General features: G+C 46.0%; 1 protein-coding gene across 1 annotated transcript; it reads left to right on the plus strand.

Moving 5' to 3' along the window:
* Positions 1-9,648: 9,648 nt before the first annotated feature.
* Positions 9,649-58,128, plus strand: MIER2 (MIER family member 2). Its single transcript, XM_083364300.1, has 12 exons — positions 9,649-9,745; positions 11,639-11,802; positions 15,158-15,286; positions 22,963-23,086; positions 30,000-30,106; positions 31,139-31,208; positions 32,051-32,202; positions 34,652-34,733; positions 44,184-44,278; positions 47,751-47,854; positions 50,384-50,520; positions 57,192-58,128. The coding sequence occupies exons 2-12, from the start codon at positions 11,647-11,649 to the stop codon at positions 57,662-57,664; spliced, it is 1,629 nt and encodes a 542-aa protein (XP_083220426.1). The 5' UTR covers positions 9,649-9,745; positions 11,639-11,646; the 3' UTR covers positions 57,665-58,128.
* Positions 58,129-68,049: the final 9,921 nt, after the last annotated feature.

The raw sequence follows: 68,049 nt of genomic DNA on the forward strand, positions 1-68,049 counted from the left end.
GAGAAATAAACTCCTGCAGTTTTTCATGCACCCAAAGATGTAATGGCTTTAAAGTTGATGGTTACAGTTCCCCAGCTTCTTCAGGTAGTTCCAGAAAGACTGACTGCGAGGCACACATATTTTTACCAGCATGTTGAATTGGATCAGAGAGTGAACTCTTAACCAACATAGCAACTTTAGATGTAATATAACTAAATCTGTACTTCTAGTTTGTAGACAGGCTGCTGCATTTTGGACCAGTGAGAGCATTTTGAGTAATTTTCAAAGGCAGCCCCGTACAGAGTAGGTTACAGTAATATATTGGTCATTTTCTGATGCCATTTGTACAACCGGCCTTTTTTTTTTTAAAAGCGGATTTCTAGTTGATATTTTCATTAAGTTCTTTATCCCCTTTCCAATATCCCTATCCTGTCTGATTACTGTTGGCACAGATCCTGTTAAGGTATGTCTGAAGCTAGGCTGTTTTTCTCCAAAGTTTTATCAGAACCACTTGTTTTAACTTTCATAAATAATTGGGCGCCTCAGTCGCCTCCACTTAGGCAATTGATGAACAAGTTGAAAAGCATCGTTTTTAAATACGTATGACTGCATACTTCATTGTTTTAGGTTGCTGTACAATACTGTTAAGAATGTTCTGTAGTCTGTGGAGAGTCTCAGTCACCCCAAAGGTGCTTTTTCAAAAGGTAACTGGATTTTCTTGAGGGTTTTCCCCCCCCCCCTTTTGAAAACGTTTCCCTTCTCATCCAAGAAGCCCAGCTGCCTTTCGGAAAAGCACTTTCAGTGTAAGAATATTATATTTCTTCTTTTGTTTTTGTTGATTCATATGCACCTCTTATTCCTAAGTTTCCCCTGGAGAGGTTTTGTCAAAAGCCTTTTCAAAAGTCCCGATAAATAACATGAGGACTCGCCATTCGGAAGATTTGTTGTTGTTAGTTGCGAAGTCGTGTCCGACCCATCGCGACCCCATGGACAATGTTCCTCCAGGCCTTCCTGTCCTCTACCATCTTCTGGAGTCCATTTAATCTCACGCCTACTGCTTCAGTGACTCCATCCAGCCACCTCATTCTCTGTCGTCCCCTTCTTCTCTTGCCCTCCACCTTTCCCAGCATTAGGCTCTTCTCCAGTGAGTCCTTCCTTCTCATTAGTTGCCCAAAGTATTTGAATTTCAGGATCTGGACTTCAAAAGGACAGTCGGGGTTGATCTCCTCTAGGACTGACCGGTTTGATCGCCTTGCAGTCCAAGGGACTCGCAGGAGTCTTCTCCAGCACCATAGCTCAAAGGCCTCCATTCTTTGGCGCTCAGCCTTTTTTATGGCCCAGCTTTCACTGCCATACATTGCAACTGGGAAGACCATAGCCTTGACTATACGCACTTTTGTTGACAGGGTGATGTCTCTGCTTTTTAGTGTGCTGTCTATATTTGCCATGGCTTTCCTCCCCAGGAGCAAGCGTCTTTTAATTTCTTGGCTACAGTCCCCATCTGCGGTGATCTTGCAGCCCAGGAAGATACGTTGTTGTTTTTATTAAAAAAAGAATTGCGTTTGCATAGACCACAGGTCTGCAACCCGCGGCTCCGGAGCCCTCTGCCATGTGCAGTCCAAAAAAAAAAAAAGAGACTAAAAATGTTCAACCAATCAATTCAAATATGCAGGGTAGGTGCATATCTCGCCTTGTCTCCACTCTTCAGTCAAACCCTGTTCTGCGCATGCATGCATGTACGCGCATGCGCACGCATTTTTTGCGGCTCCCAGTTTTTCCTTTTGTGAGGGAACCGGTTCCGAGTGGCTCTTTCACTGTTTCAGGTTGATGACCCCTGGCATAGACTTTACAATTTTGTCTCAGTAAATGCTTTCCACCGTGTTTGATAATTATCCTCAAATAATTGTCCTTGTACAGTGTTAGGAAAGCATTGCTTTGAGGTTGCTAAAAAAAAAAACCTCCCCCCCATTATTAGTTTAGATTTTTGGATTTTTTTTAGCACAGGTATGGATTCTTTATTTGCTCATTTTGCCAACTTTTCCATTTGCTCTAATAGCTTCCTTGACAATGCTAATTAATCATTTTGGAGAGCTGTTGCACTCAAGTACCTTTCTTGACCTGCAGTAAATTGTCTATGAATGTGTTCTTCAGGAAACACCCCGCCGCCGCCCCCACACACACAAGCATCCTGAAGTGATTTGATCCCTTCAACTTTTGCTTTTCAACTGCTTTTGAAGCAGTTGCTTCATTTTCAAGGACTTTTCTCCTCCTGCCTAGAGGTGGAGAGAGTGGGTTGTGGGCTGCCTGAAAAAAAAATTTTTTTTTCAATCGTGCATAAATTGAATTTGGTTGGCACAGTGTCACCACTTCCAATTGGATCAGTGACACTCGGGTCTCAGTCAAAGTGTAAGGCTTTAACTCTGTAAAAAAAAATTCTGCCTTGCGAGTGGAATGTGTGGATTCATCCCATCCTTGAGTGTATAGAGCAGGGGTAGGCAACCTCGGCTCTTTTTTATTATTATTAAAGAGTTTTACAGATACATTTTAAACATAAAACCCATCCCTCCCTCACCCCCACCCAATTTCCCCTCCCTCCCCCTCGACTTCCCAGAGCGTAATACAGGGTATTGACCCTAACAATCTTAAACTATAATATGCTAACTAACTATAATAACGCTTTAAATCCTATCGCACTTTAACTCTCCTTAAAAATAACTAAATAATAATAAATCTTATAAATCTAATACTTATTCAAATGCTAAATGAAACTTTTTAGTCCCATATTTATTCTGAATGTAATCCATCCATCTTCTCCATTCCAAGATATATCTTTGTTGCAAACGGTCTTTCAAATATGCTGAAATTTTTGCCATTTCCGCCAGGTTCAAAACTTTTAAAGTCCATTCTTCTATAGTAGGCAAATCCTCCTCCTTCCAATATTGCGCTACCAAAAGTCTTGCTGCCGTTATTAAATTCAACATCAATTTAGTTTTTATAGCAGTACAGTCTATAGTAATACCCAACAAAAATAATTGTGGAGAAAACTATATCTTTTTCTTAAATATCTTCTGCATATTCCACCAAATTTTAATCCAAAAAGCTTATATGATAATACGTTGCATCATCACAACCACACCTCCAGCATTTAGGTTGATAATTTGGATACATATACATATACATGCTAAGCTTGTAAGCCACCCTGAGTCTTCGGAGAAGGGTGGGATATAAATGGAATAAAAATAAAATTAAATAAATAAATAAATAATGCCAATTTCTTAGGATCTAAATGCCATCTATAAAACATCTTATAAAAATTCTCTCTTAAATTTTGTGCCTGTGTAAATTTTACATTTCTGACCCAGATTGTTTCCCAAGTATCCATCATTATTGATTACAATTCTCGCCTGCAACCTCGGCTCTTTTATGACTCATGGACTTCAACTCAGGAATTCTGGGAATTGAAGTCCATGAGTCATAAAAGAGCCGAGGTTGCCTACCCGTGGTATAGAGTTACGCCTTGACTTACAACAGTTCATTCGCTGACCTTTCGAAGTTACAACAGCACTGAAAAAAAGTGACTTCAGGACCATTTTTCACACTTACAACTGTTGTTGAAAGAAAAGTCTTCCATCATGGTTCAGTCCAAGCCGGGAATAAACAACATGCTTTAGAAAGAAGGTTACAGTTTATTGAAGAGGAGAGCCGGACAGAAAGATAGCTCTGGAAGAAAAAAAGAGAGAGTGAGCACATGTAGGGAGTGGGTTTTTATACCCTCTGGAGCCTTTTGTTTGGAGTTGTTTCCTGTTCCTGTTTGAGGCTTTGTATTTCCTGTGTCATGTGCTTTGACCTGGGTCTGGGTGTGCCCTTTGGCATCTGTGAGTTAATCCTATTATGTCCTGTCTTAGAGTTTGGGTGGGGTGTGTAGATTTTAGATGTCTTAAGTCTTCTTAGCTTCAACCTTCCTGAATGGTTTACATCTGCATTTCTATAGAGTTGGTTTCTGCTTTGGGGAGGGAGACCTGGGGCTATTAAGAAAAACTGGGCATGCTTTTGAGGGAATCTATTTTTCTGCCCTTTTAATATTTCCTCCTCTGGGGGGCTGACTTCCCACACTATGATCACGTGATCCAAATTCAGACGCTTGGTAACTGACTCGTATTTATGACGGTTGCACTGTCCCGGGGGTTACGAGATCCCCTTTTGCCGCCTTCTGACAAGCAAAGTCAATGGGGAAAACCAGATTCAATTAACAACCCTGTTACTAACTTAACAACAGCAGCAATTCACTTAACTGTGGCAAATAATAATAATAATAATAATAATAATAATAATAATAATAATAATAATAGGAACACAACGCGCCAGATATCGCAGTTGCAGAGAACCGAAGCGTACAGCTGATTGATATTGCTGTACCAGGAGATGCCAGAGTCGAAGAAAAAGAACTGAAAAAAATTATGAAATACCGCAACCTGGCCATCAAAACTGCGCGATTATGGATGAAACGTGTAACAGTGATACCCATCGTCATTAGGGCACTGGGAACTATGTCCAAAAACTTTGCAAAATACATCAGGACTCCAGCAAAGCTACAAAAAACTGCGCTACTCGGAACATCTTACATTTTAAGGAGATACCTGGTTGATACCTAGGATACTGGCAGCAACCCGTGTTAACCATTAGTGTCAGTCAATTTGAGCGTTCAGTTGACCGAGTTTCATGTAATAATAATAATAATAATAATAATAATAATAATAATAATAATAATAATAATAATAAAGTTGGAAGGTTCCAACCCCCTGCTCAGGCAGCAAATCCTATACCATTTCAGACAAATGACTGTCCAGTCTGTTCTTAAAAACTTCCAGTGTTGGAGCATTCACCACCTCTGGAGGCAGGTTGTTCCACTGGTTAATTGTTCTAACTGTCAGGAAGTTTCTCCTTAGTTCTAGTTTGCTTCTCTCCTTGATGAGTTTCCATCCATTGCTTCTTGTCCTGCCTTCAGGTGCTTTGGAGAATAGCTTGACTCCCTCTTCTTTGTGACAGCCCCTGAGATATTGGAAGGCTGCTGTCATGTCCCCCGTCGCCCTTCTCTTCATTAAACTAGACATACCCAATTCCAGCAACCGTTCCTTGTAAGTTTTAGCCTCCAGTCCCCTGATCATCTTTCTTGCTCTTCTCTTTACTCTTCTCTGTACTCTGTCCTCAAGTGCAGCAAAATTCATTTATCAAACGTCTCGGCAACAAAAAATTGGGGCTAAGTGGTGGTTGTTAAGTCAAGGACCACCTGTAATTAAAGTCACCCATGACTGTATCATTTCCTCCTTTGGATACTTCCCTAGTATCCTTTCCCGTATAAAGAGATTTTGGTTAAAATAACATGTCCCTGATAACAAATCATTATGAGGCACTGCCACTCCTATCTATTCTGTGAAGAGGTTGATCCCTTTGGAGACTGATCAATTTGTTTGATATGATGGCCTGTTTGATATACAGAGCAATGTTACCTGATTATTTTCTTTACAAGTAAAGTTCAGATGCTGTTGAGGCTGCGGATACTTTTGTATTTTTTCTTCTTCTTGTTAACAGTGAGTTGTCATTGCCATCTCCAATAATGTTTTTCTGCTTCCTAGAACAGGGGTCCCGAACCCCCGGTCCGTGGACCGTTACCAGGCCGCACAAACAAGCAAAGCCCCCTCCGTGGAATGCAGGCAGCACACAAAACCACACACACTCCGGTCTGTGGAAAAATCTCTCTCCACGGTACCAGGCCCGGGTGCCCAAAAGGTTGGGGACCTCTGTCTTAGAATACAGGGACCTCTGTCCTAGAATACGCTGTGGATGTAGTATATCTTGATTCAATAAAAGCAATATTCTCAAGAGCCAGATAGATACATGTGAGGACATTATAACCCAGGGGTCTTCAAACTTGTCCCTTTTATGACTCGTGGACTTCAACTCCCAGAATTCCTCAGCCAGGGGTAGGCAACCTTGGCTCTTTTATGACTCGTGGACTTCAACTCCCAGAATTCCTGAGCCAGCGTGGCTCAGCTTGGAAACCTCTCCCTTTCCCCTCAGCATGGCTGGCTGAGGAATTCTGGGAGTTGAAGTCCACGAGTCATAAAAGGGCCAGGTTGGAAGAGCCCTGCTGTATAGGATCAGTTGGGATTGCAGGTGGCGGTGTCGTGTAGGTCGGAGAACTCAAATTCCCTTGACCCTTCCCTGCTGCCCATTTGCTTTGACCGTGATTAGTTCAGATTCTTGTAGAGCAGACATGTCAAACACAAGGCCCGGGGCCCGGATTTGGCCCGCGAAGTGGTTCCATGTGGCCTGCGAAGCCATCCTGGAAACAGTGAGGGAACGGCCTCCACTGCCTTGGCCCTGGCCCAGAGACCCTCCTTCTGCCAGAGACCCTCAGATCTGTCCCACTCCTGCCCAGGCCCCCATAGGCACCCTTGATGCATACGATGTAGAGCTGGCCACGGCCACCCAGTAGGCCATACGCACTCTAGCCACGCCCACCCAGTAGGCCACACTCACCCTGGCCATACCCACCTGGCCCCCTGAGGGCAACCGCAATGCTGATGCGGCCCTCAATGAAATTGAGTTTGACACCCCTGTTGTAGAGAGTGTTAAGCATGCAATAAACCTGTATTCAGCCCCTGATAATCAGCGGAGGCTCTGTGGGTGTTACCATACAGGAGGACCTGACCTGGAGTGCTCATGTTATAGCATTGGTTAAGAAGGCCCAGAAGAGATTATATTTCTTCAGACTTCTCAGGAAACAACAGTGAAAAACTGCTGGTGATCTTCTACCGTTGCTCCATAGAGAGCATTCTAACGTGTTGCATTTGTGTGTGGTTTGCTTGCTGTACAGTAGCAGATAGGAAAGCCGAGGGTCATTACCATCGCCCAGAGGATTTTTGGCTGCCCTCTCCTCCCCCCCTCCCCTGGACGAACTGTACAGTTCCTGTTGTCTTAGGAAAGCTCAAAATATTCTTAAAGACTCCTCTCATCCCAGACATTTTTTTTTGAACTATTACCGTCTGGCAGACAGTACAGGATAATAAAAACAAAGACAAATAGGCTGAAAAATTGTTTTTATTCCAGAGCTGTAACCATATTAAATGTGTAGTTGGGCAACATTGAAGTGCAATATTAGGGGCAGCGCAATGGTGAATAGAATGTGAAAAATATGTCTCTACAATGCATGTTCTTCTTTGTGGTTTTGACTTGTGTGTAGTGTATACACCGTGGACAGCACTTAAATTTCGTTTTGAGTTACAAAATAACAATAAAGATATTCTATTCATCTGAACTGCTACACGCGACAATCACTGAGCCAGCTTTTAAAATGTCTTTTTTGGCACCCGATCTGAAAAAGGTTATTTAAGATTTCTAGGCATTGGCATCAAATTCTCTGTTTCTGGGTAATACCATTCAAAAGAATTTGGAAGGCAAAACATATATGTGTATGTATGTTAAGTCACTGGTTTAGGATTCTGAATTGTACTTCAAGTGGTTCTGCTCTCCTGTCCTGGCATTCACTAGATTCTTTCTCCAAGCCAACAAGCAGTCTCTAATGAGAACAGATCCACAATTTGCTAATAAGCCCAGTGGGAAAAGCGCATTGCAACACATGTCTAGTTTAATGAAGAGAAGGACGAGGGATGACACGATAGCAGCCTTCCAATATCTCAGGGGCTGCCCCAAAGAAGAGGGAGTCAAGCTGTTCTCCAAAGCGCCTGAAGGTAGGACAAGAAGCAACGGATGGAAACTAATCAAGGAGAGAAGCAACCTAGAACTAAGGAGAAACTTCCTGACAGCCAGAAAAATTAACCAGCGGAACAACCTGCCTCCAGAGGTGGTGAATGCTCCAACACTGGAAGTTTTTAAGAAGAGACTGGACAGCCATTTCTCTGAAATGGTATAGGGTCTTCTGCCTGAGCAGGGGGTTGGACTAGATGGCCTCCAAGGTCCCTTCCAACATTATTATTATTATTATTAAGAGAGGCATTTTACAAATTAGTGAAATATATCCTACATGAGCAAGATGGGGGTTTTGCTCTTTATGTATTAAATGTCTATGCTTCCCATCTCACTGTCAAGAAAGGCACAAACCATCAAATATCAAAATGAGCAGAGATTTTAGAATTTTTTTTTAAAAAAAAACACTGCAGAGTGGAGATGGAATCTTCTCCCTGTGATTTCTTACGATTTCACAGATACAAAGCAGGAATGGGAAAAAATCTCTGCCTCAGAGCAGAAGTTGAAGATGTGTCAGGGGTGGATTAAAAGAAAAAATGAATAATTCCTCCAGTGTGGATGAATAGAAATGCCCAAAGTCCTAGTGGGAAATGTGAGATTTCAACCAATGACTAGAGCAGGGGTCTTCAAACTTGGCCCTTTTATGACTTGTGGACTTCAACTCCCAGAATTCCTCAGCCGGGCACGCTGGCTGAGGAATTCTGGGAGTTGAAGTCCACAAGTCATACAAGGGCCAAGTTTGAAGAGCCCTGGACTAGAGGGAAAGATTCTCAATCTCCTTTAACAATCAAAATGCTGGTCCAGGTGGTCCTTACGGTCACAATCAAGCCCAAAATTTCTGTTGCTAGCCGATACAGTTATTAAATGACTTTTGCTTCATTTTACGACCTGTCATGCCACAATTGTTAAGCGAATCGCTGCAGTTGTTAAATTAGTAACACAGTTGTTAAGTGAATCTGGCTTCCCCATTGACATTTTCCCCCAGTCTCTTCTTAAAAAGTTCCAGCATTGGAGCCCCCACAACTTCTGGTGGCAAGCTGTTCCACTGATTAATTGTTCTCACTGTCAGGAAGTTTCTCCTTAGTTCCAGGTTGCTTCTCTCCTTGATTAGTTTCCATCTGTTGCTTCTTGTCTTGCCTTCAGGTGCTTTGGAGGATAGCTTGACTCCCTCTTCTTTGGGGCAGCCCCTGAGATACTGGAAGACTGCTGTCATGTCCCCCCTCGTCCTTCTCTTCATTAAGCTAGTCATACCCAATTCCTGCAACTGTTCCTTATATGTTTTGGCCTCCAGTCCCCCAATCATCTTTGTTGCTCTTCTCTGCACTCTTTCCAGAGTCTCTACATATTTTTCATATTGTGGTGACCAAAACCGGATGCACTATTGCAAGGGTGGTCTTACTAAGGCTTTTTAAAGTAGGACAATCCCGTTTGGTTCTCCTGCTTGAGCAGGGGGCTGGACTAGAAGACCTCCAATGTCCTTTCCAGTTTCTATTCTATTCTATTCTATTCTATTCTATTCTATTCTATTCTATTCTATTCTATTCTATTCTATTCTATTCTATTCTATTCTATTCTATTCTATTCTATTCTATCCTATCCTATCCTATCCTACCCTACCCTACCCTATCCTATCCTATCCTATCCTGTTCTCTATTGTTTATTCTATTCTATTCTATCCTATCCTATCCTATCCTATCCTATCCTATCCTATCCTATCCTATCCTATCCTATCCTATCCTATCCTATTAATACTTTACCTGATCTTAAAGATGAAGACTAGCACAACTGAGGAATTTAGAACAGCATGAGCCAGAAAGCAATCTGGATTCTTTTTACAGAAAGACAAAATTTAAAATCTATGTCATATAAATAATCATTTGTGAAATAACTCATTTTCTTTTTCCTTTGAAGGCCTCGATCGGGAGGCAAAGTCCAAGGATTGTGTCTTATCCTGCACATAATCTATGTTCTGGGCGATCCAGTCTTCATACCACGGCAGGTAAGGGGACGTTCCAGTCTTTAAGACTGACCTTTTTAAAAATTATTGTTCTTCATTCATTTTAAATTATGGTTGTTCGTTAATATTCCTCCTCATACTGCTTTGGTTCTCCATCTCTGCAACCAACTTGCCGCACATCCACCAAGAAATACCAAAACACGATAGACCGGGGGTGGGGAACCTTGGCTCTTTTATGACTCGTGGACTTCAACTCCCAGAATTCCTGAGCCAGCCATGCTGAGGGGAAAGGGAGAGGTTTCCAAGCTGAGCCATTCTGGCTGAGGAATTCTGGGAGCTGAAGTCCACGAATCCTAAAAGGGCCAAGTTTGAAGACCCTTGCTTTAGAGCTAGCTGTAAATGTGGGCTGATCTACTTTGCAGCTGCCCAATCAGAGAGAGCAGCTTTTATCTCCACCAGAAGTAAGACAGGTAGGTAGTCCTCAACTTAACGACTGTAGTTGGGACCAGAATTTCAGTTGCTTGTGTTTTGCTAAGCAGGTCACGGCCAATTTTATGACCTTTTTGTCACAGTTTTTAAGCACATCGGTGCAGTTGTTAAGTGAATCACACGGCCGTTAAGCGAACCTGGCTTCCCCTCACTGACTTTGCTCGTTGGAAGCTAGCTGGGAAGGTTGCAAATGGCAATCATGTGACCGTTGGGATGCTGAAGCGGTCGTAAGTGTGAGGACCAGTCATAAGTGTTCCAGTATCCCAGGGGCTGCCCCAAAGAAGAGGAAGTCAAGCTATCCTCCAAAGCACCAGAAGAAAGAAGCAACGGATGGAAACTAACCAAGGAGAGAAGCAACCTAGAAATGAGGAGAAATTTCCTGACAGTGAGAACAATTAACCAGTGGAACAACCTGCCTCCAGAAGTTGTGGGTGCTCCAACACTGGAGGTTTTTAAGAAGAGAGTGGACAGACATTTGTCTGAAATGGTATAGGGTTTCCTGCCTGAGCGGGGGGTTGGACTAGATGACCTCCAAGGTCCCTTCCAACTCTGTTATTCTGCTCCTGTCTTCAAGTGTTGCACAGTCTCTTTGACTTTTATCCAGTCCAGCGATGGAGGTGGTAGGTGAGAGGGATTTCCCTCTGGGGGAATTTACCAGACAGGAAATTTGAGCCCTTAAGGAGGCATCAAAACTGAACAGAAAATCAACACAGAAACGGGACCTACAGATAGTCCTCGACTTACGACCACAATTGAGCCCAACATTTCTTCTTGCTGAGGGGAACGCTTTTTCAATGAGCTTTGCTCCATTTTACGACCTTTCTTGCCACCGTTGTTAAGTGAATCGCTGCACTTGTTACGTTAGTAACACGGTCGTCGAGCGAATCCGGCTGCCTCCCTTGACTTTGCCTGTCAGAAGGTTGCAAAAGGGGATCACGTGACAGTTTCCTGACAGTCAGAACAATTAACCAGTGGAACAACCTGCCTCCAGAAGCTGTGAATGCTCCAACCCTGGAAGTTTTTAAGAAGAGACTGGACAGCCATTTGTATAGCAGGGGCTAGGCAACCTCGGCTCTTTTATGACTCGTGGACTTCAACTCCCAGAATTCCTGAGCCAGCCACGCTGAGGGGAAAGGGAGAGGTTTCCAAGCTGAGCCATGCTAGCTCAGGAATTCTGGGAGTTGAAGTCCACCAGTCATAAAAAGAGCCAAGGCTGCCTACCCCTGGTATAGGGTTTCCTGCCTGAGCAAGGGGTTGGACTAGAAGACCTCCAAGGTCCCTTCCAACTCTATTATTATTGTTGTTGTTGTTGTTTCAGGTTTATACCTTGAGGTAAGATGGGTGGCCTATAAATTTTATAAATACATAAATAAAATACGGTTCCAAAGTGGCTAACAGTATTTATTTATTTATTTTGATCCTCGCCCACTCCTCAAATCCACGCAGTGGTGTCTATGGGCTCAGCTGACCACCGATTCAACCTGGCTGAGATCCTGTCCCAGAACTACGGACTACAGGACAAGACGGAGGAGGCCGACGAGGAACCAGATCACGCCGAGGAGAAAGCGAAGCCTTTGGAAGAGATAGAGAAGAGTTTCAATGCCTGCCAGGTAAGGGGCCTGGAAGCTTCTTTCTTGCTTCTTCTTTTCTTACCCAACTTAGGTTTTTGAGCATCTTGAAAATTTTATATGTTCTTACGCAGGTAGCCTTGCTGACTTTAGACAGCTAGGCTAACTGACCGTAACTGAGCCTTGGCAATTGAAGTTGTAAGCCGTGACGATCCTTTTTCGTTTTACAAATTTTACTAGCTCGCCAAAATCTAAAATACAAAGGAAAATAAAAAGTAATGGAAAACTAAGGGAAGGAAAAAAAGGAAGAAGAGAAGATGGTGAGGTAGGACGGGGGAGGGGGGGAGAACAAAAAAAGCATTGACTTCTAAGTCTTCTTTAGCCCAGTCGAAGATAATAACATTTACAACTTGAGTTTTTTTTACTTTTGCACATGTGGAAAGCAAAAATATTGGCTATTCTCCTATGCAAGGTTTAGGCCCAGGTGAACTAAATCAGGCCTCATGTAAAAAGTATTTGAACCAAAGTCTGTGCTATGCTTAATTTTGCAGTTTGCAACTGTACTTTACTTAATATGATTTTGCTAAGCTTGCTTGTTTCAAATGTATTCTTCTGTAACAACAAACCGACCTAACCAGCAAAAACGAAATCAAGAGTTTCATTTTTTTCCCCCATCACAAGCACAAAATCCAAAAGCGATTTTCCAAATTGAAACAAAATGAAATATATTCTCTTCTTTGAATAAGGAAAGATTATTAAAGCAGATAATCACAACAACTAATCTGATTTTACGACCTTATTTTGTGGGGGGGCGTTAAGCATATAGCAAACGCTGCAGTCGTAAAGCGAACACCACAGTCAAACCCATTGTTGGTGGAGGTTTTTTGGTGTCAGGAAGAACATCGTAAATTTCAATCATGTAACCATGGGATACTTGGGATACTTGTAAACGCAGGCTGGTGTCTCTCTTCCCCAAACAGAAACCAGGTCAGCAGAAATACAGATTATAATAATAATAATATAATATAATATAATATAATATAATATAATATAATATAATATAATATAATATAATATAATATAATATAATATAATATAATATAATATAATATAATATAATATAATATTATAATATAATATAATATAATATAATATAAATATAATATAATATAATATAATATAATATAATATAATATAATATAATATAATATAATATAATATAATAATATAATATTATAATATAATATAATATAATATAATTAATAGTAATAGGTTAATACCTAGGATGCTGGCAGCAACCCATGTCAAACATTAGTGCCAGTCAATTTGAATGTTCGGTTGACTGAGTTTCATGTTTTATGAATAAAAGTTTTATATAATAATAATAATGATGATGATGATGATGATGATGATAAATAAACAGACAAGCACTGCAACATAACACCCCGGACTTAACAATGGTCGATAAGAAAGACAAAAAAGTCTGGATAGTGGACGTGGCAGTGCCTGGAGACAGCAGAATGGACGAGAAAGAACTGGAGAAGATAACAAAATACAAAGACCTACAAATAGAAATAGAAAGACTGTGGCAAAGGCAAGCAAGGGTAGTACCAATAGTAATAGGCGCCTTGGGTGCAATCCCAAAACAACTGGAGCACCACTTGAACACCATCATCGGCATTGACAAATTCGCCATTAGTCAATTGCAAAAGGCGGCCTTGCTAGGAACTGCTTCCATCCTGCGACGATATCTGTAATACCATCAAACATCCCACATCTGCCTATCCCAGGTCCTTGGTAAGGACTCGATAGGTCGACAAAAATGCCATATCCAGTTTGAACACCTGGCTGACTGTGCAATGATCAATAATAATAATAACAACAACAACAATGTTATTGCTTGAGAAGAACAACAATTGGACAATAACAACAATTGGAGCCAGGAAGCTGGGATTAGATGTGATAATCTTGTCAGAAAGATCAGAGTCAGAAAGCTGGGATTAGATAAAGATCCCTAGAATCGACAATCCCTCACACCAAAAAAATCCAGCACTCGTCAGCCACAGCCCTAGGGAAGACCTTTGGGACACAATAGGATTAACCCACCACCATCAGAATATCAGAAAGGCACACTCAGACACAGGTCAAAGTTCACGCCACAGGAACAACTCCAAACAAAAGCCCAAGAGGGTATAAAAACCCACCACTCCCTACTACACTTGGTCAGGGTTTTTTTTTCCCCAGAGCCATCTTTCTCTCTGGCTCTCCTCCAATAAACTACAACCTTCTTTCTAAAGCACTCTCCATTTTGTATATTCCCGGCTTGGACTGGACCCTGGTGAAGGTTTTTCCTTGAACACCCTTTGGCGACCTTCGGACAAGCGAAGTGAAGAGGGAAGCCAGATTCATTGAACAATCATGATACTAACTTAACCACTGCAGTGATTCACTTAAAAGAGCCTTGGTGGAGCAGTGGGCTAATGCCTCCTTAAGTAACACCAGCTGCCTGCAATTAGTGCAGGTTCGAGTCCCACCAGGCTCAAGGGTGACTCAGCCTTCCATCCTTCCGAGGTAGGTAAAATGAGGACCCAGATTGTTGGGGACAATAAGCTGACTTTGTGCTTCTTAGATTGTAAGCCGCCCTGAGTCTTCGGAGAAGGGCGGGATATAAATGGGATTAAAAAAAAAACCTGTGGCAAGGAAGGTTATAAAATGGGGCAAAATATCACTTAACAAACGGGCTCGATTGGGGTTGTAAACGGAGGACCAACTGCAATCTGGGCTTTGCCACTACCTTCCATAAGAGACCACCACTTTATTCCCCTTTCTCTTTAGCCAGAGGATTCCACCACAACGGGGTTGCCAAGCGTTCAAAAATGTGGTCATCTGACTGCAGGGCAGCAGAGCAGAAGTGAGAATTTTGGAACTGTCTCGTAAATATTTGGGGGTGGGGGGGTGGGGTATCAGTCAGAACTTCAAACAGTTGCTACGCTACCGGTCATAATTCGAGAACTACTTATATGCGACCACAATCGAGCCCAAGATTTTTGTTGCTAAAGCAAGACAATTCTTAAATGAATTTTAATGTAAGGAAAACAGCCTAGTTTTAAATACTGGAAAAAACAAATGAGATTGTTGTTGATTTCAGAAAAGGCAGGCACAGGCACACTCCTGTTTATGTGTTACGTAGGTGTACACTTTTGAGAGCGGGCAACAGAAATTCATTTTTAATGTGTGCCAGTGTGGGGTTGTTGTTTTTTTTGAAGACGTTTCGCTTTGCTTCCAAGAAGCTTCTTCAGCTCAAGGATTACCTGTATGCTGCTATATACTGTGTCACTGATTTGCAAGTTCCCAATTGACAGAACTGAAGGAGTGTTTCTCTTGTCTTGTTGCTCAGAACAGTGAGATGCCCTTTGAAGAGCTGCTGGCCCTGTACGGCTACGAGGCTTCGGACGCCATCTCCGAGCAGGAGAGCGAGAGCAACGATGCTGCTACGCCCAACCTCCCAGACATGACCCTGGATAAGGTAGGTAGGGGATGATCCAAACTGCCTTGCCTCGGTTGGGATGTATGTGTGTAAGGATTCGATGCTCCTGGGTTTTTATTTTCTACTTCATTTCTATCCTGTTTTATTATTTTTACAAATAACTCCAGACATATCCACCAGAATTTCCTCCTCCTATTCCCCCTCCTCTCCCAACAACAACCCTGTGAAGCAAGTTGGCTTGAAAGAGAGGGACTGGCCCAGTCACCCAGCTGGCTTTCATGGCTAAGGCGGGACTAGAACTCCTGATTATTGGCCCAAAGTCACCCAGTCAGTTTTCATGGCTAAGGTAGGTCTAGAACTCACCATCTCCTGGTGATTGACCCAAAGTCACCCAGCTGGCTTTCATGCCTAAGGTGGGACTAGAACTCACCGTCTCCTGGTTTCTATCCTGGTGCCTTAACCACTAGACCAGGGGTCGGCAACCTTAAACACTGAAAGAGCCACTTGGGCCTTTTTCCCAGAGGGAAAAAAAAACATTGGGAGCCGCAAAACTTGTGCGCATGCGCGCGCGCACACACGAAGGGGAGAGCTTGATTGAAGAGTTTAGTTAAAAAGAAATAGAGGCTGCTGTGCATGAGTTCTCTCTCTCTCTTTCCCTCCCTCCCTCTCTCCCCCCCTCTCCCTCTCACCGATCTTCTCTTCACCTGGCAAGCTGGCTTCACGCTGTTCTTGGACAAGCTGACACGCATTCTTATTGGGCTGTCTCTCCTGCCCTGCTCTCTGCTGCTTCCTGCTGAGACGCAGCAAAGGCAGGAGCCCCGCCCAATAAGCTTTTCAGCTTCTCAGAGAACAGCGTGAGGCCACTCTGTTTTTTATACACAGAGAGGGAGAGGGAGAGGGAGAGAAGGGAAGCGCAAGTGCCTCTCTCTGTCTCTCTCTGCAAATGGGAGCCGCAGGAGAAGGCTGAAAGAGACAACTCCCTTTTCCTTTGTTGTTGTTAGTTGTGAAGTCGTGTCCAACCCATCGCGACCCTATGGACAATGTTCCTCCAGGCCTTCCTGTCCTCTACCATCTTCTACCATCACGCCTACTGCTTCAGTGACTCCATCCAGCCACCTCATTCTCTGTCGTCCCCTTCTTCTATTGCCCTCAATCTTTCCCAGCATTAGGCTCTTCTCCAGTGAGTCCTTCCTTCTCATTAGGTGGCCAAAGTATTTGAGTTTTAGCTTCAGGATCTGGCCTTCTAAAGAGCAGTCAGGGTTGATCTCCTCTACGACTGACCGGTTTGATCGCCTTGCAGTCCAAGGAACTCGCAGGAGTCTTCTCCAGCACCATAGTTCAAAGGCTTCAATTCTTTGGCGCTCAGCCTTTCTTATGGTCCAGCTTTCACTGCCATACATTGCAACTGGGAAAACCATAGCCTTGACTTTTGTTGACAGGGTGATGTCTCTGCTTTTTAGTGTGCTGTCAAGATTTGCCATGGCTTTCCTCCCAAGGAGCAAGCGTCTTTTAATTTCTTGGCTACAGTCCCCATCTGCAGTGATCTTGGAGCCCAGGAAAATAAAATCTGTCACTACCTCCATTTCTTCCCCATCTATTTGCCAGGAATTGAGAGGGCCGGATGCCATGATCTTGGTTTTCTTAATGTTTAGTTTCAACCCAAGTTTTGCACTCTCCTTCTTCACTCGCAACAAGAGGCTCTTTAGTTCCTCTTCACTTTCTGCCATTAGAATGGTATCATCTGCATATCTTAGGTTGTTGATGTTTCTTCCGGCAATCTTCCGGCAAACTTTTGATTCATCTAGCCCTGCCTTTCTCATGATGTGCTCTGCATATAAGTTAAATAGGCAAGGCGACAGTATACAGCCTTGCCAGACTCCTTTCCCAATTTTGAACCAATCAGTGGTTCCGTGTCCAGTTCTCACTGTTGCTTCTTGGCCCGCATATAGGTTTCTCAAGAGACAAATAAGATGGTCTGGTACACCCATCTCTTTAAGGACTTGCCACAGCTTGTTATGATCCACACAATCAAAGGCTTTAGCATAGTCAATGAAGCAGAAGTAGATGTTTTTCTGGAACTCTCTAGCTTTCTCCATGATCCAGCGTATGTTAGCAATTTGATCTCTAGTTCCTCTGCCTCTTCGAAATCCTGCCTGTACTTCTGGTAGTTCTCGATCCACATACTGCAGGAGTCTAGCTTGTAGAATTTTAAGCATAACTTTACTAGCATGAGAAATGAGTGCAATGGTGCGATAGTTTGAACATTCTTTGGCACTGCCTTTCTTTGGAATTGGAATGTAAACTGATCTTTTCCAATCCTGTGGCCACTGTTGAGTTTTCCAAATTTGCTGGCAAATTGAGTGTAGCACTTTTACTGCATCGTCTTTTAAGATTTTGAATAGTCAGCTGGAATACTGTCACCTCCACTAGCTTTGTTGTTGCTCAGCTTTTCTAAGGCCCACTTCACTTCACATTCTAGGATGTCTGGCTCAAGGTCAGTGACCACCACATTGTGATTATCAGGGACGTTAAGCTCATTCTTGTATAGTTCTTCTGTGTAATTCTGCCACCTCTTCTTAATCTCTTCTGCCTCTGTTAGGTCCCTGCCATTTTGGTCCTTTATCATGGGGCTGCCCTTGAAGACCACCCGGAGGCTTCAACTGGTGCAGACTGCAGCTGCACGGGTAGTGATGGGAGCACCCCAATACTCCCATATTACACCCCTCCTGCGTGAGCTGCATTGGCTACCGGTTGCCCTCCGGGTGAGATTTAAGGTGCTGGTTCTTACCTTTAAAGCCCTACATGGCTTAGGCCCGGGATACTTGCAGGACCATCTGCTGCCGGGAACGAATTCCCATCGCCCAGTGCGCTCACACAGAGAAGGCCTCCTCAGGGTACCGTCGGCTAGACAATGTTGGCTTGCGACCCCCAGGGGAAGAACCTTCTCTGTGGGAGCACCAGCCCTGTGGAACCAGCTCCCCCCTGAGCTTCGGATGGCCCAAGATCTCCAGTCCTTTCGCCGCGGCCTCAAAACACTCCTTTTCCATCTGGCTGACCTAGACTGACAGGGATTTTAATTATATTTACAATTCTAACTCTATTCTTTAATTTATTTTAATTTATTTCAAATTTTTATTTTTAATTTACTGTACAGAGACCTTTAAGTTTTGTTGTTGTTAGCCGCCCTGAGTCCCTCGGGAGATAGGGCGGGATATAAATCCCATTAATAAATAATAATAATAATAATAATAATAATAATAATAATAATAATAATAATTTATTTTTATTTTTATTTTTATTTTTATTTTATTTTTATTACATTTATATCCCGCCCTTCTCCGAAGACTCAGGGCGGCTTACAAGCTTAGCAGTAGTCTTCATTCTATGTACATGCCTGCTTATTAGGGCTTTCACACAAACACACCCCAAGCAGCATTATTACAAAGTCAGCTTATTGCCCCCAACAATCTGGGTCCTCATTTTACCTACCTCGGAAGGATGGAAGGCTGAGTCAACCTTGAGCCTGGTGGGATGCGAACCTGCACTAATTGCAGGCAGCTGGTGTTACTTAAGGAGGCATTAGCCCACTGCTCCACCAAGGATGATAATAATATCATCCACCAATATAAGATAATATTTGTAGCTCAAGATTGTACTGTGGGGTACTTGGTGCCCTCTGAGTTTTGTTGTTTCCCTGCAGATGTTTCATTATCCATCTGGGTAACATCATCAATACCAGAAGGGAGTTTGGGATCTGCTGTCTGTTTATATACAGTGGCTTGCCACTATTCAATCAGACCAGCAAGCAGTCAGTAAACAACAGCCTAATCAAGGAACTGTCAAAAACGCTTCTACCTACACTGACAGTACAAGGCACTTGTGTGAAAACAGAGGGCAAACCCCATTCCTCTTCTAGCTCTGAAATTTGTTTGTTTATTTATTTATTTAATTCAGTTTATATACCGCCCTTTTCCCGAAGGACTCAGGGCGGTTTACAGGGCAAAATTAAAACAGTACAATATTTATTTATTTATTTATTTATTTTATTGGATTTGTATACCGCCCTATTCCCGTAGGACTCAGGGCAGTTTGCAGATCAGTTAAAACCATGAATACAAAAAATTAAAAACAATTAAAACAATTAAATTAAATTCAAGCCCCAAGAGTAAATCTAAAACCCAGTTAAATTAACAACCCCACAGTCTGGACCAAACAGATCGAAGAGCCAAGTTTTCAGGTCCCGGCGAAATGAGCGAAGCTTGGGGCAGTCCTAAGTTCTGTGGGTAGTTAGTTCCATAGGGCAGGCGCACCCACAGAGAAAGCCCTTCCCCTGGGAATAACCCGCCGGCATTCATTAACCGGCGGTACCCTGAGAAGGCCCTCCCTGTGGGGGCGCACAGGACGATGGGAAGATGATGCCGGCAGCAGGTGTTCCCTTAGATAGTCCGGACCCAAGCCATTTAGGGCTTTATAGGTCATTACCAGCACCTTGAATCTCACCCGGAGGGCAACCGGAAGCCAATGCAGCTCACGGAGAAGAGGTGTTACACGGGAGTATCGGGAAGCTCCCATCAAAACTCGCCCGGCTGAATTCTGCACCAGTTGAAGCCTTCGGGTGGTCCTTAAGAGCAGCCCCATGTAGAGGGCATTGCAGTAGTCTAACCGGGAGGTCACGAGCGCATGAGTGACTGTACGTAGAGCATCTCGGTCCAGATAGGGACGCAACTGGCGCACCAGGCGAATCTGGGCAAAAGCCCCCCTGATCACGGCTCCTATATGATCTTCCAAACTGAGCCGTGAATCCAGGAGGACTCCCAAGTTGCGAGCCCTATCAACGGGGGGTAATACCTAATATAAAAATTAAAATTAAATTAAATTAAATCAATAGCCCCAAAAAGTTTAAAATTAGAATTTAAAAAACCTTAAAACCCCTCAGTCCAAGCCAGATAACTCAAAAAGCTAGGTTTTTAGGTCCTGGCAAAACGAACGAAGGTCAGGGGCGATCCGGAGTTCCACCGGCAATTGATTCCATAGGGCAGGCGCACCCACAGAGAATGCCCTCCCCCTGGGGATCGCCCGCCAGCACTCTCTGACCGGCGGCACCCTGAGGAGGCCCTCCCTGTGGGAGCACACAGGACGATGGGAGGTTGATGCTGGCAGCAGGTGCTCCCTAAGTTGTTAACTAGTTGGGTCATGAAATGTCTGCAAGAAAACCACCAAACTCAAGAGAGCACCAAGAGTGAATGAATGAATGAACCTTTATTGTCAAAGTACAACCATGTATACATTGAGATTGGCTGAGCCTCCCTTCGTGCCCCCACCACCACCACCACAACTCACAGTGACAACAAACCCACCATCTTGTTACACCATGTGAGCTAATTGCCCAACGCACTGGCCTCGCAAGTCAATCATACATAAAATTATACAATTATTTCCCGTTCAAGAGCCTGACAGCCCATGGATAGAAATTGTTCTTCAGCCTGTTGGCGCGGCTGGCTATACTCCTATATCTCCTACCCGATAGTAGGAGAGTAAAGAGGTACCGACCAGGGTGTGAGTCGTCCCTGAGAATTTTCCTCACTCTTCCAAGGCAGCGGGCCCTGGTGAGGTCATCCAGGGGTGTCAGGGGACAGCCCACAATGTCTTGTCCTGTGCTTACCACCCTCTGTAATACTTTCCTATCTGTGGCTGTCAGACCAGCATACCAAACCACAATACAGTACGAGAGGACGCTCTCTATGGTAGACCGGTAAAAGAGGGTCATTAGCCGTTGTTCTACCCTGTTCTTCCGCAAGACCTTGAGAAAGTGAAGCCTCTGTTGGGCCTTTCTGGCCACCTGGGTTGTATTGACTTTCCAGGTAAGATATTCACAGAGGTAGACTCCCAGAAATTTAAAGGAGGAAACTCTCTCCACACAGGCCCCCTCCTCCCCCCCCAATGTAAAGTGGGGCAGGTTCCTCTCTTTTCCTCCGGAAGTCTAACACCATCTCTTTTGTCTTTCTTTTTTTTTTTAATCCCATTTATATCCCGCCCTTCTCCGAAGACTCAGGGCGGTTTACAATTTTAAAGCACAAATTAACGTGCTTAGCAATAGCCTTCATTCTATGTATATGCCTGCTTATTAGGGCTTTTCCCCCCCGCCCCCGCAGCATTATTACAAAGTCAGCTTAATTGCCCCCAACAATCTGGGTCCTCTTTTAGGACTGCATTGAATGTCTCCAGTAATATTTTGCCAAATGAATCTTGAAATTCTTTGTATATTTCTACTGGCAGTCCGTCTGGGCCCGGTGCTTTATTGTTCTTCTGTTTTTTCAATGCCTCAATTAATTCAATCATTGTTATCTCTGCATTTAACATACACTTTGTTTCATCCGGAATTTTTGGTAGATCAGCTTTTTTAAAACATTGAAGTATTTTTTTCATCCGTAGCCCACTAATTCTCATCGTATAGTTTCGTATAGTAATTTTGAATTATCTTTTTCTTCTCTTCGCTTTCAGGTTGTATATTTCCCTCTTCGTCCTGTAATTTCATTAATCCAGCTTCTTTCTCTCTGCTTCTTTAGCTTATATGATAGCCATCCCTCTGGCTTGTTGACATTCTCAAAGAAATTCTGGCCACTGCTTTAATTTGCTTGTGCTACTTCTTCTTTCTCAAGAATGGTCAGCTTCTGTTTTAATCACTTCCATTTGTTGTTTCAGGCTTTCATTTTGGGGGTTGTGTTGTAGTTCTCTTTCTAATCTTTGGAATTCCTCTTCTAAGTTTGCGAGAATTGTTGACAGCCCTTATTATTATTATTATTTAAAAAATTTATTAAGCCTGATTATGTGAAAGAGAGGCTGCTTTAGATCAAATGGAATAAGAGGAGAGGTGTTCCCTGGTAACCCCAATCATTTCTCCCACTCTTTCCAAACTTTCCTAACATGGAGGAAAAAGAATATGCTGGAAATTCTGCCCCACCTTTTTGGGAACATGATTTCATTGTTGCCTGCCTTTTATGTCTCTCAGGCCCCTGAACGAAAAAGCAAGCAAAAGGTTTGGGCAGCTGGCTGCCAGGAAAAAAATAATAATAATTTCCAGTTGTCCCAGTCTTAAGTGGGACAATTTAAGAGCCTTGTCTTAAGAGCCTTGGTGGAGCAGTGGGCTAATGCCTCCCTAAGTAATACCAGCTGCCTGCAATTAGTGCAGGTTCGCATCCCACCAGGCTCAAGGTTGACTCAGCCTTCCATCCTTCCCAGGTAGGTAAAATGAGGACCCAGATTGTTGGGGGCAATAAGCTGACTTTGTAAAAAATGCCGCTTGGGGGGGTGCAAAAGCCCTAATAAGCAGGCATATACATAGAATGAAGGCTATTGCTAAGCACATTGATTTGTGCTTCTTAGATTGTAAGCCGCCCTGAGTCTTCGGAGAAGGGCGGGATATAAATGGGATTTAAAAAAAAAGTGGAAGATGCTTCATCTCGTATGCAAAACTGTAAAGAGGATTTTGCCACGGAAATAACATTAGTGTGTCTGTGTGTGTGTGTGTGTGTGTGTGCGCGCGCGCTTTTATCCTCCCTTTCCATCAGAGGTCCAGAAGATCGGAAACAACCTAGCGTAGTCAAGACACACATTTCTGTCACAGTGCAACAATTAGATAACCCAATCTTTGACTCTATTTAATCTTGTCTTTTTGTTTTTTTAAATGTCCTCTTTTTTCTGATTGTTGAATGAAGGAGCAGATAGCAAAAGACCTGCTTTCGGGAGAAGAAGAGGAAGAGACACAGTCTTCAGCAGATGACCTGACCCCTTCGGTCACTTCTCACGATGCCTCAGACCTTTTCCCCAATCAGACCAGCTGTAAGTTTGATTTTGAGCATCTCTAGGACTCCCAGAGGCGGGCAAAGAGGAAGAAGCTCTTTGTGGGTACAGCAGGCTGCAGTTTGGTGGCCATAGCACCTCAATAAAAGGTTGTCCACAGCCTGCTTCTTCACACACCTTACCACCATTGCTTTAGCGACTGTTCAAAGTTAGAGCAGCACTGGAAAAAAACGTGATTTGCAACCGGTTCTCACATTCACGTTGACTGCAGCATCCCCAAAGATCATGTGAACAAAATTCAGGCGCTGGCCATCCGCATGTATTTGCGAGAGTTATAGCATCCCGGGGACAGGTGATCGCTATTTGCAACTTTCCCTGCCAGCTTCCCTCAAGCAAAGTCAACGGGGGAAGTTGGATTAGCTTAATGACTCTGTGATTCACTTAACAACTGCAGCAGTTCAGTAATCCGCCAAATTTTGTGGTCACCAGTCGAGGCCTTATTCATACAACTCATTTAACAGGCTCAAAGATTGTTCCGCGAGTCCAGGGCTCTTCAAACCTGGCCACTTTAAGACTTGTGGACTTCAACTCCCAGAATTCCTCAGCCTGCCCTCAGGGCTGGCTGAGGAATTCTGGGAGTTGAAGTCCACAAGTCTTAAAGTGGCCAGGTTTGAAGACCCCTGCGCTAGTCTATCAGGAGAACCCAGTCAGTATTTGTGTAGGTGGGTGGGGTGGGGGGTGTCATCTCCAGAACACAGGTGGAGCAGGAGCTCCTTTGAATTCACAAAGGCCAGATTCAAGACAGATGTTGGGATTCACACACCTCACTAAGCTTCCTATTTTCCCCACAACAACAATCCTGTGAGGCAAGTTGGGCTGAGAGTGAGTGAGCAACTGGCCCAAGGTCACCCAGCCAGCTTTGGCCTAAGATGGAACTAGAATCCCCAGTCTCCTGGTGGTTGATCCAAAGTCACCCAGTCAGTTGTCTTGCCCAAGGCAGGACTAGGATTCATGGTCTCCCACTTCCTCCCATTAGACCAAGCTAGCTTGTCCTCGATTTACCGCTATACCTGAGCCCAGAATGACAATCATAAGTCATAGTGGTTGTTAAATGGATCACCATGTGACCGTGCCTGTTTTTACAACTATTTTTACAGTGGTCATTAAGCAAATGCAGTCATTAAGCCCACCTGTTTTCTCCACCTCCTGTGGGCATTTTCCCTTCCTCCCTGTAAACCAGAAGGAACAAAACCCATTTAAAAAAAAACATAGTCACATGGCTGTGGGATGCTGCAAATATTTAAAAATGCAAACTGGTTGCAGAGCACCCAAAATGCAAACACGTGACTGCAAAGGGCCATCAGAAGTTCAAAAACAGGTCGTAAATTCTGGGGGGGGGGTGTCCATTGTAATTTCAAATGGTTTCTAAGTGACTGGTCATTAAGCGAGGACTGCCTGTGCAAGCATATATGTATATGTTTTATGCCGCCAGCCACCCACAGTCCTTTTGTTACCAGATGGGCAGCAAATAGATTGAATAAATAATGATAAAAATAACACGCCTATACATGCACATACGCTTTTTCTAATATGATAAGCTGCCCAGCATTGTGTAGTTGGATTGGGCGGTTTTATAAATAAATAAAATCAATAAATCAATAAAAAATAATCTAATGGTGGTAGTTGGGTTGAAACTAAACATTAAGAAAACCAAGATCATGGCATCCGGCCCTCTCAATTCCTGGCAAATAGATGGGGAAGAAATGGAGGTAGTGACAGATTTTATTTTCCTGGGCTCCAAGATCACCGCAGATGGGGACTGCAGCCAAGAAATTAAAAGACGCTTGCTCCTGGGGAGGAAAGCCATGGCAAATATAGACAGCACACTAAAAAGCAGACATATTAGCCTGCCAACAAAAGTGCGTATAGTCAAGGCTATGGTCTTCCCAGTTGCAATGTATGGCTGAAAGTTGGACCATAAGAAAGGCTGAGTGCCAAAGAATGGAGGCCTTTGAACTATGGTGCTGGAGAAGACTCCTGCGAGTCCCTTGGACTGTAAGGCGATCAAACCGGTCAGTCCTAGAGGAGATCAACCCCGACTGCTCTTTAGAAGGCCAGATCCTGAAGTTGAAACTCAAATACTTTGGCCACCTAATGAGAAGGAAGGACTCACTGGAGAAGAGCTTAACGCTGGGAAAGGTTGAGGGCAAGAGAAAAATGGGACAACAGAGAATGAGGTGGCTGGATGGAGTCACTGAAGTAGTAGGCGTGAGACTAAATGGACTCCAGAAGATGGTAGAGGACAGGAAGGCCTAGAGGAATATTGTCCATGGGGTTGCGATGGGTCGGACACGACTTTGCAACTAACAACAACATAAATAGTGGTACATTTAGATAAATACGATAAGTTAAATAGGTGTCTTCAATTCAGGCCCAACTCTTGGCAATGTTATGGACAATGATCTCCATCTTCCCCTATCTCCAGCAATGATCCACAATTCTTCTGAAAACTTTCCAGAGACATCTTTGATCTTCTTCATCCATTTTATTTATTGACTTGCCCTTCTTTCTCCTTCATTCAAGCTTGCTAATCAGAGCTACTATAATTTTCTAGTCCATCCAATATCTAAGGAGCTGCCACAAAGAAGTGGGGGGGGGGTTGTCAACCTATTCTCCAAAGCACCTGAAGGCAGGACAAGAAGCAACGGATGGAAACTAATCAAGGAGAGAAGCAACCTAGAACTAAGGAGAAATTTCCTGACAGAAGAATTAATCAGTGGAACAACCTGCCTCCAGAAGTTGTGGGTGTAATGACTAGTTTAATGAAGAGAAGGACGAGGGGTGACATGATAGCAGCGTTCCAATATCTCAGGGGTTGCCCCAAAGAGGAGGGAGTCAAGCTATTCTCCAAAGCGCCTGAAGGCAGGACAACGGATAGAAACTAATCAAGAGAAGCAACCTAGAACTAAGGAGAAATTGACAGTATAATTTATCAGTGGAAGGACTTGCCTCCAGAAGGTGAGGGTGCTCCAACATTGGAGGTTTTCAAGAAGAGACTGGACAGCCATTTGTCTGAAATGGTGTAGGGCAGGGGTGGGCAACCTCGGCTCTTTTATGACTCGTGGACTTCAACTCCCAGAATTCCTGAGTCAGCTATGGTGAGGGGAAAGGGAGAGGTTTCCAAGCTGAGCCAGGCTGGCTCAGGAATTCTGGGAGTTGAAGTCCACGAGTCATAAAAGAGCCAAGGTTGCCTACCCCTGATTGTAGGGCTTCCTGCCTAAGCGGGGTTGGACTAGAAGACCTCCAAGGCCCCTTCCAACTCTCTCTGTGTGTGTGTGTGTGTGTGTGTGTGTGTGTGTGTGTGTGTGTGTGTGTGGTCCGCATCACATGTCCAAAATATGTGAGATTCTACTTGCTAATAATCACCTCAGGGTAGCCTTTATTTCCTCTTGCCCCAATTGATTGACTCTTCCTGAAGTCCATGGTAACTTAGTAACCATCTCCAAATCCATAACTCAGAGATGTCTTGTCACCTTCCTCTTAATTCCTTCTTAATGTCCAGCTGTCGCAGCCAAGCGTTACTCCCAGGAAGACCATCGCTTTAACTCTTCTGATCCTGGTTGTCATAGAAATATCCTTACCCTTCATGATCTTGCCTAAATTGGCCACTTCCTTTTTTCCTGGGATTAATCATCTCTCTTTCTCCAGCATGCCTGCCGTTTCGTTTCTACCTCACCCCGAGAAAACAAATCTGTCCGCCACTTTTACTTTTTTTTTTCTTTCAGTTGTGATTTTTTTAAAAAACTTGAAAATTTTGTACGTTACATAAAACAAACCCTGGACAGTTAACAAATAACACAAGTAATACAAAATGCAAGAGTAAAAACCCAACACTCCATTTAAGATGCTTTTTTCAAGAGGCAACTGGCCTTCCTTTGCTTTTCCTTGAAGACGTTTCGCTTCCTATCCATATTTATAACAGTTGCCCTGTCCGGAGGTCGTGTGATTCCCCCTTGGCAACTGTCCCAGCTAGCTTCCAATGAGCAAAATCAACTAAGTTTGTTTAATGGCCACATAATTCCCTTAATAACTGCAGTGATTTGCTTAACAATTATGGCAAAGAGGTCATAAAATGGGCCCAAACTCCCTTAACAATGGCCTAGCTTAGCAACAGAAATTTGGGGCTCCATTTTGATCGTAAGCTGAGTACTATCTGTATTATGGAGCAACTGGTTTCCTTAGATGAGGTTTGACTAGACCAGGGGTAGGCAACCTTGGCTCTTTGATGACTCGTGGACTTCAACTCCCAGAATTCCTGAGCCAGCGTGGCTCAGCTTGGAAACTTCTCCCTTTCCCCTCAGCATGGCTGGCTCAGGAATTCTGGGAGTTGAAGTCCAGGAGTCATAAAATAGCCCAGGTTGCCTACCCCTGGACTAGTTGCTGCAACAGGGGACAATTCATGGGCTTTTGGGTCTTAAAAGTGTGCTTAGAAATAGATACACGTAGTCCTCAACTTATGACAACAGTTGAGCCCAAAATTTCTGTTGCTCTAATGAAACATTTGTTAAGCGAATTTTGCTCAATTTTACGACCTTTCTTGCCACAATTGTTAAGTGAACCACTGCAGTTTTTAAGTTAGTAACACGGTTGTTAAGTTAATCCGGCTTCCCCCATTGACTTTGCTTGTCAGAAGGTCGCAAAAGGGGATCACCTGTCTCCGGGAGACTGCGACCGTCATAAGTAGGAGCCATTTGTCAAGCAACTGAATTTTCATCCTGTGACCATGGGGGTGCTGCAGTGGTCATAACTGTGAAAAAAGGTAATCAGACCCTTTTTTCAGCACCGTTGTAAATTTAAACAGTTGTAAGTTGAGGACTTACCTGTATTTTGAGAGAAAAGGCCGATAATATGCAGGCTTCAAACCAAATGCTCCTGCAGATGTTTAAAGGATGACACATAATGGAAAGAACGTCATCCAGATGCAGAACACTTAAGAGAAACTGCACTGACAAGATAATACACCTGTGATGTTAGTGAAAATGTTTAAAAATATGTCTAGCAATTGTTGGAATTGTAGACAAAAACCAGGCAGTGGACGTGCCCTAAAGCCAAAAGATTTTGATCAAGAATACATATATGTTTAGAGAAAATGACTAAAAATTACATAGATTTTAAACCAGAATTATTTTTGTTAGGTATAATTGTAGGAAATTATGAGAAGGAAAAGGGACGCGGTGGCTCAGTGGGTTAGGACGCTGAGCTTGTTGATCAGAAGGTCAGCAGTTTGGCGGGTCGAATCCCGAGTGCCACATAACAGAGTGAGCGCCTGTTACTCGTCCCAGCTTCTGCCAACCTAGCAGTTCGAAAGCACGTAAAAATGCAAGTAGAAAAATAGGGACCACTACGGTGGGAAGGTAACAGCGTTCCGTGCGCCTTTGGTGTCTAGTCATACCGGCCACATGACCACGGAGACGTCCTCGGACAAGCGCTGGCTCTTCGGCTTTGAAACGGAGATGAGCACCGGCCCCTAGAGTCGGAAACGACTAGCACGCATGTGCGGGGGAACCTTTACCTTTACCTTTTTATGAGAAGGAATGTGTATATTTAATGTTACATGTATTAACGAGAATTGTATTCGCTCAAGATTGGAAGGATGAAGAATTACCAGCGGAAGAAGAGATAATTAAGAAAATTTTAGTTTGTGCAGAAATGGACAGACTGACACTAAAAATGAAAGAGAAAGAAGATTCAGATTACTTTAGAACACGGGATACATTTTATCAATGGCTAGAAAAACGAGGTAGAGAGAAAGGAGTTTAACATGTATTAGTAAACTAAACACTGGAACCCAGACAATATATTGCTGGTAAAATATTAAAGATTTGTGGCTATAAAAAATTAATAAAATATTGGGGGGGAAGGATAATATAGCAGGTTTTCTCACCTTTCCTGAATGAGTGTTGGACCATTTTGCCAAGGAATATCCAGCCAGCATGCCAGTTGGGATTGACGGGAATTGTAGTCCAAAACTACAATTTACAAATTTGGGGTTGAGGAAGCTTTAAAAGAGGGATGCATACTGTTTTTTATAAAAGCAAAACAGACATTTACTTCTTCATCTGTCTTTTTATAATGTTTATTCAATATATTTCTATATATAGAATATTCTACATTCTATGTATATTCTATATTCTATGTCCACATAGGACATAGCTGAAAATACTACAGCTGCTTACAATTTGTGTGTTTGTTTTGTGTGTGTGCGCGCGTGTGTGTGTGTGTTAGAAACCACCCATTTCCTTTACAGGCCAAATCTCTGCAATCCACAAGTGAAATATAAAAAAATTAAAACTGTATACAAATATACAGTAGTTAGCTACAGCTATAGAATAGCTACAGAACCATTACAGAATCAGTGGAAAAAGAATTGGAAGAAACATCAAATTAAAAACGGACTAAAAGATTAAAAAAAACAAAGAAAATATCTACCTGAAGAGAGTCGATATTTTCATTTCTATACAAAATAATTCTTCAGTTTGACTCCAAATTGTCCTTATCTGCTTTAGAACAGTTGTTAAGTGTCCTCAGCTTATTCTCTGCTTTATTGTTGACAAAACCAATTTTAGAAGAAAAAGTTGGTAGCTCAGGTTTGAACTGTGGGGTCTGAGCTGGGTTGCTTCTTTTTTTTTTTTTTTTTTTTGGCAGATGTTTCATAACCCAACTAGGTAATACCATCAGCGCAGGGAGGCAGTAGGATTTCTTCTTGGCTCACATGCTCTCAGCAAACCCCACTCTCATCTAGCACTGAAGAAGTTATTTAGTTGAGTCATGAAAAGTCTGCCAAAAAAAAATCAATCAATCTCAGAGATCACCAAGAAAGATCCCCAGAAAAACATTTTTTCTCAATTTAAAGCGTAAAGAGTGATGGTCTTTTTTTTTTCCTTCCTCCAAGCTAATTTTGTGGCAGACGGAGACAAGGCGCCTTGCTCCTCCCCTTGTGCTTCCTTCTCAGCTGAAGACTCCGAAGAAGATTCCATCACTCCCAACGATTGCAAGAAGGTAAGGCTTTGGCATCCCATAATTGTCATCCCTCATTAGCACAGCTAATTCTGCTCTTCTGGCTCAGACGGCCGCGGAAGATTTAAGGCTCAAGCTCAGGGGGCTTCAAACTTGGCCCTTTGATGACTTGTGGACTTCAACTCCCAGAATTCCTCAGCCAGGAGTTGAAGTTCACAAGTCATAAAACGGCCAAGTTTGAAGACCCATAGACTTTGGAAATGATAAAAATAGCCACAGGTTCTACGTCCATGCTTCTACTTTGACCTGGTGTCAGTCCTTCAAGGAAACGGCAAACAACACAGGTAGCCAAGGCTGGTTGAAGAATTCTGGGAGTTGAAGTCCACAAGTCATAAAAGGGCCAAGTTTGAAGAACCCCTGCTCTAAAGGTACAAACCAGTAGTTCCACCGGATAGAGTGTTGGTCTATAGCAGGGGGTGGGGAACCTCGGCTCTTTTATGACTCGTGGACTTCAACTCCCAGAATTCCTGAGCCAACCTGGCTCAGCTTGGAAACCTCTCCCTTTCCCCTCAGCATGGCTGGCTCAGGTATTCTGGGAGTTGAAGTCCACGAGTCATAAAAGAGCCAAGGTTGCCTACCCCTACCCCGATTTCTGAGTCCTTTTCCAACTTCACACTAACAAACCTGGATTGACTTCTGAATGTAAGGTCCCTCCCTCCCCAACCCAGTTATCATAAGCAGGCTTCAAATCCAGGTAGTTTCAAGTCGAGGGCTACCTGCAGTTCATTAGCTTCCTTGGACCATTTGGTGTCTTTCTGCCCCCACCAGTGCTGTAATATCTGAGGCTTTTCTCGCTACCTCATTTAACAACCGCCTTGCTTAGCAGCAGAAATTTGGGGCTCAACTCTGGTCGTAAGTTAAGGACTACCTGTAGCATTGGAGCTTCTCAGGCCGAGATTTCAGTTCAGGCAAAATGTATCCCTTTTGCAGATGGAATTTTTGAGCAGGTTCCCTCCTCAAAGCGGTTCGTTCTTCCGCTTATCCTATCCACCCATTTTCCTTTCTTCCCTTCAGGAGATTATGGTGGGACCCCAGTACCAGGCAGCTGTCCCTCTCTTGCACTTGAGCAGGCAGGGCGAAAAAGGTGAGCAACTTTCCTTGTGTGGATCCTTGTCGTTTTAGCCTTTGGCAGTACTCTGTGTGTGTGTGTGTGTGTGTGTGTGTGTGGGGTCCAGGAGCTGTGCAAATTGGGCTGTCCTTGGACAATACCGGCTGAGGATTTGGGAGTTTTAGAAAAAGGAAAGAAATAGCCACTGCGAGTGGAAAATCGCCGTGTTTGGCAAAAAGTTGAAAGAACAAGCCTCGTTGCTTGAACACTTTTGTCTTCTTATCTCAAGGCAGCAAATGTACCTAATACTCCTTCCTCCTCCTGTTTTCCACACAGCAACTCTGTAAGGTGGGTTGGGCTAAGAGAGAATGACTGACCCAAAGTCACCCAGCCGGCTTTTATGCCTAAAATGGGATTAGAACTCACCATCTCCTGGTAATTGACCCAAAGTCACCCAGCCAGCTTTCATATCTAAGGCGGGACTAAAACTCACCATCTCCTGGTGGTTGGCCCAAAGTCACCTAGCCAGCTTTCATACCTAAGGCGGGACTAGAAGTCACCATCTCCTGGTGATTGGCCCAACGTCACCCAGCCACCTTTCATACCTAAGGCGGAACTAGAACTCACCATCTCCTGGTAATTGGCCCAAAGTCACCCAGCCATCTTTCATGCCTATGGTGGAACTAGAACTCACTGTATCTTGTAATTGGCCTGACATCACCCACCCGGTTTTCATGCTTAAAGTGGGATTAGAACTCACAACACTTCCTGGTTTCTAGGCCAGGACCTTAACTACTACACTAAACTCTGGATTCAGTCTCTCTCTCTCTCTCTCTCCATCTCTCCCTCCCTCCCTCCCTCACTCTTTTTTCATCTAGTCTATGAAAACGACGACCAGTTGTTGTGGGACCCAAATATCCTGCCGGAGAAAGAGGTGGAGGAATTCCTTTTCCGAGCCATCAAGAGGAGATGGGATGAAGTCTCCAACGCCAGGCTTCCAGAAGGAGAGGTGGTAAAGGATAACGAACAAGTGAGTGCTACGTGGCTAACTCTTCCCCCGTCGCCGGTGAGATTGCTTTCAGGAAAGCGCTCCTTACGGGGAAGACTAATGAATCAAGAGTTCATTTAAAAATCCCAGTGCGGCCTCAAATCTCCCCTCAGCAGAGAAGGATAACTAGGGCAACAATAAGGTAGATTAGCCTGTCCCCAAAGGGTCTTTTTCAGCCATCGCAGTGGCCCTTAACTTCCACTTGCCTAGGTCAGACAAAGCTTTACCTGCTGCAGTTGGCGGATGCTTGATTGGGAATGATGTTACCTGGTTGGATAATGGGCAGTGGGCGGGGGGGAGGGGAGGCAGACAACCAGCTCAGAGAGCATCAAGGATTCCACAGTTCAATCCTGAGCTACAAATATTGCCTTGGAGAGAAGCCTATTTCCAAGCCCTGCCTGGAGATGTCAAAGTCTTTAGCATCAAGTGTCACTATGCCAGTTGAGAGGTCCTGAACTTGGTGGTTTCCTTGCAGACGTTTCGTTACCCAACTAGGTAATGTCATCAGGACTATTAGAGAGTGGAGTAGAGGAGGAGGAGGAGGAGGACTGTGGGGTGTTTGGTGCTCTCCCAGTTTGCTTGTTTTCTTGCAGATGTTTCATGACCCAACTAGCTAACATCATCAGTGTTAGAAATGAGTGGGGTTTGTGGAGAGGAGGAGAAGGAGGAGAACTGTGGGGTCTTTGGTGCTCTCTGAACTTGGTTGTTTTCTTGCAGATGTTTCATGACCCAAACTAGGTAACATCATCAGTGTTAGAAGGGAGAGGGGTTTCTGGAGGAAAGGAGTAGGGGGAGGAAGAGGAGTGTGGTTTATGGAGTCCTTGCTGCTCTCTGAGCTTGGTTGTTTTCTTGCAGACATTTCATGACCCAACTAGGTAACATCATCAGTGCTAGAAGGGAGAGGGGTTTGTGGAGGAAATGAGGAGGAGGAGGACTGTGGGGTCCTTGGTGCTCTCCGAGCTTGGTTGTTTCCTTGGAGATGTTTCTTTAAAAATGCCAATTAGGGACGCTGCAGTTGAGCTGGGTCCCTCCTTAGGCATTGTTATTCCATACTTTTCGTGCGCGGCGACAATGACAAGGCCTTGCTTCTTCTTCCCATCCCCTTCCCTGGCTCAGGTTCCTGTTTCTCAGTAGCCTCTTTCTTTCTCCCCATAGCCAGAGCTGATTTCTAATAATAGGCATCCCTGTGCAGTTGTATCTAGTTTAATGATTGTGTCTAGTCCAGGGGTAGGCAACCTCGGCTCTTTTATGACTCATGGACTTCAACTCCCAGAATTCCTGAGCCAGCCAAGCTGGCTCAGGAATTCTGGGAGTTGAAGTCCATGAGTCATAAAAGAGCCGAGGTTGCCTACCCCTGGTCTAGTCTAATGAAGAGAAGGACGAGGGCTGGGGGGGGGGTGGGACATGATAGCAGTCTTCCAATATTTGAGGGGCTGCCACAGAGAAGAAGGGATCAACTTCTTCTCCAAAGCGCCTGAAGGCAGGACAAGAAGCAACGGATGGAAACTAGTCAAGGAGAGAAGCAACCTAGAACTAAGGAGAAACTTCCTGACAGTGAGAACCACTAACCAGTGGAACAACCTGCCTCCAGAGGTGGTGAATGCTCCAACACTGGAGGTTTTTAAGAAGAGACTAGACAGCCATTTGTCTGAAATGGTATAGGGTTTCCTGCCTGAGCAGGGGGTTGGACTAGATGATCTCCAAGATCCCTTCCAACTATTGTTGTTATTATTGTTGTTGTTGTTATTATTGATCATTGCACAGTCAACCAGATGTTCAGACTGGACTTGGCTTTTTTGTCTACCTATCGAGTCCTTACCAAGGACCTGGGATAGGCAGATGTGGATGTTTGATGGTATTACAGATTTATTTATTTTATTTTTATTTTTATTCCATTTATATCCCGCCCTTCTCCGAAGACTCAGGGCGGCTTACAAGCTTAGCAGTAGCCTTCATTCTATGTATATGCCTGCTTGTTAGGGCTTTCACACACACCCCAATCGGCATTATTACAAAGTCAGCTTAATTGCCCCCAACAATCTGGGTCCTCATTTTACCTACCTGGGAAGGATGGAAGGCTGAGTCAACCTTGAGCCTGGTGGGATGCGAACCTGCAATAATTGCAAGCAGCTGGTGTTACTTAAGGAGGCATTAGCCCACTGCTCCACCAAGGCTCTTGTCACAGGATGGAAGCAGTTCCTAGTAAGGCCGCCTTTTGCAATTGACTAATGGCGAATTTGTCAATGCCGATGGTGTTCAAGTGGTGCTCCAGTTGTTTTGGGATTGCACCCAAGGCGCCTATTACTATCGGTACTACCCTTGCTTGCCTTTGCCACAATCTTTCTATTTCTATTTGTAGGTCTTTGTATTTTGTTATCTTCTCCCGTTCTTTCTTGTAATATTGTTATTGTTATTATTATTTCTCCCACAGGCCCTCTACGAATTGGTGAAATGTAACTTCAACGCAGAAGAAGCCCTGCGACGACTCCGGTTCAACGTGAAGGTCATTCGAGGTGAGACATATAAGGCAGTTCTATCTTTCTTTCTCTTCTTTCTCCCTTTCTATCTTTCTGTTGTTCAGCAGAGGCCCTGTAGTCCCATTGAAAACACACACACACAGATTTCCCAATCTCATCTTTTCAAACCTGGCGCCTTTGAGGAGAACAGGTAGTCCTCGACTTACAACCATTCATTTAGTGACAGTTCAAAGTTACAACGGCATTCAAAAACACCACCACCCCGACGTGACCGTTTTTCACACTTACGACCATTGCAGCACCCCCATGGTCACATGATGGAAAGTCAGACACTTGACAACTCACAGTTACGACCGTTGCAGTATCCCCCCGGGGGGGTCACGTGATCCCCTTTTGCGACCTTCTGACAAGCAAAGCCAGTGGGGGAAGTCAGATTCACGTAACAACCGTGTTATTACCTTAACAGCTGCAGTAATTCACTTAACTGGTAGAGGACAGGAAGGCCTGGAGGAACGTTGTCCATAGGGTCACGATGGGTCGGACACGACTTCGCAGCTAACAACAACAATTCACTTAACATCTTTGACCAGAAAGGTCATAAAAAGGGGTAAAAAATCACTTTAACAACTGTCCTGCTTAGCCACAGAAATTTTGGGCCCGGCTGTGGTCCTAAGTGTATTTATTATTACAGCATTTAAAGAAACGATAAATAGATGCATAAAAGAAATAAAAAATACGTAAAGAGACTTAGTAGGTATAGAACAGGGGTATGCAACCTTGGCTCTTTTATGACTCGTGGACTTCAACTCCCAGAATTCCTGAGCCAGCCATGCTGAGGGGAAAGGGAGAGGTTTCCAAGCTGAGCCAGGCTGGCTGAGGAATTCTGGGAGTTGAAGTCATAAAAGAGCCAAGGTTGCCTACCCCTGGACTATAGAATAAAGTACCAGTAAATGTACAAAGTGTTTGCAAATATCTCCATATTTAAATTCCTTATAGCAATGCCAATAGCACTTAAGACTTATATATCTTTTCATAGTGCTTTACAGCCCTCTCTAAGTGGTTTACTGCAGTGGTCACCAAGCTTTCTAGCTTGGCAGCCTAGTGGCTTGGCATGGTATTTTGAGGGGGTGGGGGTGAGTGGCAGGCACACGTGGCCTCCACTCACACAAATGCGGCCGCGAGAGTTGTCTTGGGAGTTTCCCGGTACTCCCATGTTACACCTTTGCTCCGCGAGCTGCATTGGTTACCAGTTGTCTTCCGGGTGAGGTTCAAGGTCTTAGTGATGGTTTTTAAGTCCTTACATGGCAGGGGTCCGGAATACCTTGGGGACCACCTGCTGCCGGCGTCAACTCCCCTCCGCCCTGTGCGTTCCCACAGAGAGGGCCTCCTCAGGGTGCCTCCGGTCAGAGAATGCCAGCTGGTGGCCCCCAGGGGGAGGGCCTTCTCTGTGGGCACTCCGGCTTTATGGACCCAGCTGCCGGTCGAGCTCCGGATGGCACCGGATCTCCGCTCCTTCCGGCGCGGGTTAAAGACCCACTTATTCGAACAAGCTGGCCTGGCCTGATGGGGAGTCAATTTAGGGTTTTAATTATTTGTATATTCCTATTGTTTTATTTTGGGCATTAATTTAATTCTTTTTTTAACTTTTGTACTTTTGTATTTTTATTATATGCCCTGTTCACCGCCCTGAGTCCTTCGGGAGAAGGGCGGTATAAAAATCCAATAAAACTAAACTAAACTAAATGGAGGTTTGCATGCAGGCGGAGGGCGCTTGTGCTCTCTTGCAAAGCTCCACTGGCGCAAGCGCCCTCTGCTCACACGAGTAGAGCTTGGCGTGTGAGCTTGCCTCGCCCCCCTCACGTGTGCACTTGCCCATTTCTCCCCAGTGGTCAGAGACCCCTGGTTTACAGAGTCGGGCTATAGCCCCCAACAGTCTGGGTCCTCATTTTACCAACCTCGGAAGGACGGAAGGCTGAGTCAACCTTGAGCCGGTCAGGATCGAACTCTCGGCAGTGGGCAGAGTCAGCCTGCAATCCTGCATTCTAACCCCTGCGCCACCAGGGCGCTCTCGTGAATTAATTTCATCTCATTAATTAATTACTGAAGTATAGGACTAGGTTTGTTACACAATCTCAATTAGAAATCTCTAGATATTAAATATTGTAATAAAATTCATATTGGTCATTGATTAAAAAGGAAAAGAAACAGAAAGAAAAGGGTGGGGGGGGAGAAAGTTTGGGGTGGGGGGAAGAAAAAGGGGGAGATTAAAGGTAAAGGTTACACATGGATCGATTTTGCCCCTGAGCAGAGTTTTAAACCTGGCTCTCCAGATTAATCTAAACCCTTAATTTGAAGAAGAGGCCCGCTGGATTTACAAAAGACGTGGTTGAAAGTATGAGCCCGTCAACCCCAATATCCAGGTGGATTCAAGGGCAAGAGTTAATAAAGAATTAATTAAGGGAGAGCTTGAACACCTCACTGGGCCATATTACACTTAACTCTTAAGACGTCATCCACACCAGTAGTGTGATTAAGATGGAGAGGGTTGACCACAATAGAAAGCCATGCTTTGTTTTAGATTTAGAGCAGGGGTGTCAAACTGCCAGCTCGCGGACCGGATGCATCGTAGCAAAACCGCGCCCACCCCATTGCCGGCAATGGGAAAAAAGTCACGATACGATGCGAGATGTCATGTGACGTTGCGAGTTTGACACCCCTGCTCTAACTCATCGTGGAGGTCTGACGTAGGTTATGTCTGATGTCAATCAGAAGTTAATTTCTTCTTCCAGCTTCTGTGTGACAGAATAACAGAGTTGGAAGGGGCGACCTTGGAGGTCTTCTAGTCCAACCCCCTGCTCAGGCGGGAAACCCTATACCATTTCAGAGAAATGGCGGTCCAGTCTCTTCTTAAAAACTTCCAGTGTTGGAGCATTCACCGCTTCTGGGGGAAAGTTGTTCCACTGGTTAATTGTTCTCACTGTCAGGAAGTTTCTCCTTAATTCCAGGTTGCTTCTGTCCTTGATTAGTTTCCATCCGTTGCTTCTTGTCCTGCCTTCAGGCGCTTTGGAGAATAGCTTGACTGCCTCTTCTTTGGGGTAGCCCCTGAGATATTGGAAGACTGCTATCATGTCACCTCTAGTCCTTCTCTTCATTAAACTGACTGTACCCGATTCCAGCAACCGTTCTTCATATGTTTTAGCCTCCAGTCCCTTAATGATCATGAAAACCTTGAGAATGAGGAGAGGAAGACGACAGTCCCTTCTCTGGTCTGTTTTACAGGTAGTCCTCAACTTACGACCACAGTAGAGCCTGTCCATCACAGTCATAACTCGTGACGTCTGTAAACCGAGTTGGTCACATAACCAACTTGATTTTACTCCCTTTTTCGCAGCAGTTGTCAGGCGAACCTACGGTTCGCCATGAGCCGGCATTGCGGAAAAACATAAATGCCAGATTTCGGCAAAACTGTCATAAAATGCCATCCCGTGTTTTGTAACTTCAAACCGTCACTAAGTGAAGGGTTGTACACCGAGGACAACCTGTACGTCAATGGCTTCTTGCGAGGTTCTCCGTTAGTGAAGGTGGCCACAGAGGAAGAAGGCGGTTAGAAGTAAAACTTAACTTTGGTCAAATTAGAAGTAAAAGAGGTAAAACGAAAGTTGGCCATAACCAAACATGCGGGTGGATTATTGGTGGCAAATGGGAAATAATTATTATTATTATTATTATTATTATTATTATTATTATTATTATTATTATTATTATTATTATTATTATTTTATTTATATACCGCCCTTCTCCCGAAGGACTCAGGGCGGTGAACAGGGCAAATATATAAAAATACAAAAATACAAAAGTTAAAAAAGAATTAAATACAATGCCCAAACTAAAATAGTAAATACATATATTAAAAAACAGCAATAAAATCCCAAACCCATCCCCCCATCAGGCCAGGCCGGCTTGTTCGAATAAGTGAGTCTTCAGATCACGTCGGAAAGAGCGAAGGTCGGGCGCCATCCGGAGCTCGACCGGCAATCGATTCCATAAATCCGGGGCGCCCACAGAGAAGGCCCTCCCCCTGGGGGCCACCAGACGACATTCTCTGACCGGTGGCACCCTGAGGAGGCTCTCTCTGTGGGAACGCACAGGGCGGAGGGAGATTCATGCCGGCAGCAGGTGATCTCTGAGGTACTCCGGACCCATGCCATGTAGGGCCTTGAACACCATTACCAGTACCTTGAATCTCACCCGGAAGACAACTGGGAGCCAATGCAGCTCACGGAGCAGAGGTGTAACATCCAGTTGCTAGAATTCTTGTAACCTCGCCTCTCGCTTTCGGGTGATCTTGCTAAAGCAGATCTTGTGTACTTTGTGCAGAAGTCAGAGAACGGACAGTTTCCAAGACAGTCATGTGTCCCCTGGCTTGAAAAGAAAGAGTCGTGGATCAGAGATCGATGGAACAATTAAATGCCATCACTTCCAATAAAGTCAGGATCTCGTTGCGGAACAATCCGGCAAAAACCAGATGAAAAGAACTCTCAGCGCTTGGGGACTGAAGCGTATTTCTCCTTTAAAAAAAAAAAAGATCTGCCTCAATTATTGAACAGCTTTAAAAAAAAAAAACACCTACGTGGTGTCCTCTCATTTTTGAAAGTTTAGGAAAATTCTCAGCTGTCTTTTTTTTTTCTTCATAAATCCTCGACTTATCACCACAGTTGAGCCCAAAATTTCTTTTGCTAAGAGAGAGAGAGAAGGGTTCAAGTGAGTTTGGCCCGTTCTGTGACCTTTCTTGCCACAGTTGTTAAGTGAATTGCTGCAGTGCAAGTTGTTAAGAGAGAAACACGGTTGTTAAGTGAATCCGGCTTTCCCCTTGACTTTGCTCGTCAGAAGGTCGCAAAAGGGGAATCACATGACCCCGGGATACTGCAAACCGTCATAAACATGAGTCAGTTACCAAGCGTCTGAATTTGGATCACGTGACTGTGGGGATGCTACAATGGTCGTTAAGTGTGAAAAACGGTCATAAGACACTTTTTTCAGTGCTATTGTAACTTTGAACAGTCACTAAATGAACTGTGTTTGTGTGTGTGTTAGGACTGACCGGTTTGATCGCCTTGCAGTCCAAGGGACTCGCAGGAGTCTTCTCCAGCACCATAGTTCAAAGGCCTCCATTCTTCGGCACTCAGCCTTTCTTATGCTCCGACTTTCACAGCCATACATTGCAACTGGGAAGATGTTCCCTTTGGGGTGTTCCCCCAAGACACCAGATGTTCTCTTTGGGGTGTTTCCCCCCAAACACCAGATGTTCCCTTTGGGGTGTTCCCCTGAGACACCAGTTCCCTTTGGGGTGTTTCCCCCAAAACACCAGATGTTCCCTTTGGGGTGTTCCCTCGAGACACCAGATGTTCCCTTTGAGGTGTTCCCCCGAGACACCGGATGTTCCCTTTGGGGTGTTCCCCCGAGACACCGGATGTTCCCTTTGGGGTGTTTCCCCTGAGGCACCAGATGTTCCCTTTGGGGTGTTTCCCCCGAGACACCAGATGTTCCCTTTGGGGTGTTCCCCCGAGACACCAGATGTTCCCTTTGGGGTGTTCCCCCGAGACACCAGATGTTCCCTTTAGGGTGTTTCCCCCAAAACACCAGATGTTCCCTTTGGGGTGTTCCCCCAAAACACCAGATGTTCCCTTTGGGGTGTTCCCTCGAGACACCAGATGTTCCCTTTGAGGTGTTCCCCCGAGACACCGGATGTTCCCTTTGGGGTGTTTCCCCCGAGACACCGGATGTTCCCTTTGGGGTGTTCCCCCGAGACACCGGATGTTCCCTTTGGGGTGTTTCCCCTGAGGCACCAGATGTTCCCTTTGGGGTGTTTCCCCCGAGACACCAGATGTTCCCTTTGGGGTGTTCCCCCGAGACACCAGATGTTCCCTTTGGGGTGTTCCCCCGAGACACCAGATGTTCCCTTTAGGGTGTTTCCCCCAAAACACCAGATGTTCCCTTTGGGGTGTTCCCCCAAAACACCAGATGTTCCCTTTGGGGTGTTCCCTCGAGACACCAGATGTTCCCTTTGAGGTGTTCCCCCGAGACACCGGATGTTCCCTTTGGGGTGTTCCCCCGAGACACCGGATGTTCCCTTTGGGGTGTTTCCCCTGAGGCACCAGATGTTCCCTTTGGGGTGTTCCCCCGAGACACCAGATGTTCCCTTTGGGGTGTTCCCCCGAGACACCAGATGTTCCCTTTGGGGTGTTCCCCCGAGACACCAGATGTTCCCTTTGGGGTGTTCCCCCGAGACACCGGATGTTCCCTTTGGGGTGTTTCCCCCGAGACACCAGATGTTCCCTTTGGGGTGTTCCCCCGAGACACCAGATGTTCCCTTTGGGGTGTTCCCCCGAGACACCAGATGTTCCCTTTAGGGTGTTTCCCCCAAAACACCAGATGTTCCCTTTGGGGTGTTCCCCCAAAACACCAGATGTTCCCTTTGGGGTGTTCCCCCGAGACACCAGATGTTCCCTTTAGGGTGTTTCCCCCAAAACACCAGATGTTCCCTTTGGGGTGTTCCCCCAAAACACCAGATGTTCCCTTTGGGGTGTTCCCTCGAGACACCAGATGTTCCCTTTGAGGTGTTCCCCCGAGACACCGGATGTTCCCTTTGGGGTGTTTCCCCCGAGACACCAGATGTTCCCTTTGGGGTGTTCCCCCGAGACACCAGATGTTCCCTTTGGGGTGTTTCCCCTGAGGCACCAGATGTTCCCTTTGGGGTGTTTCCCCCGAGACACCAGATGTTCCCTTTGGGGTGTTCCCCCGAGACACCAGATGTTCCCTTTGGGGTGTTCCCCCGAGACACCAGATGTTCCCTTTGGGGTGTTCCCCCGAGACACCAGATGTTCCCTTTGGGGTGTTCCCCCGAGACACCGGATGTTCCCTTTGGGGTGTTTCCCCTGAGGCACCAGATGTTCCCTTTGGGGTGTTTCCCCCGAGACACCAGATGTTCCCTTTGGGGTGTTCCCCCGAGACACCAGATGTTCCCTTTGGGGTGTTCCCCCGAGACACCAGATGTTCCCTTTAGGGTGTTTCCCCCAAAACACCAGATGTTCCCTTTGGGGTGTTCCCCCAAAACACCAGATGTTCCCTTTGGGGTGTTCCCCCGAGACACCAGATGTTCCCTTTGAGGTGTTCCCCCGAGACACCGGATGTTCCCTTTGGGGTGTTCCCCCGAGACACCGGATGTTCCCTTTGGGGTGTTTCCCCTGAGGCACCAGATGTTCCCTTTGGGGTGTTCCCCCGAGACACCAGATGTTCCCTTTGGGGTGTTCCCCCGAGACACCAGATGTTCCCTTTGGGGTGTTCCCCCGAGACACCAGATGTTCCCTTTGGGGTGTTCCCCCGAGACACCGGATGTTCCCTTTGGGGTGTTTCCCCCGAGACACCAGATGTTCCCTTTGGGGTGTTCCCCCGAGACACCAGATGTTCCCTTTGGGGTGTTCCCCCGAGACACCAGATGTTCCCTTTAGGGTGTTTCCCCCAAAACACCAGATGTTCCCTTTGGGGTGTTCCCTCGAGACACCAGATGTTCCCTTTGGGGTGTTCCCCCGAGACACCAGATGTTCCCTTTAGGGTGTTTCCCCCAAAACACCAGATGTTCCCTTTGGGGTGTTCCCCCAAAACACCAGATGTTCCCTTTGGGGTGTTCCCTCGAGACACCAGATGTTCCCTTTGGGGTGTTCCCCCGAGACACCAGATGTTCCCTTTGGGGTGTTCCCCCAAAACACCAGATGTTCCCTTTGGGGTGTTCCCCCGAGACACCAGATGTTCCCTTTGGGGTGTTCCCCCGAGACACCAGATGTTCCCTTTGGGGTGTTCCCCCGAGACACCGGATGTTCCCTTTGGGGTGTTTCCCCTGAGGCACCAGATGTTCCCTTTGGGGTGTTTCCCCCGAGACACCAGATGTTCCCTTTGGGGTGTTCCCCCGAGACACCAGATGTTCCCTTTGGGGTGTTCCCCCGAGACACCAGATGTTCCCTTTAGGGTGTTTCCCCCAAAACACCAGATGTTCCCTTTGGGGTGTTCCCCCAAAACACCAGATGTTCCCTTTGGGGTGTTCCCCCGAGACACCAGATGTTCCCTTTGAGGTGTTCCCCCGAGACACCGGATGTTCCCTTTGGGGTGTTCCCCCGAGACACCGGATGTTCCCTTTGGGGTGTTTCCCCTGAGGCACCAGATGTTCCCTTTGGGGTGTTCCCCCGAGACACCAGATGTTCCCTTTGGGGTGTTCCCCCGAGACACCAGATGTTCCCTTTGGGGTGTTCCCCCGAGACACCAGATGTTCCCTTTGGGGTGTTCCCCCGAGACACCGGATGTTCCCTTTGGGGTGTTTCCCCCGAGACACCAGATGTTCCCTTTGGGGTGTTCCCCCGAGACACCAGATGTTCCCTTTGGGGTGTTCCCCCGAGACACCAGATGTTCCCTTTAGGGTGTTTCCCCCAAAACACCAGATGTTCCCTTTGGGGTGTTCCCTCGAGACACCAGATGTTCCCTTTGGGGTGTTCCCCCGAGACACCAGATGTTCCCTTTAGGGTGTTTCCCCCAAAACACCAGATGTTCCCTTTGGGGTGTTCCCCCAAAACACCAGATGTTCCCTTTGGGGTGTTCCCTCGAGACACCAGATGTTCCCTTTGGGGTGTTCCCTCGAGACACCGGATGTTCCCTTTGAGGTGTTCCCCCGAGACACCGGATGTTCCCTTTGGGGTGTTTCCCCCGAGACACCGGATGTTCCCTTTGGGGTGTTTCCCCCGAGACACCAGATGTTCCCTTTGGGGTGTTCCCCCGAGACACCAGATGTTCCCTTTGGGGTGTTCCCCCGAGACACCGGATGTTCCCTTTGGGGTGTTTCCCCCGAGACACCGGATGTTCCCTTTGGGGTGTTTCCCCTGAGGCACCAGATGTTCCCTTTGGGGTGTTTCCCCCGAGACACCAGATGTTCCCTTTGAGGTGTTCCCCCGAGACACCGGATGTTCCCTTTAGGGTGTTCCCCCGAGACACCAGATGTTCCCTTTGGGGTGTTTCCCCCGAGACACCGGATGTTCCCAGATGGGTTAGAATATTGGGTGTTTCCTTTGCTGTTCTTTCATGAACCTGCGTTCATGGGTCTGCAGGTGGCCAGAGAGAGCGGGGCCATCTGCACGTATTCACAATTGATACTGTCCCCTAAGTCTGGGTCATAAACCTCTCTCTACGGGACCAGCCCCTGGTGCCCAAAAGATTGGGGACCCCTGCCTTAGGAGACAGGAACGGTCATAAGTATGAGCCAGCTGCCAATCATCCGGATTTTGATCACATAATCCACGGGGATGCTACGAAAATCGTCAGTGTGAAAAAAACGGTCCTTAAGTCCCTTTTTTCAATGCCGTTGTCACTTTGAACGGTCGCTAAGCGGACTGTTGTAAGTCGAGGACTACCTGATTGCCTCCCTCTCCCCCTCCCCCTTTGCAGATGAGCTCTGTGCCTGGAGCGAAGAAGAATGTCGAAACTTCGAACATGGATTTCGGGTCCATGGGAAAAACTTCCACCTCATCCAAGCCAACAAGGTAAATGGAAGCCACTCTGCGTCCTGTGTGAAGGCAGGTGAACTCCAGGTGGGGTTTGCAAAGGCCCAGGAGAAAAGGCCAGGTTGCAAGAGGCTGACCTGGCTGCTCACCCCTTGTTGCCTTCTTGGTTGTCCTGGCAAATATGGGCATTGTGAGGACAGTTTAGACCAGGGCTCTTCAAACCTGGCCCTTTTATGACTTGTGGACTTCAGCTCCCAGAATTCCTTGGCCATCGGCACGCTGGCCGAGGAATTCTGGGAGCTGAAGTCCACAAGTCATTAAAAGGGCCAGGTTTGAAGAGCCCTGGTTTAGACCCAAGGGCATCTCCAACTTTGGCAAAGTGTAAGACCTGTGGACTTCAACTCCCAGAATTCCCCAGCCGGGGGAGAATTCTGGGAGTTGGAAGTCCACAGGTCTTAAAAGTTGCCAAGGTTGAAAATCCTTGGTTTAGCCTGAGGGGCCCAAGGTTAGGGACAGTTCCTGGCTTTGATGGATCTTCTCCTGTGCTCTCAGATGATCTGGAATGGCACGCCCACTTTCCAAACCCTAAAACCTAGAATATAGAACATAGTATAATAAGGTTGGGAGGGACCTTGGAGGTCCTCTAGTCCAACCCGCCAGTCCATGGCAGGAGATCTATTCTATACCATTCCAGACCTCCTTTGGGCTTGATGGGATGGATACACACAATCATAGAAAGAATCGTACAATAACAAAGCAGAATAATAGAATTGTAAGGGACCTTGGAGGTCTTCTAGTCCAACCCCCTACTCAGGCAGGAAACCCGATGCCATTTTAGGCAAATGGCTGTCCAGTCTCTTCTTAAAACCCTCCAGTGATGGAGCACCCACAACTTCTGGAGGCAGGTCGTTCCACTGATTATTTGTTCTCACTGTCAGGAAATTTCTCCTGAGTCAGCTCCAGCTTTAGGGAACTGTCTCTTCCCAGAGATACACAAGTAGTCCTCAACCTATGACCGTTATTGGGACCAGAATTTCCATTGCTAAGCATGACAGGTGTTTTAAGTCAGTCATGCCTGATTTTTACAACCTTTTTGCCATGGTGGTTAAGGCAATTAGTTCAGGTATTAAGCAAATCCATTGGACCTTAAGCTATCCAGCTTCCCTCCTTGGCTTTGCTTGTTAGAAGCTTTCTGGGAAACTCACAAATGGCCATCAGATAACCCCAGCACATTGCAGTTGTCGTAAATAGATGTCGGTTCGCCAAGTGTCCAGAATTTTGATCGTGTGACCGGGGGGGGGGGGGGGGATGCTGTGACAATCAGTAGCGTAAGAACCAGCTGTACGTCACTTTTTCCCGTGCTGCTGTGATTTTGAACAGTGGCTAAACGAATGGTTGGAAGTCAAGGACTATGTCAGGGGTCTTCAAACGTGGCCCTTTTATGACTCGTGGACTTCCAACTCCCAGAATTCCTCCTGGCTGAGGAATTCTGGAAGTTGGAAGTCCACTCATAAAAGGGCCAAGTTTGAAGACCCCCCCCCCCCTGGACTTATGCTGTTGCTTTTCTCACTGAAGTGGTACCTATTTATCTACTTGCATTTGCATCTTTTGAACTGCTAGGTTGGCAGGAGATGGGCAAGGGATAGGAGCTCACCCCGTTGCGCGATGTTCTGGTTTCAAACCTGGACTGCCGGCTTTCCAGCCGACAAGCCCAGTGTCTTAACGGCTCAGCCATTGCACTACCCAACCTGTATGTAGACCTTACTTTATTTATCGTCTCAGCCAGGGGTTCCCAACCTGTGGGCCGTGGCCTGGTAGGGGGCTGTGGCCTGCTGGCCCCCAGGCTGGGGGTCAAGGTGGCCAGTGTGCGCGCATGTGCGCAGACACCCCCTCACTTGCGCTAGCGCAGCAGCCGGGTGCAAAACCGGGCTATCGCCACACCTCGGGGCACAAAAACGGGATGCCACCGCCGTGCCTCAGAGTGCAAAAATGGAATGCCGCACCTCGGGGCACAAAAACGGGCCACAATGCCTTGGGGCGCAAAAATGGGACGTCGCTGCGCCTCAGGGCACAAAAATGGGATGCTGCACCTTGGGGCGCGAAAACGGGATGCAGCCACTGCACCTTGAGGTGCAAAAACGGGATACCACACCTCAGGGCATGAAAACGGGATGTCACCACGTCACGGGATGCCAAAATTGGCCACCGCCATGCCACGGGGCAGAAAAACGGGGCGCCGCCACACCATGGGGCACCAAAACCGTACGCCAAAACGACACTGCGCCACACAAAAATGGAGTGCATACGCACGCATGCATGTAAATTGCTTCCCCCTCCCTTTTCCTCCGGTCCACCAATGGACAAAGGTTGGGACCTCTGTTCTAAGCCAAGGCTGTTTTATTTCAGCAAACCTTTGGCCACTAGAGGTACTGAGTGAGTTGTGTCGATCCTCTTTACTTGACTTCTCAGTTTAATGATAATGCATTTTAATGTGTATTGCTGAACACCATTCAGAGTTTTCCAGGACCGAGGTGGATTATAAGTCTTGCAGATAGATTTAAAAGGAAACCACATTCATTTATCTCCATCTGTCCCTTTCTACTCTTTAGCCCCCGAGGTTTCCAAAGTGGCTTCTGTGGCTATAACAGGTCACGCTAAACCAGGGGTAGGCAACCTCGGCTCTTTTATGACTCATGGACTTCAACTCCCAGAATTCCTGAGTCAGCTATGCTGACTCAGGAATTCTGGGAGTTGAAGTCCATGAGTCATAAAAGAGCCGAGGTTGCCTACCCCTGCGCTAAACCTTGCTTAAGAAACCACAGTTGCTCTTATTCATTTGCTGTTTATTAATTATTGCAATTTGCATGCTGACGACAGACAATGGACAGCTTAAAACATGAAAATATTAAACCTTACATAGGTAGTTCTCAACCTGCAACCATTTGTTTAGTCGCCATTTGAAGTTACAAATGGTATCGGCTTTAGCAATGGCTTAGCAATTGTACTCGTAAGCCGAGGACCAGCCGTATAACAGAATCCCAAATTGGAATACAGGTAACCCTTGGCCTACGGCCGTAACATAGCCTGCCCATCACAGTCAGAAGTGTGAGTCGTAACGGGTCGTCGCAAGTCTTTTGAAGATTACTTTTTTATACTGATCCTTGTCCCCTGCAGGAGGATTCCCATACCTTGGTTGGCCTGAAGAGAAAATTCATTTTAAAGCAGAGGTCCCCAACCTTTTGGGCACCAGGGACCCATTCCGTGGAGAAGGGGGTTTTTTTCGCAGGCCAGAGAGTGCGTGGTTTTGTGTGCTGCCTGCATCCCACAGATGGGGCTTTGCTTGTTTGCGCGGCCCCGGTTGCTGGCATGCCGCGGCCCGGTACCGGTCCACAGACCTGGGGTTGTGGACCCCTGTTTTAAAGGATCCTGGTATCTTTTCTTCCATTCCTAGCAGGTCCCTGGAAGGCCGGTCTTTCCAAACTGCTCCTCACCCTTCTTCCTGTTTTTGCAGGTCCGGACCCGGTCGGTGGGTGAGTGCGTAGAATATTACTACATATGGAAGAAGTCGGAGCGATACGACTACTTCACCCAACAGACACGGTTTGGAAGGAAGAAGTACGTCCTCCTGATTGTCAGAGAATGATGTCTGGTGTCGCTGGCCGTAGGCGGCCAAGCCTGAATCCCCATATAGTTGTGCCCAGAGCATTTGACAAGATCCCAACCTGGGGGCAGGGGGGTGTCCAGAAATTTGCAAATAGGCAATTGACAACAGGAAGCCAGGATAGGAAAATTAAAAGCCCCCCCAGCCCTAACCTGACCTGTCACAAGATCCTCGCTTGACACACCCACACCTGACTGTCACAAGACCCTCACTTGACACACCCACACCTGACCCATCACAAGACCCTCACTTGACACACCCACACCTGACCCATCACAAGACCCTCGCTTGGCACACCCACACCTGACCCATCACAAGACCCTCGCTTGACACACCCACAACTGACCCATCACAAGACCCTCACTTGACACAGCCACACCTGACCCATCACAAGACCCTCAACACACTCACACCTGACCCATAAGACCCTCGACACACCCACACCTGACCCGTCACAAGACCCTCACTTGACACACTCACACCTGACCCATCACAAGTCCCTCAACACACCCACACCTGACCTGTCACGAGACCCTCACTTGACACAGCCACACCTGACCCGTCATAAGACCCTCACTTGACACAGCCACACCTGACCCGTCATAAGACCCTCAACACACCCACACCTGACCCGTCACAAGACCCTCGCTTGACACACCCACACCTGACCCGTCACAAGACCCTCGCTTGACACACCCACACCTGACCCATCACAAGGCTTACTGAACATAGCTGAACCCCTTATAAACAGAAGAACACCAACATCCCTTAAAGTCCGCTGAAAATGTTACCTAGCCTGGTAACGAAATGTTTGGAAACCAAACCCACAAGCTCGGAGAACGAACATCCACCCTTATCCTCCACCCGATCTACCGATATTCATCGCCATTGCAACCAGCCATTTAGTGACCGTTTAAAGTTACAGTGGCACTGAGACCTATGACCGGTCCAAACTTAGAACTGCCGCAGCAGTTCCCATGGTCACATGATCAAAACACCTGTACTGTCCCCCGGGGTCTTGTGATCACCATTTTCAACCTTCCCAGCCAGCTTCCGACAAGCAAAGTCAGTGGAGGAAGCTGGATTTGCTTAAGGACCACATGTTTCACTTAACAACTGTCGAGTTTCGTTTTGTAACTGTGGCAAGAAAAGTCGTAAAATTGGGCACAACTCACTCGCTTAGCCACAAAAACTTTGCCCCCCAGTTCAGGTTATACATTGAGGACTACACATACAGCAGGGGTAGGCAACCTTGGCTCTTTTATGACTCGCGGACTTCAACTCCCAGAATTCCTGAGCCAGCCATGCTGAGGGGAAAGGGAGAGGTTTCCAAGCTGAGCCATGGTGGCTGAGGAATTCTGGGAGTTGAAGTCCACAAGTCATGAAGGGGCCATAGTTCCCCTCATGCTGGCTCAGGAATTCTGGGAGTTGAAGTCCACAAGTCATGAAGGGGCCATAGTTCCCCCATGCTGGCTCAGGAATTCTGGGAGTTGAAGTCCACAAGTCATGAAGGGGCCATAGTTCCCCCATGCTGGCTCAGGAATTCTGGGAGTTGAAGTCCACAAGTCATGAAGGGGCCATAGTTCCCCCATGCTGGCTCAGGAATTCTGGGAGTTGAAGTCCACAAGTCATGAAGGGGCCATAGTTCCCTCATGCTGGCTCAGGAATTCTGGGAGTTGAAGTCCACGCATCATAAAAGAGCCAAGGTTGCCTACCCCTGATTATACACCAAAGCAGCACCTTCTGTAGACAAGAGGGAAGTGGCAGCCTTAAGGGGATCCCTGGCAGAAAGAAAGAGGGAGAAGAAATTTAAGATTTATTTTAATAGTTTAAAAAAAAAGAGAGAGAAGAGGGTCTTTCTCTGTCAAGGATCTAAAATATTTCCTACCCAGTTCTGATGTGGCCTTTTTGGGGGGGGGAGGGGCATAATATAGCCAATTCTCCCATCGATGGGAAATGTCAATCTTTGATTTGATCCTACAAACTCTTGTGGGATTGCGGAATGTGGAAGCCTATGAAAACTACAAGCCGTCCTCGATTTACAACAGTTCATTTAGTGACCCTTCAAAGTTACAACGGCACTGGGGGAAAAAGTGACTTGGGACCATATTTCACACTTAACGACCCTCGCAGCATCCCCCACGGTCACGTGATCAATATTCAAGACACTTGGCAACTGGTTCGTATTTATGACCGTGGCTATCTCCCGAGATCACGTGATCCCCTTTTTGCGACCTCCTGGCAAGCAAAGCCAGTGGGGAAGCCGGATTCGCTTAACAACCGGCTTACTATCTTATCAACCGCAGCGATTCGCTTAACAACCGAGGCAAAAAAAGGTCGTAAAATGGAGCAGAACCCGCTTAAGAGCAGAAATGTTGGGCTCAAGTGTGCTTGTAAGTTGAGGACTACCTGTAATCTGTTTTTGTTCCTGTGGAAAAACCACCTACATGTTTGCCCCTCTTTTGTCTTCTGGGTCTCTCTAGGGATTACGCGGATAATTTTTTGGATGGTGGGGAAGTGGAAAGTGCCGGCCGCGCACGAAGCTCCCCGCCCATCGCGTCGGCCACCAGCTGCCTGGACTCCTGTTTCAACCCGGATCATTTAACAATGGAGACCACAGGTACATCTTTACAAGATGGCGCCTCTTCTCAAGCCCAGACAACCTGGGTGGTTACTTCTGCGTGGCGGGTACACAGAAAGAAAGAGGAAGTAGGATCGCTTGTATCCTAAGAACAGGAACCCTGCGTGGATTTAGATAAACGCCACCTCTAGCTCCTGCACGTCGAAAAGGGGGGGGGGGGAAACTTGATCGGCCCAAAGGTGCTTTTTCCATAGACACCCCCCCCCCAAAAAAAACCTCGACGCATTTCATAGAAAAATATATAACGTTGCCATGTAGCAAACCGGAGCTGAGGTAAGTTAAGCTGAGCCGAGTTCAGTGAAGTCAGTTTTGCTTTACTTAAATACAGATAGTCCCTGACTGCCTTTAGAATAGAATAGAGCTGGAAGGGACCTTAGAGGTCTTCTAGTCCACCCCCCCCACACACACACACACTCCCTGTGTCATGGTTCCGGTAGATGAGACCAGTAGAAATAAGAACTCCGCAGTTATTTGCTTTCCTCAAAGAACACATTTAATGGCTGCATAGTATACCCACGAACAAGACTGAAAATTTCCCCCCCCCCCAAAGGTTACAAAATTACAAGTTAAACTTCCAACCCCTGCAGTGTGTCATAAATCACAATCCCCAATTAACTACTTTGGCGGGTGGCTTCACCCCCCCCCCAAAAAGCTTAGATACTTGACCTTGGTTCCCACAGAATAATTTATTGTTATGTCCAAACAAGAGAATACATCTCCCCCCTCCCATTACTATGGCAACCGAAAACAAAGATGGCTGCAGCCAAATTCGGTTGAAGGTTGACACCCTGCTCAAGCTGGAGAATCTATACCATCTCAGACAAGTGGCTGTCCAGTTTCTTCTTAAAAACTTCCAGTGTGGGAGCATTCACAGCTTCTGGAGGCAGGTAGTTCCACTGGTTAATTGTCCTCACTGTTAGGAACTTTCTCCTTAGTTCCAGGTTGGTCAGTTTCCGACCATTGTTTCTTGTCCTGCCCTCTGTCTTGGCTGTTGGAGTCGAACCAGCCAGGGCAGGTGCCACTATTGGAAATATAAAAGGGGGCTGGTTGATCATCCTGACTGTGGGAGTGTCCTGCAAACTTTATATTATATTGCGACGCAGTGCCCCCCCCCCCCCGTGAGGTTCCCTGGATCCCTGCATGAAATGCATCATCTTGAGGACTCTGCTGTCTGGTGGCTAAACAATCTAAAGATAGGCCATAGGTTTAAACCCACCCACCCACCCACACTGCTTATACATCATTTTAAATGTATGCAATTTTATTCATCGCTTGTGCTGTGTGTGTTTTTAAAATAATTCACTGCTCTAATGTTTGATACTTTTGATAGACATTTTATATGCTGTTTTTGTGATATTTTTTTTTGATGCATCAATGGTGTATTCTGTAACGCCATATGAAATGTGCACACAGAGAGAAAGAGAGAGTCCTTGATTTACAGGTGTTCACTTAGCAACCAATTTGATGTTGCAACCGGCCTGGAAAAAAACAGTCACAACCCTGTTCCAAAGTTCTGGCAATTGACCAAAGTCACGTGACCCACTTCGGGCGCTCGGCAACACCCCCATTTACGGCCGTTTCCTGTGTCCCGCAGTCACATGAACACATTTTACAACAGTTTTCCCGGAAACTGGAAAATTACTTCTGGTTTTTGGCAAAACCCTGCCATTAGCAAACTGTGGGTTTGCCCATCAACTGCAACGTTTGTTTAATGACCACTGCATTCACATAATGCCCGCTGCAGGCTGTATTACGGCCATATGTCGAGGACCACCTATACTTTATGCACGTAACAGGATGTAGTAACCTGCTCTAACTAAGTCAAGACTGCATCACACAAGAAAGCTCTTTTAATGGGAACACAGCTGGATTTGGACCGAACCTTCTCCCCTCTTAAGTGCCCTCTCTTTTGCATAGTTGAATTCCAAGCGCAAAAGCAGTGCTTTTTGCATAGTCCACTTATTGATTTATTTTAATTAGTTAATTCATTAAAACATTTATACAGCCAGGCATTTTCAACTAACTCTGGGCGGCTCCCATTAAAAAAAATTAAAGAGACCTATAAAATCATTTTAAAAACTATAAGGCTCAACCAGTCCAAACATAAAACATTAAAAATGAAAAAAAAACATTAAAAACCTGGCGCCAGATTACTTCTAATGCACGATTCTAGTCTTCTCCCAATGTTTGCAGGAAAATCCAGGTTAATAATAATAACAACAACAACAACATTTTAAGGAGTTACCTGGTTGATACCCAGGATGCTGGCAGCAACCCGTGTCAACCAATAGTGCCAGTCAATTTGAATGTTCAGTTGACTAAGGTTCATGTTTAATGAATAAATTATTATTATTATTATTATTATTATTATTATTATTGTTGTTGTTGTTGTTGTTGTTGTTGTTGTTGTTGTTGTTGTTGTTGTTTTGTTGTTGTTGATAATAATAATAATAATAATAATAATAATAATAATAATAATAATAATAATAATAATAATAGAGTTGGAAGGGACCTTGAAGGTCATCTAGTCCAACCCCCTGCTCTGGCAGGAAACCCTATACCATTTCAGACAAATGACTGTCCAGTCTCTTCTTAAAAACTTCCAGTTTTGGAGCACATTCTCAGCTTCTGGAAGCAGGTCGTTCCACTGATTTAATTGTTCCCGCTGTCAGGAATCTTTAAAGCTTGGGTTTAAAATGGAAGAACTTGCCTCCAGAAGTTGTGGGTGCTCCATCCCCAGAGGCTTTTAAGAAGAGACTAGGTAGCCCCTTGTCTGGAACGGAATAGGGGCTCCTGCTTGATCAGGGGGCTGGACTAGAAGACCTCCGAGGTCTTTTTTCGATTCTGTTATTTTATTCCTTACCAAAGAATAAAAAGTATGGAGTCTGCCAAATTTTAAGGGGAAGAGTTGCATAGGGCAGGGACTGCAGTGGAAAAGACAAGCTTCCGAGCTCCCATTAGATGCCAATATTTAGGGGAAGGGTCGAGAAGTGGTTTTCTCCCATCTGACCTGGTAGGACAGGTAGATGTCCTTAGGGAAAGGCAGTCCTGCAGGTAACCTGGCCCAGTACCCCATTTATATTAATAGAATTAGAATTATTTATTTATTTAATTAGTTTTCTATACCGCCCTATTCCCGAAGGACTCAGGGCAGCATATAAAAGACAATATAAAAAGATAATATAAAATTAAAACGAATTAAATTAATTAAAGCCCAACAATTAAAACAACATTTAAAAAGCTAAAACCCCTTCAGTCCAGGCCTGATAGATCGAAAAGCCAGGTTTTCAGGTCCCGGCGAAATGAACGCAGATCGGGGGCGGTCCGGAGTTCCACAGGTAAATCATTCCAAAGGGCAGGCGCGCCCACAGAAAATGCCCTCCCTCTGGGGATCGCCCGCCGGCACTCGCTAACCGGCGGCACCCTAAGGAGGCCCTCCCTATGGGAGCGCACAGGACGATGGGAAGTTGATGCTGGCAGCAGGTGCTCCCTAAGATAATCAAGGGACAGGAGAGGACCCCTTACGAGGACGGGCCGAGGAATTTAGTAAATATCTGGTGGACAAAATTGCTCAGATTCGGGCTGGTCTGGACTCTGACTGGGCAGTATCTGACGAGAGGAAAACAATGGGTTTGGCCGAGAACGTTTGGGAAGAGTTTGATCCTGTGACTCCGGATGAAGTGGACAGGATCATGGGAAAATTAAGTGCTGCCACATGTCTGTTGAACCCGTGTCCCTCCTGGCTGGTCTATGCATCTCGGGAGGTTACACGAGGCTGGCTCCTAGCAGTTATTAATGCCTCACTGAGTGAAGGGTACTTCCCTGCCGCCTTGAAAGAGGCGGTGGTAAGGCCCCTCCTCAAGAAACTGCATTGGATCCAGCTATTTTAAATAACTTTCGTCCTGAAAGCGAAGGTTGTTGAGACCGTGGTGGCACGGCAGCTCCCTTTGGTCCTGGAGGAAACTGAATATCTGGATCCGTACCAATCGGGTTTCAGGCCCGGGTATAGCACGGAGACGGCATTGGTCGCGCTGGTGAATGATCTCTGGCGGACCCGAGATAGGGGTTATTCCTCTGTCCTGGTCCTATTAGATCTCTCAGCAGCTTTTGATACCATCGACCACGGTATGTTGCTGCGACGTCTTGAGGGGTTAGGAGTGGGAGGCAGCGTTTTACGGTGGTTCTCCTCCTACCTCGGGCCATTCGCAGACGGTGTTGGCAGGGGGGCAGAGGTCAACCCCTAGGCCCCTTAGTTGTGGGGTGCCGCAGGGGTCGGTACTCTCGCCTCTCCTGTTCAACATCTATATGAGGCCACTGGGTGAGATCATCCGTGTCTTCGGGGTGAGGTATCATCAATATGCTGACGATACCCAGCTTTTCATCTCCACCCCGAACCAACCCAGTGATGCCCTCGATGTGATGTCCCGTTGCCTGGAAGCGGTACAGATTTGGATGGGGAAGAACAGGCTCTGGCTCAACCCGGCCAAGACTGAGTGGCTTTGCGTACCGGCATCTCGTTTAGTCCAAGAGGTTCCATCTTTGGTTATGGGAGGAAAGGTGTTACCTCTCGTTGATAGAGCACGCAATCAAGGCGTCCTCCTGGATTCACGACTCAGTTTTGAAGATCATATTGGAGTCATGGCCAGGGGGGCTTTTGCACAGATTCGCCTGGTGCACCAGTTGCGCCCCTTTCTGGACCGAGATGCCCTACGCACAGTCACCCACGCACTCGTTACCTCCCGTATAGATTACTGCAATGCTCTCTACATGGGGCTGCCCTTGAAGACCACCCGGAGGCTTCAACTGGTGCAGAGTGCGGCCACGCGGGTAGTGATGGGAGCACCCCGATACTCCCATATTACACCCCTCCTGTGTGAGCTGCATTGGTTACCGGTTGTCTTCCGGGTGAGATTTAAGGTGCTGGTACTTACCTTTAAAGCCCTACATAGCTTAGGCCCGGGATACTTGCAGGACCATCTGCTGCCGGGAACGACTTCCCATCGCCCAGTGCGCTCACACAGAGAGGGCCTCCTCAGGGTGCCGTCGGCTAGACAATGTCGGCTGGCGACCCCCAGGGGAAGAGCCTTCTCTGTGGGAGCGCCATCCCTATGGAACCAGCTCCCCCATGAGCTTTGGACGGCCCCGGATCTCCAGTCCTTTCGCCGCGGCCTCAAAACACTCCTTTTCCACCAGGCTGACCTGGACTGACAGGGATTTTAATTATGTTTTTAATTTTTAACTTTAATTTTTAACTTATTTTAATTTTAATTTTAATTTATTCTACAGGGCCATTAATTTAATTTTAACTTCTGTATTATTGTATGTTATTGTTGTTAGCCGCCCTGAGTCCTTCGGGAGATAGGGCGGCATATAAATCCCAATAATAAATAAATAAATAATCTGGACCCATGCCACGTAGGGCTTTATAGGTCATCACCAGCACCTTGAATTAGGAATTAGGAATTAGGAATTAGGAATTAGGAATAGAATAGAATAGAATAGAATAGAATAGAATAGAATAGAATAGAATAGAATAGAATAGAATAGAATAGAATAGAATAGAATAGAATAGAATAGAATAGAATAGAATAGAATAAACAGAGTTGGAAGGGACCTTGGAGGTCTTCTAGTCCAACCCCCTGCTCAGGCAGGAAACACTCTACCATTTTCAGGCCTTAGGTACCAGGCCTGAAAAATGTCAGGCAGTTTATGAATTGCAGGCTAATGAGTGGTACAGCTAGTCCTCAACTTAACAACCATTTGTTTAGTGATCATTTAGTTACAAGGACACTGAAAAAAGTGACTTATGACCGTTTTTTACACTTACGACCCTTGCACCATCTCCGTGGTGACTTGGTCAAAATTCGGACGCTTGGCAAGTGGCTCATATTTGTGACAGTTGCTGCAGCGTCCTGGGATCGTGGGATCACATTTTGTGATCTTTTGACAGGCAAAATCACTGGGTAAGCCAGATGCACTAGGCCAGGGGTCCCCAACCTGTGGGCCGTGGCCTACTGGCCACCATGCCGCAGGGCAGGCTGCCCAGTGTGTGCACGCGCGTGTTCACACTCCCCCTCACATGCGCTAGCCACATAAACAGGACGCCGCGCCACAGGGCAAAAAAATGGGCCGCCGCTGCACCTTGGGGCACAAAAATGGGATGCCGTCGCGCTGCAGGGTACAGAAAAGGGGCGCCACCACACCACGGGTTGCGGAAATGGGCCGCCACCGCACTGCAAGGTGCAAAAATGGACACCACGGGGTGCAGAAATGGGCCACCGCCACAGGGCACAAAAACTGGCTAGCGAATATCACGCAAGTGCTAGCCCCGCCCCGTTGGCGGTGCGTGCTTACGGCCCCGTGCGCGTGCATACACGCGCACGCATGTAAAATGCTTCCCCCTCCCTTTTCCTCCAGTCCGCCAACCAACAAAAGTTGGTGACCTCTGCACTAGGCAGTCATATTGCTAACTCAACAACTGTGAGAAGAAACGTCATCAAACAGGGCGAAAATCACTGAACCACCACCTTGCTTAACAACAGAAAGCAAGGCAGCTGTTAAGTCAGTGGCGTTCCTTTGTCGAGGACAACCTGTACTGAACAAATTGGGCCTTTTTTCCCCCTCCTTACCCCCCCCCCCATACCCTGCAGAGCCGTTGAGCATCGAAAGCGCAGCCTGCAGTCTGGGCAGCACCAGCGAATCCGGGCATGGCTACGAATGCAGCACCCCTTCAGAAACGAACTGCTCCTTCGATCCCCCGGAGGAGGCGCCTCCCGCCAGCCGTGTCCCCACGTACCTTCAGCACCCACCCAATCCTCCCGAACCCGGATTCTACCAGGTGGCTGGGGCGGACAAGCAGGAGGAGGAGGAGCCCGTGCGGTGCTCGGGAGAAGCGATCCCCATGGACTTCGCCCCGCTCCCCGAGACCGTCACCGAAAGGTTACCTTTAATTTCCAGCCACACGGGACTGGAGAGCGATCCAGAGACATCGGTGGCCCCCGCGCAAGTGTCCTTAGCCGTCCCCGATTTCAGCCTCCTGGGTCTTGGAGAAGTCGATAGCCTCCTGGACACTCAGCCGTCCTGTCCGGCGCCCGTGGCCCATTCAGACTCAGTCTCTCAGTGACAGCGGCCACCGAGAGCTCCGTCGTAGGCCAGGAGCTGACTCGGATTCCGGGGGGAGGCGAGGGAACGAGAGATGGGAAATCTTGACTTGGCGATGATCTTTTCCGGCCCTTGGTGACAAAAAACCTCGTGCTGCTGCTCACCTCCCCCCTTCCGAAATCCAAGGAGCACCGGTTCCCCTCTAGCCTCCCTCTTCCCCCCCCCCAAAAGTTCCAATGTGTCTCCAGCAAAACCAAACGCCTCCGTCACAAAAATCTCCTGTGCAGCTATGCCAGGAGCTGGCAGAAGAGAACTGTGGCCCCCATGGGGTCATCACGGACGGGGACCCCCAAAGCCAAGTGGGACAGAGAAGAGTCTTCCCCCCACGTGCCGTCTCCAGATTCAGCCAAACACCTCACGTTTGATGGGGTGGGTGGGAGGGGTGTGCTTTGGCCCCAGAATGGACACTCTCTAGGAAGGAAGGCTAACCACGAGCACTTTGAAGAGGGAAGGGCTGGATGGGAGCGGGGTGGACCGCAAGGTATCCTGGAGTGCAGAACTAGAGGTAAAATGCATCGGGGTTCCTAATCCCCAGAACAAAACAAGGTAGACCAGGGGTCCTCAACCGTGGCAACTTTAAGACTTGTGGACTTCAACTCCCAGAATTCCTCAGCCAGCAAAGCTGGCTGAGGAATTCTGGGAGTTGAAGTCCACGAAGTCTTGAGGACCCCTGGGGTAGAAAAATACCTAAATTTTAGTTTCATCAGTGTCAGGACTGGTGCCTCTCTTGTTTGGGGTCTTTTCTGTACACCCGATTGGGTGCGGGTGGGTGAGTGAGCGCGTCTGAGTGTGGTGGCTACACACAGGCACACAGGCGTACGTGGGGCGACTTGGTTGCCAAATGTTGTGACTGCGCCCTGCGTTAGAACGAGTGGAAACCCCGTTGGGTCCCGTTTGTCCTCCCTGTGACCTCTTATCTGCTGGGAGCTTCCTCGAAGTCAGTTTTGCAGTTTTGGGGCAGAAAAACGATCAAAAACGGGGGTGGGTGGGTGGGCACGTCTCTCTGATCCTCGCGTTTCTCGACCCTGGCAACTTCCAATTCCCTAGCCAGCCCATGCTAGCTGGGGAATTCTGGGAATTGAAGTCCACGCCTCTTGAAAAAGTTGCCGTAATTCAAACACACTGCCCTACGTTACTAATTGGTTGCAAGGCTTTTCGGTGACGGCAAAGCCACATTTAGTGAAGGATCGGCGAAAGCGTGGAGTCGAAGCAGTAAGGAGTGGGGGGAGGAGAGGAATTTGGCCTAGCAACTTCTTTGGATGGTATTCAGTGACCCCCCCCCCCCGATTTTTCCTTGCCCACCTCTTTACCCACTGACACCCCCCCAAAAAAAAACATACATTACACGTTAGCAGAGCAATTTCAGGCAAGGGAGAGATTTTGGGGGGGGGAAAGCAACACCACCACCCCTCTGATTTAATGTCTTTTATTTTTGCTAGAGAGATTTATTTTTCACAACCTAGCCGTCCATTTGTGGCAGTTCTAGCACTGCTGCTTCTTCGGTGTGCCAAACAGACTTGGGGGGGGGGGGTCAGAGAGGACTAAGAGAGGGAAGGTGAGCATATAGAGTTCGCCCCCCCCTTTCCAAGCTTGGTTGTTTCGACCAGTCAAAAATGTTGGCAGGATTAGCAAGGACAGACAGTGCCATACGCACACCTCTCTTCTCCATGGTGGTGTTACTGGATTGTGGTGTCGGATCCTTTCCTGTTTTTTTTTTTAATTTTAAATTGTGAAGTCCTGAAGGGTGTGTGTGTGTGTGGGGGGGTTATCGCGTTTATACCCTCAAGGATAATATCCTCCCTGCCCCTCCCAGCTCGGCGCGATAAGAAACGGCGGGAGCTTTTCGGTTATCCCCCAGTTTTGTACAACTGGAGCCTTAAAACTGTTAAAAGTGGAAGCGAAGCGGGAGATGAGAACCACCCACCACCCCATAATCCCCTACCTCGTTTCCATTCCAACCACCACAGCATCCTTTGTTGGCTGTTTCTGCTCCGGATGGTTTTCGGGGAAGCGAAGATGCGTGCAGGGGGGAAAAGCCAGAAATGGTTTGATTTTTTTTACATTTTATTTTATTTTATTTTTAATCATTCCGGATCGAGTCACAGAGTTAATTGTCCTTCATCTTCCCGGCCTCTTTTTGAAGCGGAAGGTCGCTGGTTGACTCACGCGTCTCCCACCACAGACCTTGGAGAGAGCCTCTGGAAAAAAAGAGTTTTGCAAAGCTGGGGCGCTAGGTCACCGGGGAAGGAAAGCCAGCTCCAAAATGGAAGTGGGGAGAACAAGATGGTGGGATCCGCTCAGGGACCCGGCGCTGGTGGGTGGATGGAGCGAAGCAAGCAGCAATGCCTGCCCTAGGCCAGTTCAGCTGAGTGTTAGATGCCCCACAATTACAGATTCCTTTCAGCTCGGCAGAGACTTTTTTTTAAAAAAAAACCCTTTTAGGGCTATCCGAGAAACGTATTTCTTTTTTCTCTTCCTGTTCTTCGTTAGCGTTCAGTGCTCCTCTGGATTCAGCGACATCCACCCCCCAAAAAAACAAACCCTGGTTTCTACTGAGTTTCACCATAGTTTTTTTCTTTTCTTAGTTCCCACTTCTCTGCCCGCCTTTCTCTTCCTCATTTAATCCTCGACTATTCTGGAGCTTCTGGATTTGGTCACCCTCTCTTGCTCCAGGCCGGTCAATTTGCAGCTCTCAGGGTTACATTTTTTTTTCCAAGGGGCTTCACACGTTCAATCATTGTTCTGGATGCCGTCGGGTGAAACACACACCCCTCCCCCAGTTTTGAGAATGCCTGTCCATTCCTTTGCAAAGGGCTGGGTCTGTCCTTTTGAGGGGCATAACAACTTTTGATTTCTTAATATGTCCAGCGATCTCAGAAACTTTCAACAGGATCACGTAATCCACCCAGGACAGTGTATTGGTACATGATTCCGTAGGTCACCCAAAAGGGTTCCCCTTTTAGATCAATGTCCAGAATGTTTTTCTTCTCTGCATTCCTAGATTCTACCAGCAGGGGGCAGAGGTGCCGGCGGGTTTCCCCTATTGGCAGAAAGTTGCAATTGCAATGGGAAGTCCTCGTGTGACCTTTGCTATATGTTAGAGGGGTCTTGGGCCATATATGTTTGGGCTCTTCTTGATGGATGTATCCTCCTACCCCAATCAAACACCATCTAATGCAGCGCTTCTCAACTTTGGCTACTTTAACATGTGGACATCAGCTCCCAGAATTCCCCAGCCAGCCATGCTGGCTGTGGAATTCTGGGACTTGAAGTCCACATATGTTAAGAAGCACTGATCTCCATACAATCCCCTTTGTTCATAATACCCTTTCTCAAAATATACATATATACATTCATCTCCGATGAATCCTTTTAACATCTTGTCCCCTCACTTCCTTTGGAATGGCCCTATTTCATTCCTTCTGTTTTAATATTTGAAAATGTCTTATTTATACTATGAATTTTCCAAGTTTGTTTACATTGGGGGGGAAATCTTTTTTTTTTTTTAAGGAATACCGTGGTGATGGGGAGGGAGGGAAGGAAGGCTGTTCCTCAAAAGAAGAAAATAAGGACAGCTTCTTTATTCCTTTATTTTGTTACGAAGCATTCATTTATCTTTGTTGCCTTTTTTTTTCATCCTATTTCCTGGTTGCCTCTCTCCCTGCCCCACCACTGCTGAAGCTGTGGAGGGTTCTCCACTGTGAAGTGATATTGCCTTGAATACCCTTCATTTATTTATTTAATAAAAAGCATAAGTTTGTGGAGGGGAAGAAAAACCAAACGGGAGACTTTATGTCTTTTTTAAAATAAATATATGCATATATACATACAAAGGTAAAGGTTCCCCCGCACATGTGTGCTAGTTGTTTCCGACTCTAGGGGCCGGTGCTCATCTCCGTTTCAAAGCCGAAGAGCCAGCGCTTGTCCGAGGACGTCTCCATGGTCATGTGGCCAGCATGACTAGATGCCAAAAGCGCACGGAACGCTGTTACCTTCCCACCGGAGTGGTCCCTATTTTTCTACTTGCATTTTTACGTGCTTTAGAAGTGCTAGGTTGGCAGAAGCTGGGACGAGTAACAGGCGCTCACTCTGTTACGCGGCACTCGGGATTCAAGCCACCAAACTGCTGACCATCTGATCGACAAGCTCAGCGTCCTAACCCACTGAGCCACTGCTCCACCGCCTTGGTGGAGCAGTGGGCTAACGCCTCCTTAAGTAACACCAGCTGCCTGCAATTAGTGCAGGTTCGAGTCCCACCAGGCTCAAGGTTGACTCAGCCTTCCATCCTTCCGAGGTAGGTAAAATGAGGACCCAGATTGTTGGGGGCAATTAAGCTGACTTTGTAATAATGCCGCTTGGGGTGTATGTGAAAGCCCTAACAAGCAGGCATATACATAGAATGAAGGCTACTGCTAAGCTTGTAAGCCGCCCTGAGTCTTCGGAGAAGGGCGGGATATAAATGGAATTAAAATAAAAATAAAAATACACACACACACATACATATATACACACACACACATACACAAACATACATACACACATTTCTCTTTCCTGTTTTCTTCGTTTCTTGTCTTCTCTTTATTCTCTAAAGTACTTGGCTGCCTCATACACACACACAGACACACACAAACAAAATACGAATCCCAGGTACATTCATGTTGAGAAAACTAGTCGGAACACTAGGATGAATATAAATGAACTGTTTAATAAACTTAGCTTAGTTGTCAGAGAAATATGCCGGAGGTTTGGGAGCTTATGAAACTGGCTGTTTTTGCGCTCTGCTCATAGATCGACCATTTGAGCCTCATAAGAATCAACATACAGGCACACCTATGGCATGGACAACACTGCCATATGTCAGTGGTGTGTCAGAGGCAACGGCACGGATATTAGCTCCATGCAACATCAGTATTGCCCATAAGCCAAACCAAACCCTACGTGCTAAAATGCACCCCAAAGAACCGCTTCCCAACAAAGAAAGATCCTCCGTGATATATAGAATGAAATGTAAGGACTGTCACTGGATTCTGAACACACATAACAGATACAGCCACCCTGGAATGGCAATCCTCGACTTAACAACCCACAGTTGGGACTGCAATTTCCATTGGCTGTTGTTTAAAGAGTGGTGCTTGACTGTAAGACCTTTTTTTTGCCACGGTCGTTAAAGGAGTCACTGCAGTTGTTAAATGAATCGTGCAGTCATTAAGCAAATCTAGCTGCCCCGTTGACTTTTGCTTGTGCAAGTCTGGCTGGGAAGGTTGCGCTTGGTGATCACACGACCCCACAACCCTTGTAAATACACACCAGTTGCCAAGCACCCAAATTTTGCCCACGTGACCGTGGCGGTGCTACAACAGTCATTAAGTGTGAGGACCGATCATAAGCCGCTTCTCGGTGCTGTTGTAATTTCAGTCACTTAAGCGAACAGTCGTAAGTCAAGGACTGTTGTTAAAAATGTTCCGAGCCGAGCCTCAGATTAAAAAGATAGTTTTGTCCCCATTCGTGATATGTCAAAAGCTTCCTCCAGATGTATAGAAGGGGAAAGACTTCAGCCTTAAGGAGAAATTAAACCCCATCTACCAGCAACTGAAAATCACCCATGTTATCAAAAATGCATTCAATCAATCAATCGGAATACAGCTGGAAGGGACCCTGGAGGTCTTCTAGTCCAGCCCCCCCCCCCTGCTCAAGCAGGGGACCCTATTGTTATGTAGTGGATTCTTGGAAAGCAGGAGGCAGGACGAGAGGGTTCAAACAGGAACATTGCTTTATTGTAGTAACAGGAACAAAACTGAATCAGAGGCTTCTACGCAGCTACTTATTCAGTTGGCCACTAGGCGGCGGCCAATAGGTTTAAAGGAACCTATTCCCGCCCCAGAGCCAACCAATGATCGTCCTGGAGACTGCATGTCTGGGCAGCCAGTGACCGTTACACAGACGCCCTAATTAAGCAATCTCAAGCAGCATTCAAAGTGAAAACAGTTCAAGTAAAAGGCCCAATACATTACACCTATTTCATTTGAACTGAACCCACCATCATCATCATCATCAACATCAACATCATCATAATAGAAGAAGAAGAAGTTGGAAGGGACCTTGGAGGTCATCTAGTCCAACCCACTGCTAAGGCAGGAAACCCTATACCATTTCAGACAAATGGCTGTCCAGTCTCTTCTTAAAAACTTCCACTGTTGGAGCATTCACCGCTTCTGGAGGCAGGTTGTTCCACTGGTTAGTTGTTCTAACTGTCAGGAAGTTTCTCCTTAGTTCTAGGTTGCTTCTCTGCTTGACTAGTTTCCATCCATTGCTTCTTGTCCTGCTTTCAGGTGCTTTGGAGAATAGCTTGGCTCCCTCTTCTTTGTGGCAGCCCCTGAGATATTGGAAGACTGCTATCATGTCACCCCTCGTCCTTCTCTACATTAAACTACACATACCCAATTCCAGCAACCGTTCCCTATATGTTTTAGCCTCCAGTCCCCCCAATCATCTTTGTTGCTCTTCTCTGTACTCCTGCTAGAGTCTCGACATCTTTTTTACATCGTGGTGACCAAAACTGGATGCAGTATTCCAGGTGTGGCCTTACCAAGGCATTGTAAAGTGGTATTAGTACTTCACGTGATCTTGATTCTATTCCTCTGTTAATGCAGCCTAGCACTGTCTTGGCTTTTTTGGCAGCTGCAGCACACGACTGGCTCCTATTTAAGTGATTGTCCACTAGGACTCCGAGATCTCTGTCACAGTTACTACTATCGAGCAAGGTACCACCTATACTATACCTGTGCATTTGATTTTTCCTGCCTAAATGTAGAACCTTACTTTTTTCACCATTGAATTTCATTTTGTTAGATAGTGCCCAGTGTTCAAGTCTGTCCAGATCCTTCTGTATCTTAAGCCTATCTTCTGGAGTATTGGCTATTCCTGCCAGCTTGGTGTCGTCTGCAAATTTGATGAGTTCCCCATCTATCCCCTCATCCAAATCGTTGATGAAGAAGTTGAAGAGCACTGGGCCCAGAACAGAGCCCTGGGGCACCCCACTACACACTTCCCTCCATGTAGATGCGGTTCCATTGAGGACTACACACTGAGTACGGCCTGTCAGCCAGCTACGAATCCATCTGGTGGTGATGCTAACTAACCCACATTTTTCTATCTTATCAAGTAGTAGGTTGTGATCTAATCTATCAAATGCCTTACTGAAGTCCAAGTAAATTATATCTACAGCATTCCTCTGGTCCACTAGTTGTGTCACTTGGTCAAAGAATGCAATAAGGTTTGTCTGGCACAATCTGTTTTTGACAAACGTAGGCTTTTAGTGATAACTTTGTTCGCCTCAAGGTGTTCGCTGATTTGTTGTTTGATTATCTTGTCCAGAATCTTCCCAGGTATTGAGGTCAGGCTGATAGGTCTGTAGTTTCCTGGATCTATTTTTTTCCCTTTTTTGAAGATGGGAACTACATCAGCTCTCTTCCAGTCCTCTGGTAGTTCCCCAGTGCTCCAGGATCTTTGAAAAATATAGCTCAGTGGTTCTGAGATCACGTCTGCCAGTTCCTTGAGAACCTTGGGGTGTAATCCATCTGGTCCTGGTGATTTGAACTCGTCTAGGCTGGAAGATTGCTGTGCATGGACAAAGTTGATTTCCGCCGCCCGCCCCCCCCCCCCGAATTGATACAAAAGACCAAGAAGAAATAATGCGATTCAACAAGCAGATGTGGATAAATTTTCCGAATTAGCTGAACAGTTAGAACCAAATACCGGTAACAAATCCCAATTAAATTCAAGGTGGAATGGGACTTTGACTAGTATACACCATTCAAATTTCCAAATTAAATATTTCCTTTTGGTACACACATGCCAAAAAAAAATGGGATTCATTGCTGCTTGCTTGACTAGCATGATCCCTGAGGCAACCTTGAGCTTAATTTAGATCTCTCCAGTTTCATTGAGTCTGCCCTTTCAAAAGGAATACACACTTGTCCAAGATCAAGGGCTTAGAACCGCTGATCTAAAAAGCTGCATATTCTCCAAATTTTTGAAAAGGACGAGGCTGGGTGAACCGGATCCCGGTGGTAGCTGGCTGGTCTGTCTTCTTCTTCCCTGTCCACTGTCTACTAGCATAATATCCTCAAACCATACCAATTTATTGTGATGCCCACAAACATTTTTTCATGTCAAAAGAGGCTCCCTTGATAATAATAATAATAATAATAATAATAATAATAATAATAATAATGCATCAAGAAATTGCAGCTTCCTGCAATAGCTCCAGCAAAGCTACAAAAAACTGCGCTACTCGGAACATCTTACATTTTAAGGAGATACCTGGTTGATATCTAGGATGCTGGCAGCAACCCGTGTCAACCATCAGTGGCAGTCAGTTTGAATGTTCAGTTGACTGAGGTTCATGTTTTATGAATAAAAGTTTAATAATAATAATAATAATAATAATAATAATAATAATAATAATAATAATATAATAATAACAACAACAACAACAACTGCAAGAAATATCATTTGCCTGTAAGCAAGAACTGGTGGGATCATAAAATAGAGAAAGTCATAGAAAATGATAAAGTTAAACCGCTCTGGGATTTCAGAAATTAAACAGACAAGCACCTGCAACATAACACCCCGGACTTAACAATGGTCGATAAGAAAGACAAAAAAGTCTGGATAGTGGATGTGGCAGTGCCTGGAGACAGCAGAATAGACGAGAAAGAACTGGAGAAGATAACAAAATACAAAGACCTACAAATAGAAATAGAAAGACTGTGGCAAAGGCAAGCAAGGGTAGTACCAATAGTCATAGGCGCCTTGGGTTCAATCCCAAAACAACTGGAGCACCACTTGAACACCATCATCGGCATTGACAAATTCGCCATTAGTCAATTGCAAAAGGCGGCCTTACTGGGAACTGCTTCCATCCTGCAACGAGATCTGTAATATCATCAAACATCCACATCTGCCTATCCAAGGTCCTTGGTAAGGACTCGATAGGTAGACAAAAATGCCAAATCTAGTCTGAACATCTGGCTGACTGTGCGATGATCAATAGTAGTAGTAGTAGTAGTAGTGGTAGTAGTAGTAGTAATAACAATAACAATAACAATAATAATAATAATAATAATAATGTTATGGTTCCGATAGATGAAACCCATCAAAAGAACTTCGAGGCAAAATTCTTCCTTGAAGTACATTTATTCGGGAAACAAAGTATCGGCACTACATTGTTGAACCCAAAAACTAAATTCCCTTCCCCAATTTACAAAGTAACAAAGTACAACTCCCACCCCCCAATGAACTATCATAAATCACATTCCCCAGTTAGCTTAAAGCGCAGGCTTTTTTCTCAGCTCCACAGCCGCCAAAACGTTATCAACTTGTCCTTGGGTTCCCACAGCAGCGTTATTATTATGGCTACCTGAGCTTCTATTCCAACCCCCCCCTCTCTGCACCTAATTTCTAAAGTAAGAAAAAGCATGTTAAAGGAATAGAGAAAATGGCTGCATTTTCATCAGTTGTCAGAGCGGGAACATCCAATGTTAGCAGCATTGACAAATAATAAGAAAGTTGGAAGGGATCTTGGAGGTCATCTAGTCCAACCCACTGCTCAGGCAGGAAACCCTCCCTATACATGCCAATTGCCAAGCTTTCAAATTTTGATCACGTGACCATGGGGATGCTGCAGTGGTCCTAAGGATGAAAATCGGTCCTAAGTTATTTTTTCCAGTGTTGTGATAACAGTGAACTGTCAACTAAAGGAATGGTTGTAAGTTGGGGGCTACTTGTAGCGTGAAGTTCAATGACAATTTATCAGATTTATTTGCTGCCCCTCCCATGGTTTAAGGTGACTCTGAGCAGCATTGCATTGCGCAAAATGAAGGTATGTTAGGTGAGTGTCAAAATATTGACAAAATCCATGGGTTGACCCTCATTTTGACTGGTTTCCTACAGCAAGCATTCCTTCAAAGGCCTAACTCCAAATATCTGTTGTTTGTTTCCTGCCTTTATTATTTTTATAAATAACTCAAGGCACCGAACATACAGTATCTATTACTCCTACCTCCTCCTATTTTCCCCACAACAACACTGTTGTGAGGTGAGCTAGGCTGAGAAAGAAGTCACCTAGCCAGTTTTCATGCCTAAGGCAAGATTAGAATTCAGCATGTCCTAATTATTGGCGCAAAGTCTCCAGCCGGCTTTTATGCCTAAAGTGGGACTACAATTCCCAATCTCCTGGTGATTGGCCCACCCAGTCAGCTTTCACGCCTAACATGGGACTAGAACTCCCAATCTCCTGGCGATTGGCCCAAAGTCACCCAGTCAGCTTTCACGCCTAAAATGGGA

This window comes from Vipera ursinii (genome assembly GCF_947247035.1).
Source record: "Vipera ursinii genome assembly, chromosome: 1".
Taxonomy (NCBI): domain Eukaryota; kingdom Metazoa; phylum Chordata; class Lepidosauria; order Squamata; family Viperidae; genus Vipera; species Vipera ursinii.

Excerpts from the sequence above, each read along its gene's own strand:
- MIER2 (XM_083364300.1), top strand. The coding sequence starts at position 11,647 with ATGGGCTCAGCTGACCACCGATTCAACCTGGCTGAGATCCTGTCCCAG. Across the intron at positions 31,209-32,050 it reads GAGCAGGCAGGGCGAAAAAG|TCTATGAAAACGACGACCAG; the intron begins GTGAGCAACTTT and ends TTTTTCATCTAG. Across the intron at positions 44,279-47,750 it reads ACCTCATCCAAGCCAACAAG|GTCCGGACCCGGTCGGTGGG; the intron begins GTAAATGGAAGC and ends CTGTTTTTGCAG.